Source organism: Astatotilapia calliptera, chromosome 22 (genome assembly GCF_964374335.1).
Source record: "Astatotilapia calliptera chromosome 22, fAstCal68.1, whole genome shotgun sequence".
In the NCBI taxonomy this organism is placed as follows: Eukaryota; Metazoa; Chordata; class Actinopteri; order Cichliformes; family Cichlidae; genus Astatotilapia; species Astatotilapia calliptera.
Genome location: NC_137442.1, coordinates 26071711 through 26133749, shown reverse-complemented (window position 1 = coordinate 26133749; position 62039 = coordinate 26071711). Strand labels below are relative to the sequence as shown.

The window sequence follows — 62039 nt, the reverse complement described above, 5'->3', positions numbered from 1 at the left end:
GCAAATTTTGATGCCACATTAATTCACTCAAGAATAGATTATAGGTGTATGGTATATTGGTCAGTGGCTAAAACTTGGATATTATCCAAGCTCAACCACTGAGACTTTAAGCAACACCGGTATGTGTCCTACAAGTAGAATCGGGTGGAGTGCCACTATATTTTAGAAGACAAAAGTCAATGGTAAATTATTGGATACATTTGAAAGGTCATAATAAAAGTCATCGTGTTAAGAAAGTGTTACAAACTGTTGGAAAGAGGAAAAGATTTTAAAAATAGTTTTGGGTGGATTGGGGATAATATGACAAAGAATTTAATCAGACAGTATTGTGGCCTTTAAGGTCTGCATGGAAATACATTAATGTAGATAGATCATTATCAGATATTAAGAAGACATGAATTACAACAGATATTTGTCAAGAATTGTATAATAGTGTGGAGAATAAGTACAGTGACTATTTGCAGATTTATAAAGATCCCAAAACTGAAACAGCTAGTGTGGCAGTTGTCATTCCTGAATAAAATATATAAACTTCAAGAAGAACATAATTTTTTTTAGTATGAATGCGGAGTAGAGTTATATGCCATATTATTTTCCTTGTTTCTTATTTTTCTTGTATTTTAGCACACCACTGTTGCTTGTGAAGCTTGCACACAAGAATCTCGGTCACATGTGCTGTACCAATGTACCAGTAATGTGACGTGACAATAAAAGTGATTTGATTTCATTAAAAAGGTGCTCACAAGGAGATGGCTCAAGCCTGAGCCACCAACAACTGAAGACTGGATATCTTCTGTACAAGAGATCTATACAATGGAAAAACTGTCCTTCTCAGAACAGTTGCAGAGGGATACCTACTGCAGAATATGGTCTAAGTGGACAGAGTGAGGTGTGATTTTCTATGAACTTTGGCGCTTTTTATGCTGTTGCACTGATTTAAATACTCACACTGATATGGTGATGGTAACTCAGTTTTAAAAAATACCTGTGGATGTAACCCTAGGCATTTTCTTAATAGCAGTTAACCAGGTGTAATAACTCCACGGCAGAACGGTCCACATTTTAAATGCTTTTCAGCATACTCTTAATTTACCACTTTCAAACACACTTTTATTCCGGTTGCTGTACACTCACAGGTGGCTGCAGGTCTGCAGCTGCCAGCCACACACACTAACAACAAATGGTAAATGGCCTGTATTTATATAGCGCTTTACTAGTCCCTAAGGACCCCAAAGCGCTTTACATATCCAGTCATCCACCCATTCACACACACATTGGTGATGGCAAGCTACATTGTAGCCACAGCCACCCTGGGGCGCACTGACAGAGGCGAGGCTGCCGGACACTGGCGCCACCGGGCCCTCTGACCACCACCAGCAGGCAACGGGTGAAGTGTCTTGCCCATGGACACAACGACCGAGACTGTCCAAGCCGGGGCTCGAACCAGCAACCTTCCAATTACAAGGCGAACTCCCAACTCTTGAGCCACAATCGCCCCTTACAACAACGACAGTCAGGAACAACTTTTAATGCAGGCGAGGCGTGATTGCCAATGTTGTGCAGGTGTGTCCATCGTCCCTGCAGCGGCACCGCAGCCCCGCCGCACCAGCATTTCCTGATCTAAGTCTGGGTGTGTTCACATTGGAAGAATCTAACCAAACACAGTGTACTGTAATAGTGTACTGGCAGCTGTGCAGCTAATTTTTTTTTTTTTTTTTTTTTTACAAGTGGCACACTATCTTTTGCTTGTCTGTACAAAGAATGTATTATCATATATAATAAAATATAAAGAGCTTCCACACATAATAGAGAATGAAATTAACACAACTGCTACAGATAACTCAGCATTGTGAGAGAAAAGGCACTCTATAGTTTAGTGTTAAAAGTGCTGTAAAAATGTGTGTAAACTCGTTGGTTAGTAAGACTGGAAAAGAGCTGCCATATTAATCAGGTTTAGACTATTTGAAGGAAGAAGAAAAATTGTGAGACTGTTTGCAGTATAAAGGTTAAAAAATAGAAATAAATGGATGGATGTTTTCCAGAAACTTGTCTAACTTAACTAACAGCTAAGTCTATTAGCAGCAACCAACCCGGTGACGTCCTATTCTGTATTGGCACAAGATGGTAGTAGACATGTTCTAAAAATGACAAATTATACTTGCACTATTCCAACATGTTATTAATTATTGACATGACATAACACGTTATTAATTAATTTAATAATTAATTAGACTAAATTAATTGAAAGATTTTCTTTCATTAAAAAACTGTTATACTTAAAATTATGACTATTTCTTGCATTACTTTTGAGTAGAAAAGTATAAAATGGCTTTTAATCCTAAACAGTTAGTACTTTTGTTAAAACTGATGAATTAAAGTCAAAAGTCTACGTGTCTTGTTTGATTTACACTCTATTGTGGCACTCATTATTACATTTAACCTACAACGACAAAACCAACACTTAGATTAAATTTACTACAAACCATTATACCTATTTAATTTTAACAACTCAAATGTTCTGACAAACACACATTTGTTTCATTTTCTGATATGAAAGTTTTATTTTCAAATTAAGAAGCAAATTATGTAAGATATTTAGAGTGTCCAATCAAAGTGCACGTCTTTGCACTCTGAGAGGCCCCACAGAGCTGCCATGCTGCTGTTACAATCCTCCCTACAAAAAGAGTCATTCAAAATCACTATATGGTGGACAGAGTCAGGTTTTAAAACCTGTCCTGTGGTCTGATTGTCTAATCAATAGTACAAGGCAAAGACCCTGCGGTTTGGGGGGAAAAAAAACCCTGACAATCAGACCACCCCTATGAGCAAGCACTTGGCAAGGAAAAACTCCCTTTTAACAGGGAGAAACCTCCGGCAGAACCAGGCTCAGTGAGGGGAGGTCTCCTGCCACAACCTGTGTTAAATGACAAATAGTTGAAAGTGTAGCAAATTTTTTGAAAGGAGGTTTGTAAATTATGGAACATTATGAAGCTACCCCAAAAGGTGGAGTCTGTTCATCTGGACATAGCGTTTTCAGTGGGAGGCGTTTTCTCCCACTGAAAACGCTACGTCCAGATGAACAGACTCCACATTTCGGGACTGACTTACCTGGATGATTGTGCATGCATTAAGTAATTGTGAAGATAATTATTCTGTTTCTGATTCACTGCTTATGCAGCAAAAGAACCTCCTCAAACTACTAAAAAAAGAAGAGAAGGCCCTAATGATACGGTTACTTGGCCTGTCTTCCTTCAAAACACGTACGAACTCCAAAACAAAAGACAACAGAAGTGCTCCAGAATGCTAGATGCAGTGTTGAGCTTTTGTTACCTAGAGTCTACACAAGCCAGGAAATACCAACGACCGGATTTGGTGTGTGGTAGTAACAGGTAAATGAACATTTTTTTAAAAATTAATTATAATTTTATATTATTGTTAATAATAAATCAATTAAAGTAACAAAACAACCTGAAGAGCTGGTTCGGAGCCGAAAGAGCCGGCTCTTTTTAGTGAGCCGGTTCTCTAAAAAGAGCCAGAAATCTCATCACTACAGTCACGACTGACGACTACTGGGCAGGGATCTTTTAAAAACAGCCACCTGATGAGGGGACCAATCAGCTGCCGCCAGCTCTCTAATCAGGGAGGACCTGTACATTATTTGGTGTTCTGGCCTCTAGTTTAAATCACTGTCTTCTCCGTTTTATGTGTTATATTCTTTATGTCTGTCTCTCAGTGTGAAGTTTGCGTTTTTGTGATTTGTTTCTTATTTCCTGTTTTATATTGATAGTCCCAGTCCTTTGTCAGTGTATCCAATTTTACCTCCCCCTGTCTCGTTAGCCCTAATCTCTCCCAGCTGTCTCCCTCCTGTTTCCTGTTCCCTGATTACTCCCTGTGTATATAAGCCCTGTGTTTGCCTTTGCTCTCTGTCGTGTTGTACCCTCAACGTGCTGTGTGTTTTGTTTCAGTCTCCTGTTTAGGGGTTCCTCTTCTAGTGTTTCAGTTCTTAGTTCCTCTGTTCAGAGTTTTTTTTTTTTGGTGAGTTTAATTTACTAAGAGGTTTTTCTCAGCAATAAAGCTGCGCTTTGAGTTTTACCTCTGTGTTTGAGTCCTGCTCTTGGGTCCACCTTTCCTGTCTGCCTGCCACACAGCCCTCCATGACAGAACGACTCGACCAGTACATGGACCCAGCAGAACTCACCCTGTCTGATGAGCTTAAGGAGGATATAATTTATTCAGTGAATAGATTATGTGACCTGTGGCTGAATCATCCAGAGGAGTTTCAGCGTGCTGTACCCAACCAGCTACAATGACTAGTTTCTGGTCTCCCCTGGCTTTTGGACTCGCTTCACCCACTCATACAGGAATTTTTCCTTAATGAGCTTCATCTGCATCCCCCTGCCGCTACAGCTTACCCACCCAGCTCTGAGAAGGATGTGCTGCCCGGCCTGCCGGACTTGGAGTTGCCCGGCTCACTGGAGCCACCACCGAAGTTGAAGCGACGGCGATGTTTTTTGTGAAATTCCAGACTCATCAAGAGGATTTAACCCTGTAAGACCCAACCCATCAAAAAAAAATGGCCAGAAAATTCCGATTTTTTTTTTAATTTATTTTTTTTGGAACTGAGATGGTTATTATGTATATATTGTGTTATTCTTACTTAGTGTATTGTCTTTCTTTGTTACTGTTTGTTTATACTGGAGCACTTTAACCAAAAATAATTTCCCCTAGAGATCAATAAAGTATTCTGATTAACCATTCTAACAAAATCCACAAATGTTTTTGCTGTATGTATATTTTTGTTTATCTTTTATTTTTGTATTGCACTTGATACATTGGGCATTTTTGGCACGTTTTGTTAACAATAATGTTAATTCTAGACAAAAAAGGAGTTTTTGAAATTATGGCAAGTATTTATCATGTTGATGAGATAGCGGTCTCAGAAACTCATGCATCAAAAATAGGATACAAAGGGCATTGTAGGGTTAAGGAAATAGAAGCGATGTAGCAGTATAAGCCAAGAGAAGGCAGTAGTACAACTGTATTGAATGCAAGCTGCCATTAAAAACGAAAGAAGAAGACGACACCGGAAACTACCCAATCTGCAGTAACCAGCCCTTCATGTGTTGCTAGGTTTTTCCTCTGGATTAAAATGGCGTGGATTGGTGTCTGTAAAGGCTCTCGTTTTACACATATTTAATTTCCCAATAAAGATGTTTGATTTTAGTTATTACACATTTTAAATCCTATTTGTTACGGTGAAGCGTTTTAATTTGAAGGAGGTCACCGGAACACCGCCTCATTGTAAGAAGTCTCCAGTAACGATCACCGGTTTCATCCTTCGTTCTCTCAGCTCTTCTTCTACTTCCGTCATGGCGCCCACTTTGGGCTTTTTTCCTGTTGTCACGTTGGTGGTGCTGTCTGGTTTTCCCGCCGCTGTGTCCTCGCGAAGGGACGTGCTCGAGCTCGGGGACGCGGACTTCGATTACCTGGCAACAGAGCACGAGACCATGCTGGTGAAATTCTACGCTCCTTGGTAAAGAATCGGCGTTAGTTAAGCGCGGCCGGCGGCGGGAGATTTTTCCTGAGTTTTTTTTTATTTTTTAAATGAAATCATTCCATCTTTATTGGTTTTCTGCTGTTTTTAAATCGTGTCTCTGCTGTTAGGGAGGCACTAACAACCTGCTTGTCCTCTTCCATCTCTCGTTCCATTCCTCCACCTCTTTCCTACGTCATTTCCCTTGATTTAATTATTTTGTATTTATTATACTGTGGCTCTTATTTCCTTCATTCCTTGCCTTCCCTCCCCTTCCGTCTTTTCCGCATTACTTCTTTGCGTTCCAACTTCCTTCCTTCCTTCCCTGTTTCTTTACACCCTTCCTTTGTTTATTTCTCCTTCCTTTCCTTCATCCCTTTATTTTTCCCTTCCTTCAGGTGTGGTCATTGTAAGAAATTGGCCCCAGAGTTTGAGAAAGCTGCTAGTCGACTGAAAGGAAGTGTTCAATTAGCAAAGGTAATGTGTCCATCTTGTTCATTACTGTTGTGAACACCTGTTTCACAACAGTCTTATCTGTTTGTCTCACCTGTGCGGCAGGTGGACTGTACGACAAACTCTGAGACGTGCAGTCGTTTTGGGGTCTCAGGTTATCCCACCTTGAGAATTTTTAGGTACGGCAAAGATTCCGCCCCCTATGATGGTCCTCGCACTGCAGGTAGGAAACACTATGAGCATCCCAATCCTGCTCTGTTACTTGACTCTGTGATGTAACCTCTGTCTGTGTGTGTGTTTGTGTTCAGAGGGGATCTACGAGACTATGAGGAGGCAGACTGGTCCAGACTCGATGCACCTGAAGACCAAAGACGATCTGAAGGCCTTTGTCAATAACCATGACGCCAGCATTGTAGGTACGAGGTCACGTGTTGCCAGTGGCGGTCCTAGCCTATTTGGCGCCCTGGGCGAACACTCCCTCTGCACACACACCCCCCCCCCCCCCCACACACACACACACACACACACACACACAAAACATATTAAGGATTGTACATTAACATAAAACTGTTGTGTACACACACACACACACACACACACACACACACACAGAGACTATGCATTGTATGCAAACAGCTACCAAACAGCCATCATAATTCGTCATACAATGAGAACAGGACAAATCAGCAATTGACAATGACTAATTAATATTAAAATCTGTAACATAATGTATTGTTTGGAGTTTAGTCTGTTACTGATACTATTTTTACTATTTCTTCTTGGAGCAACTGTAACACACATAATTTCCTTAGGGATTAATAAAGTATTCTGATTGTTTCAGGATGACCTGCCATTATCCAATGACACATCTGCTTACCTGTATCTTTTGCTCGTTTCTCCTCCTCTTTTCTCTTTTTTCTAAACTGAGGAGCTGATGGCTTTGAACTTTTCTTGTCCATCTTCCATTGGTTTTAATTTTGCACTCCAGTATGAACACAAATCCTCGAGGACTCAAGGATCACCACAACATAACCTAACAGACCTACACCTTAGTTCACAGATTCACTTTGTCTAAGGTTTATTTCTGAGATTTCACACAACCCAGGATTCAAATCATGAATACATAAGGGGCTTGGATTTACAACATTATAAATGAAATGTGCTCTATTTGGAAGCAGCAGGCCCCCCTCCCCTTTCGACGGCTTGTGTGTGAGACTTTAAATCATCAAACTGTAAATTTTGCTCCAGCCGGTCAGAAAACCTGCCGCCGCCCCGCCCTCTCCTCTCTGCGCCGCAAGCAGCAGGCGCACCTCACAAACGAAGGGCGCCCTTACTCCCAGCAAATGAGCGATAGAAAACCGATCGGTGCTTATGCCATTCCCAATATGCGCTGGCTGATGTCGGGGCAGCACGAGTACGAGCTTCTTTTTTTTTTTTTTGCCGATGCCCGTGATGCCGCCCCGAGCAACTGCCCGTGTCGCCTGTATCTAAAACCTCTACTGCGTGTTGCTGTATGCTGCATCATGCTTTAGGCTGAGTGCTTCTTATTTGTCAAAGTCAAGTTATACAGACATTAAAGAATAAAATCAGTATAAACAAAACAGCAGAAGACGAAACAAACGATGAGGAAATGTAGCTGTTGCTTGGTCACAGGTGAAAGTTCCAGGCTCTTGTTGCCTAGGTAACCCTCAGTTCAGCTTAATTCAGTTTTATTTATATATTGCTAAATCACAACAACAGTTGCTTCAAGGTGTTCAAGTTGCTTTATATTGTAAAGATCCTACAATAATACAAAGAAAACAGAAAACCCCAACAATCCGATGGCCCCTATGAGCAAGTGCTTTAGCGACAGTAGGAAGGACAACCTCCCTTTTAACAGATAGAAACCTCCAGCTGAACCAGGCTCCTGGAGGGGTGGCTAGAAAAAAGAGGGATGTAGTCTTAATCTAATCTTTAAGTATTTATTCACCTTAAACAGTTCAAACAAAACATGTACTCCTTCAATCAGAAAACCATAGTCTGCAAGCAGCTAGCTGTAGCCAATTTCCTGAAACAGAATAAGCCTAACTTAGCATTACACAGGATTATATATTGAGTTGTGCTTCTATCTGTTTGGTTAAAACTGTGGGGGAGAGGCCGTGGTTTAGACTTGGCATTCCCTCGTTGGTGGACAGGATGATCACAACCTCTTGGCAGTCCTCTTCCCCTCCGGAGGCCATAGCACTCGTCTTTCCACTGTACAGACGAGGTCACATCTAGGTTAGCAACCTGCCTCTCCTATTTTTTATGTAATGACTTTTACCCTGGTTACGTGTCTCTGTGCTGGCTTACGCTCTGGTTTGCACAGACGACTTCTAAATGTACTCGGGCATAGTGCAGCCTTTACACTCCTAACCTAGACAGAATCATAAGATGCATGATCCTCAGTTAGATTTCACACATAGGTACATCTGCAGGTACATCTCTATGTGTACCTGCAGAATTAAACTGAGAGCAATGGTAACAATGGCCTGCACGCCCACTCCGGGCTTCATCACTGCTCACCAAGCTGCATGCAAAATCTGAAGGATGTGCATAAAACAAAATGTATAAAAATGCTCGACCTCACATACCAGGACATATCCTGGTTAAAGACTCCACGATTCCTCAGTGTTACTGGAGGCCAAGGTAATGCTATCCAGAGTAAGCATCTGGTTAGATGCAGTGTTTCTAAGAATTTTAGGGCCAAGTACAATTACCTCAGTTTTATCTTTATGTCTCTTTAGGTCTTTGTCTTTAAAACATTCACGCAGTTCAAATAGTTGTTGTGTGTTATCTGGCTTGATGGATAGGTAAAGTTGGGTGTCATCTGCTATGCCTTTTAAGGGAAGCAGGTATAATGCAAACAGAATTGGTCCTTCCACAAAATCCCGTGGTACTCCATAATTAACCTTAGTGTATGAATTTTTTGTATTTTTTTTTTGTATTTGTAACCTTCACTAAAGCCATTTCTGTATTGTGATGAGCTCTGAAACCTAACTGAAACTCTTCAAATAAACCATTTTTGTTGAATTTGTTCGCACTGTTGCAGTCTGGATACCTGTACACCTTTGAGGTTTTATTGCTTGCATGGCATGATCACCTTATAGTAACCTTAAAGTAAACATGGCCATGCTAACTTCAGGGTCAGGCAAACACTTGGTGTCTGTGATCCTCTGACTCCCCTTTAGCTCCCTTACCAGTGCATGTGTCTGCATCAGGTGTGTTCTCAGGTACGGACAGCCCCCGTCTGGCTGAGTTCCTGAAGGCAGCCACTCTACTCAGAGAACAGTTCCGTTTCGCTCACAGCACCAACCTGCAGCTCGCCGAAGAGCATGGGGCCAACTCAGAGTGAGTTCACACCTAAGTGATATCACCGTAGTGATGTCACAGTTTAAAGGTGTTATTCTCACTTCTGTGCGTGTGTGTGTGTCTCTCTCTCCAGATGTGTGCTGCTGTTCAGACCTCCCAGACTCGCCAATGCTTTTGAGGACAGCATTGTCATCTTCAGAGACTACCTGACCATCGGCTCACTGCGGCGCTTCATCAGAGATCACATGTGAGTCTTTAAGAGATAACTCTTTATTGTCATTGCACAGTCATATATAGTACAATGAAATTGGAAAACTGTCCTACGTCATTAGAGGAACCGCAGCCTCATTCTGTGTGTCCATCTATGTGCAGCTACGGTCTGTGTCCTCACATGACAATAGAGAATAGAGACCGTCTGAGAGTCCGGGACCTGCTGACGGCGTACTACGATCTTGACTACCATCACAACATCCCCGGCTCCAACTACTGGAGGAACAGGTAACGTGAGCACACAGAGGGGATGTGTTCCAGATGTACAGCTTGATTGACTAAAGTGTTTGTGTGTAATCCTCTCCCCTGTGTGTTTTCTTCTCAGGGTAATGAAGGTGGCGTCTAAGTATGTCGGGCGGGGTCTAACCTTCTCTATAGCCAATAAGAAGGACTTCCTGTTGGAGCTGGAGGAAGACTTTGGAATGGGGACGTCAGATGGAGGGGAGCTGCCCTTTATCACCATCCGGACCCGACTGGGTCACAAGTACACCATGAGGGAGGAGTTCACGTGCGTAGCCAAGTCATACCACTATGTCACCTGTTCTGCAGGTGAGGGGGTGGGGTCACAATAAACCAGAACTATCTGATCCAAGTCTGTTTCAAACTTTTGGGGGGGCTGACCCGCATTTCTCAGCTTTCTGACCTCATCCACAATGAAAGCACCAACAAGTAACTGTGTGTGTTTGTTTGTTTGTCTTAGGAGGGATGGTGCGTCTCTGCAGAGGTTCCTGGAAGATTACTTTGCAGGTCGACTCAAACGTTACATCAAATCAGAACCGATACCTGAAAAGAACTCTGGGGCTGTCAAAGTGAGTAAAACAAACACGCCAAAGCCTCTTGTGTGAGTATCAATGACGTTGTAGACCTCTTTGTAACCTCTGACCTGTGTGCATCAGGTGGTGGTAGCAGAGTCCTTTGATCAGGTGGTGAATGACCCGGATAAAAATGTTCTGATCCAGTTTTTTTCTCCGTTGTGTCCTCACTGTAAGAAGTTGGAGCCGGTCTATGGAGAGCTTGCTGAAACGGTACGCTCACTCATATACTGAGAATATAATGTCCACTCTCACACTCTGTCGCTTTAGCAGTAACTGGGTGTTCGCTGTTTGGCTAGCTTCACTCAAACAGGAAAATCCAACTGTAGCCGTAATGTGCGGATTTGTAAAGCACTTTATAAATAAGCACTGTGTGGTGAAGACCCTGTTTTAGTCACCAGACCAACAAGCTTGAGTCCACACTCTAACTTCTCTGCACCAGGTGTACCATCCTGTGCAATCAGCTGGCAAAGCAGATGTTTGCAAGGTGTGATCAATGCTATTTTACACAATAAAATATTCTTTCGCCAAACACAACCAAACAGATTACTACAACACAGGTTACTTACTGCATGCGTATCACACCAAAAACATAACTGTTTCCTATCGAAGATAATTGCAAATCCCATCATCCATCAGCATTTCTGCAGGAAAAAAAACCTAATCTCCACGTTACAGTCTCCTTCACTCACATTTGGGCTCATTCCTCACTTCTAATATGAAATAATCCGGTCAGTGAGATGATGTAAGGAAAAAAGAAAACATCTCCAAAAAGTATGACATCTCTTTCTCAGAGCGTCTGCTTTTTTTTCTTTTCTTTTTTTCCTTTGTACACTTGAACCTACTTGCCCTGCAGACTTGCCGATGGTATTCCCAATTGTGCTTCAGTAAGAAACTGCATTCTGTTTGTGGTGTGGCGTGCATTAGGGCTGCCACGATTAGTCGAATAGTCATGATTACGTCGACTCTCAAAATTGTCGACAACTAATTTAATAGTCGACGCATCGTTTGAAGCTTTGTAAGATCCCAAAAGACGCGGGAATAAGTAGTAGGATTTAAGAGTGTAATAACAGACTGAAACAGAACATGGCAGCACTGCATGTACAAGGATGCCAGCTGTTGTTAATAGTTTTTACACAGCAGAATAAACGTCAATCAGACAACTGATTATCAGAAGTGTGAGATGCTCGATAATACAGTGGGGCAAAAAAGTATTTAGTCAGCCACCGATTGTGCAAGTTCCCCCACTTAAAATGATGACAGAGATCAACAATTTGCACCAGAGGTACACTTCAACTGTGAGAGACAGAATGTGAAAAAAAAAATTCATGAATCCACATGGTAGGATTTGTAAAGAATTTATTCGTAAATCAGGGTGGAAAATAAGTATTTGGTCAAAAACAAAAATACAACTCAATACTTTGTAACATAACCTTTGTTGGCAATAACAGAGGTCAAACGTTTACTATAGGTCTTTACCAGGTTTGCACACACAGTAGCTGGTATTTTGGCCCATTCCTCCATGCAGATCTTCTCGAGAGCAGTGATGTTTTGGGGCTGTCGCCGAGCAACACGGACTTTCAACTCCCGCCACAGATTTTCTATGGGGTTGAGGTCTGGAGACTGGCTAGGCCACTCCAGGACTTTCAAATGCTTCTTACGGAGCCACTCCTTTGTTGCCCGGGCGGTGTGTTGTGGATCATTGTCATGTTGGAAGACCCAGCCTCGTTTCATCTTCAAAGTTCTCACTGATGGAAGGAGGTTTTGGCTCAAAATCTCACGATACATGGCCCCATTCATTCTGCCCTTAACACGGATCAGTCGTCCTGTCCCCTTGGCAGAAAAACAGCCCCATAGCATGATGTTTCCACCCCCATGCTTCACAGTAGGTATGGTGTTCTTGGGATGCAACTCAGTATTCTTCTTCCTCCAAACACGACGAGTTGAGTTTATACCAAAAAGTTCTACTTTGGTTTCATCTGACCACATGACATTCTCCCAATCCTCTGCTGTATCATCCATGTGCTCTCTGGCAAACTTCAGACGGGCCTGGACATGCACTGGCTTCAGCAGCGGAACACGTCTGGCACTGCGGGATTTGATTCCCTGCCGTTGTAGTGTGTTACTGATGGTGACCTTTGTTACTTTGGTCCCAGCTCTCTGCAGGTCATTCACCAGGTCCCCCCGTGTGGTTCTGGGATCTTTGCTCACCGTTCTCATGATCATTTTGACCCCACGGGATGAGATCTTGCGTGGAGCCCCAGATCGAGGGAGATTATCAGTGGTCTTGTATGTCTTCCATTTTCTGATGATTGCTCCCACAGTTGATTTTTTCACACCAAGCTGCTTGCCTATTGTAGATTCACTCTTCCCAGTCTGGTGCAGGTCTACAATACTTTTCCTGGTGTCCTTCGAAAGCTCTTTGGTCTTGGCCATGGCGGAGTTTGGAGTCTGACTGTTTGAGGCTGTGGACAGGTGTCTTTTATACAGATGATGAGTTCAAACAGGTGCCATTCATACAGGTAACGAGTGGGGGACAGAAAAGCTTCTTACAGAAGACGTTACAGGTCTGTGAGAGCCAGAGATTTTCCTTGTTTGAGGTGACCAAATACTTATTTTCCACCCTAATTTACGAATAAATTCTTTACAAATCCTACCATGTGGATTCATGGATTTTTTTTTCACATTCTGTCTCTCACAGTTGAAGTGTACCTCTGGTGCAAATTACTGACCTCTGTCATCATTTTAAGTGGGGGAACTTGCACAATCGGTGGCTGACTAAATACTTTTTTGCCCCACTGTATACTCCGGTGTCCTGTTATATTTTAGATAGCAAGGAGCAGACGGCTGAGTTTATTAAATTTAAATGAAATTTGCAGATTGTTTCAGTGGAGTTTAATAAACTATCATCTTGTCTTTATTTTTAGCTAGCACATACCTTAAACACTTAAAGCTCTAAGCTAATGATAGTTATATAAGAGCAGATGCTGCTGGCGCAATAAGCTGTACGTTTTATGTCCAATGGATACATAATCTGATTAGTCGACTAATCGCAAAAATAATCGGTGACTAGTAAAATAATCGTTTGTGGCAGCCCTAGTGTGCATGTACTGGGCTGTTATGTTCTAAATTATTAAATAAAATAATAATAATTAAAATGCTAACTAATTGAAAAAGAAGTGTACCGTAATTGTCGGGCTATAAGCCGCTACTTTTTGCACAAGCTTTGAACCCTGCGGCTTTTAGTCAGGTGCGGCTTTTCTATGGATTGTCCATGATTTTTGTCATATCGTAAGACGATTTGTTTTGTTTGTTCCGCTGTTGTACGGCACTACGTTGCCTGGCGGAAGGATCGGGGTTCAAGAGTGGTATGTTGGTCACATATCCATCCGCCAGGCAACATAGTGCCTTACAAGTAGCGTGAAAAGCGGCTTGAAGACTTTTCGCCTCTCATCCGAGAAGCTTCTTCAGTTTTAGGGTAAAGTGGTGGAGTGTCCCAGATTTTTCTTTTCAAGCTCCTTAGAAATCTGAGATGATGGTGTTTTAGATTTATCAGAATCAGAATATTTGAATAATCCCTGAGGAAATTATGTAAATTATTTAACAGAGTTACAGTTGACATTTAAAATGAACCCCTTGGCGGTTTTACTATTAACTATACATTTAATTTTCAGTATAAGAAAAGTGCAGTTTGAACAGTTTCTCTACACAATAAGGAAATGGTGCTAGAATAAGAATAGGCTGGGTCTTATATATTTGTGTGACATGACCTTCCTGCTCTCAACAACAGCTGAGCACCGCAAATAAGCAGGTGCACAACAAACCACACAAAGCTGCCAGCTCATGCTTCTGTAGCATCGTGTGTGCTATTATGAACTACTCTCACACTGCAGCTGCACTTAGGCTCTGCCCCTTCCTGAGTGTGTAAAACATCTGCAAAAGGTCACATGACATCTTAGAAACTCTGAAACATCTTCCGTCTTCCTCAAATGGGGACTTGTCTCAGACCTGGTGCTGGTTCCTGTTTGCCTATGAGGTCTTGTGTGCTGTAGCTCCACCCACTAAAATGACCTGTTGTACTGAAGGAGATATTACTGGTTTATTTCTGTGTGAAATCATTGTCAAACCTTTGTGTTCTTCAGCTGCGCTCTGACCCCAAAATCGTCATTGCTAAGATGAATGCCCTGGCCAATGACGTCCCTCTGGGTTACGATGTCCAAGGGTGAGATTCAGGTTTCCCGTGACATGCTTCAGTCATTGCCAGGTGTGAGTCTGATGTCGCTGTGTCTGCCTGCAGGTTTCCCACCATCTACTTTGCTCCAGTAGGCAGGAAGGACGAACCCGTCAGATACCAGGTAAGACACCTGAGTGCATACCCAAGACCTGAGGCTAGATGGACCTCAGCTACAGTTTTAGACGAAGTTGCTTCCTCTCAGTTTATCTAAGGTCAATGTTATCTGCAGCAGCCCACTCGCCTGTGCTGTAGTTTTCCCTCACAGCTGTTTGAGCTGCCTTGTCTCAGGGTTTTATGGGTAGTTAATTATGCTCTGTGCTCACCTATGTGCACCAGCTCAGGTCCACACCTGCAGTCTGCGGCTTCTCTCAGCATATGTCAGTGGGATTTAAAAATTCCATTTTCTCATTTACATACATCCTGTTTGTCAACACAGAGTCTGCCCATTCATACTTCACATTTAAATAATTTTCTAACCCCCCGGGTCAGTGTGAGCACTGCAAAGTACAGACACTCATTTTTCTCCACAGCCACTCATGGTCAGCTCAGAAGAAACACAGGACATAATTTGGTCCATTAAACTGCACCTGCTTCCACTTGTACAGGCTCTTGACTGATATGGTACAGGTACAACCACATCTGTGCACAGATCAGAAGAGGCGTTTTCTCAAAGTGCAGAAGTGAGTCATTCAACGATTCAGTGCAGAGAGGTCTATTAACACATAGTGAGTGAGAAAGGTGAAGAAGACTCAGTGCATCATGGGAATCCCCCAGCAGCCTACACTTATTGCAGCATAACTAAGGGAGGATTCAGGGTCACCTGATCCAGCCTAATGATATGCTTTAGCAAAAAGGAAAGTTTTAAGCCTAATCTTAAAAGTTGAGCAGCCAATAACACTAGGGGTGCAACGATATTCGTATCGATATTGAACCGTTCGATACAGTGCTTTCGGTTCGGTACGCATATGTATCGAACAATACAACATTTGTAATTTATTTTATCAATTTTCCTTCTGACGATGCTGTCTGTGTTGAGCGCTCAGTGAATCTGTGTTCGACTACTCCGCCTAGGCTGCACTGTCCAGCGCAGATCCACTGAGCGCTCAACACAGACAGCATAGTCAGAAGGAAGAGCGCAGGGCAAGCTAGCGAGACAGAAGTTAAGCTCTCCTTACAACAGGCAAATTGAACGTCATTCAGATCTGGCGTTTGGAATTATTTTGGTTTTCATGTGACGTATGACCCTGAAGGTAAGCGAGTCATGGACTAAAGTAAAACAGTATGTTGGATGTGCCATGCAATGCTCAATTACATTGGTGTGAACTAGTGTGTTAGCGCAGTTAGCTCGTTAACGTGTTGGCTGTCTAGCCCCATGCACGGGGCGATCGGCGGTAGCTCGTTAACGGAGATTTGCCGTGTTGTGGCGTTAAGGTCATTTCAACGAGATTAACCTGAAAGCACTAGCGGGAACACAACGAATATGACTGCACATTTACGCCGACATCATCGTAGTGCAAAGACAAAAACAACAAGCATGCTAGTAACTTTAGCCGAGTCATTTAGACAGCTGTTAGCACATGATTCTCCTTATGCTGCTGAGAATATAGCCCAGAAGAAGCGGATAGTATAGCTTTTATTTTGGAAAGAGACATTTCTCTGTAATAAACTCTCTTTTCCAAAGATGAGTGATTCCTCAATCAGATACAGGGCTTGCAATATCGCTAGCCCGACGTCCCGGAGCTAGCGATTTTTCCAGTCGGGCTACCAAAATCTATCTCTGCCCTGCCCGTCGGGCTATTGTAGGAAAAATCTATGTCAATGCTTTTGCATTCTTTCAGAAATGTAGCTGGGTAATTATGTCATTGGCATCGGTGAGCCACTGTCAATATGTGACATATTGAAGTCGCATTTGAATTTGCGCTTGTTTTTTTGCTTTCACTTTGCAATCGTGCGAACTGTGTATAGAGAGCGACAGCACTGATCTGTGAGTGATGATAATTTGTGCACCAATTCCTCTGACATCGTCTTATTAATCGTTAGCTTACTATGCAAACATGACAAGTGAAATCTCCCGCAGCAAGCTTAAACATATGAGAGGTTGATCGCGCAGAGAATCGCTGAAATTATGTGAGTCCGTGTGTAAAAGCATTTCAGTTCTGCTGAGCCAAATAAGACAGGTCAGGGTGAAGAAGTGACAGCCAAAGAAAAGCTTACCACAAAACGGAGAAGTTATGACAAATCAGACTATAAGGCAAAAAGAAAGTGCAGCTTCATGGTTTCATGGACAAAAGAATTTCTGTGGCTGCAATATGACGAGCTAAATAACCAGGGTTGCACATAAGTGGTCCGCAGGTGCGCATTCGGTGTCAAAATAAAAAACACGCACAAGGGTTAGGGTTAAATTTAAAAACTGTACTTTTGAGTTAAAATATATATTTATAATTTTAATAAATGACAAATTAAAAAGGCATGAACATTTTTTTTGTATCGAAAAAATATCGAACCGTGACACCAAAGTATCGAACCGAACCGAACCGTGAATTTTGTGTATCGTTGCACCCCTAAATAACACCAGTGTGCTTTTTACTGCTCTCATTTATCATCCACAGGGCATACGGACGCAGTACCCTCAGGGTCTGCCGACTGCTGCTAAAGTCCTGATTTTATACTAATTAATTAAATCCTCGTCTTATTCCTCAGCTGGTCTATATAAATAAAAGTGTGTGTGTATATATAATAATAACTAATGTGAGCCTGTAAAGGGCTGGATGTTAAAAATCCTTCCTGGTGACAAATATTTGCTTTGATTACACTGTAACTTCAGGCTGTGGTCTTTCCTGGAAAACCCAACGTGTTTATACTGTTTGACTCAACATTTATTGTTCAGAAACAGCACTACAGCTGTTTCTGAACAATAGGCTCATACACCACCAAAGAAGAGCCTACAGGGATTATAAATGAAGAATTTTACTTTGAAAGTCTGTTGTCATTTACGTACACACACAGCCACATTTCCTGCTCGGACCAGTCTGTTTTGTTTAATACACCCTCATTCATCCAGAGCTGCAAGTGGAGGAAGTGAAGCTAAAGTTCAGTGTTTAATAGTTGGTAGTTTGCTGAAGCTTACACAGACACTGTGGACACTGTGCAGTTTGTGAAGGCAAGGCTTCACAGTAAGGGTGGAGCTTGAGCCACTGACAGGTTTTCAAGATAAAGTCTTTATGTTAACTTCCTTCTGGGGTCACATGACATCTCCCATGTGCTTTCAGGGCACCCGCGAGCTCAAAGACTTCCTCCGGTTCCTCAAGCGAGAGGCGAGTCACCACTTGGTGTTGAGTGGCTTCAAAGATGAACTCTGACACCCCCAACAGCAAGGAGGAGAGCCTGAATCTGGAGCGCCAATACCGGACATTACATCAGGACACTCGTTGCATCAAATCAAATCGCTCACTCATCCCTGAAACACACCGCTATTAATCATGCCATTGTCAGCCTCATTATTTATTTATTTATTTGTTTGTTTATTTGTTTGTTTGTTTGTTTGTTTGTTTGTTTGTTTGTTAACTTCAGTCGACCTCCTTTCGTGCACAAACAGGTTGCAGGTGTTTTTCTTCTGTTTTTTGGGACAATAAAGTTTTGTATGAATTTCAGAGACTTGGACAGGTTTGTGCTCGTTCAGGCCCACAGCTGCTTATCGACCTGTCGTCCCAATATGCTTTAGGCACATGTGATGTCACTGGACACAGGTAAACACACTCATGGGAATATCCACGTGTGTTTTCAGAATGCAAATCAGTCAAAATTGATTCTCAGCTTGGTGTACAAATAAGTCACAAGAAATGCAGAAAGTGCTACATGAGCACCAGCCCTGAGTCTCCTCAATGAAGGAGACATTCACAATCAGCCTGTTAGATATAAGCATAATTAAATTCACATATGACTGCTCACATTATTTGCCACATTTTCATGACGGTAATCCCACTTTTATTGTATTTATGGCTGGTTGGTTCTTGGAACCAACTCTCTGATGCATTCATGAGTCTAAATGTTACATAGAGTAGAAAAGCACTGTAGTCCATTTTCTGCTTTGAGAAGTACTTAATAAAAATGTTTTGGGAGCCCTGGTCAAAAACACCCCCTCCTCCCATGCAGTTTCAATAAATGAAACTATTTATTCACCTCATGCTTGCCATGGATCCTAAACTAAGGTATCACACAATATCAAAGGTGGTGGGGCATTCTGTCAGTCATTTTAAAGAAGAAAGGCTTCATTGGTTCATGAATCACCTGATCCAGTCTAGAAATTACCAGAACACTGGAGATGTTACTGCATTAACCTGAGACAGCTGGGTCGGTTCCTGGTCATGAAAGGGAGACGTGATGCTGCTACAACCCTGCTGGGAGTGAGGAAGACTTCTGATGTGACTGCCCACTGCCCAGTGGGAAAACGAGCTGGAAAAAAGTGTAACCTTTGCTCCTTAACAGACAGGAAGGGAGAAAGTGGTAGCGCCTGATGCTTTTGCTTGTTTCCGGTCCTGTAGAAAGATTGGTTTGCATTACCAGGAGTAAGTCTATTTAATAATAATGAATTTTATTTATTTTATTTATAAAGATCCTCAAAATTACATTAGTACAACAAAATAAATGATAAAAATAAGAAGACCAAGTGATATTATTTCTATGTGCCATGAAGGAAAGAGTGCTGTCAATGATGACACCAACACTGTTAACCTGAGGGGAAGGTATGACAATAGTTATCAATGAATAATGAAAGATTTATGGTCCCAACTTTAGTCAGTATAGATTTGGTGCATATTTGAATAAATTCTGTTTTATTACCATTAAGTTTAAGAAAGTTCTGAAACCTTGATTTCACTTTAACGATAAGAAATGTGGGTATGAGAGTAACTATAGGTTTGGAAGTAGATTTGGGTGTCATCTGCGTAGCAGTGGAATTGAATGTTATATTTCTTGAAAATATTACCTAGATGTAGGAGATAATAAAAAGCAAAGATCCCAGGACAGAGCCTTGGGGTACACAGGACTTAACTGGAGTAGATGGTGATCTGTGAATAAGTAATTGAAAAAAACTGTGCACGGCCAGAAAGATATGAGGTAAACCAGGCGAGTGCTATATTTTTGATGCCAATAGATGTTAATCTATGAAGAAGGATGCCGTGGGAGATTGTATCAAAAGTTGCCATAAGGTCAAGGAGAATGAGGATAGTGATGAGTCCAGAATTCGCTGCAAACAAAAGATCATTTGTGATTTTTCCTAGAGCTGTTTCTGTACTATGGAATGAACGGAAGCCAGATTAAAATGGTTCAATTTTTTCAGTTTTATTTATACAGCACCAAATCACAACAACAGTCAATTTTAAGGTAGACCCTACAATAATACATACAGGAAAAACAACAATTAAATGACCCCCTATGAGCAAGTACTTTGGCAACAGTGGGAACACGTGAACACGTAAACATTCGGCCCATTTCTCATGGGGCGCTGCTAGCTTGAGTGACACACATGTCTAAGATGGACTTTATACAGTTTATTCCTCTGCACGACAGACTGCTCTATACAGGTTACAGGGCACGCCTCTGAGCGCATCTATCATTAATGCTACTGTGCATAAAGCTCCGACAATGGTACAGACCAGCGGTTCATTACACTCCCACCAATCATGCTATGATTTACAAACTAGCTAAATCATACATGATTCTGAACAACAACAAAAATGAAACCACTTCAGCCAATATAAAGGTGTACAGACCATGATAGAGCAGTTGCCACTTGGAATGGTACATTGTTTATGTCAATATGTCAGTTCATCTCAGACAATAACATGTTTGTTATTATTCTCTTTCAACAAGAACCACCAATTTTTGGATAGGCTGCTCGATAATGGGGGGCTTGAAAGCACGGTCCTGTTTTTTGGTCCGACTTTGGTCTCCTACTTGAACCTTGACCCGACGGACTAAACCATCATCCCCTTCAATAGTTTCAACTATACGTCCCAGTTGCCACTGACACCTTGGTAACATACCTTCTTTGATGATAACAATGTCATTCACTTTTAGATTGCGGAGGGTTTTGTGCCACTTCTGTCTTGTGGAGGCATTCATGAGGTATTCTCTTTTCTGCTCAGTTAAGTATTCTACTCTATGCCACCTCTTCACTGCATACATTTCAATTCAATTCAATTTTATTTATATAGCGCCAAATCACAACAAAAGTCGCCTCAAGGCGCTTCATAGATACAGAGAAAAACCCAACAATCATATGACCCCCTATGAGCAAGCACTTTGGCGACAGTGGGAAGGAAAAACTCCCTTTTAACAGGAAGAAACCTCCGGCAGAACCAGACTCAGGGAGGGGCGGCCATCTGCTGCGACCGGTTGGGGTGAGAGAAGGAAGACAGGATAAAAGACATGCTGTGGAAGAGAGACAGAGGTTAATAACAGATATGATTCAATGCAGAGAGGTCTGTTAACACATAGTGAGTGAGAAAGGTGACTGGAAAGGAAAAACTCAATGCATCATGGGAATCCCCCGGCAGCCTACGTCTATTGCAGCATAACTAAGGGAGGATTCAGGGTCACCTGCTCCAGCCCTAACTATATGCTTTAGCAAAAAGGAAAGTTTTAAGCCTAATCTTGAAAGTAGAGATAGTGTCTGTCTCCTGAATCCAAACTGGAAGCTGGTTCCACAGAAGAGGGGCCTGAAAACTGAAGGCTCTCCCTCCCATTCTACTTTTAAATACTCTAGGAACAACAAGTAGGCCTGCAGAGTGAGAGCGAAGTGCTCTAATAGGGTGATATGGTACTACAAGGTCATTAAGATAAGATGGGGCCTAATTATTTAAGACCTTGTATGTGAGGAGCAGGATTTTGAATTCAATTCTGGATTTAACAGGAAGCCAATGAAGGGAAGCCAAAACAGGAGAAATATGCTCTCTCTTTCTAGTCCCTGTCAGCACTCTTGCTGCAGCATTTTGGATTAGCTGAAGGCTTTTCAGTGAGTTTTTTGGACATCCTGATAATAATGAATTGCAGTAGTCCAGCCTGGAAGTAATAAATGCGTGAACTAGTTTTTCAGCATCACTCTGAGACAGGATATTTCTAATTTTAGAGATGTTGCGCAAATGGAAGAACGCAGTCTTACATATTTGTTTAATATGTGCGTTGAAGGACATGTCCTGGCCAAAAATGACTCCAAGGTTCCTCACAGCGTTACTGGAGGCCAAGGTAATGCCATCCAGAGTAAGAATCTGGTTAGATACCATATTTCTAAGATTTTCAGGGCCGAGTACAATAACCTCAGTTTTATCTGAATTAAGAAGCATGTCTTCTTTCACAAATTTTCCAGGTGGTGGTAGGGCAACCTTGGACTTCATCAGTATAAGATGGTTTGGAGTAAGAGGTTCAGGTGCTTTTGGGTCGCTGATACTGTCCACAGTCAATGGGTGGCTATTTACAATAGCTATGGCTTCATAAAACAAAGTTCTAAGAGAGGCATCGTCTAGTCTTCCTGCACACTGAGCAGTAGTGGCATTTAGCACATTACGAATGCTCCTAATGGCCACCTGCATGACTTGCAGAAGGAGCACTGAAAACAAACTCACACTGTTTGTCTGCCAGGAAAGCTTCCAGTGCCTGCATGTCACACGCCTCTGCCTTTCTAAATGGAGGGACAGTAACTGCGTGTGTATATGTAAGCGTGTAAAACCTGAAGATAGTCAGATTAACAGTATTTTGTCTCTATCTGCCATTCTGCAATTCATCTCATGTAAAAAATAACATGCGCACAGCGTGACGTGAAAAAGGCACATACCTTTGACGTTGCGTGACGAACTCTGTATTCCTCGTCCACACGTAAACGCAAAAAAGGAGTTTTAAAAAATCTCAGTTTTCGGTGATTCGAAACACCGTTTATGTGTGGATGAAGCAGCTGTGTTTTCAAAAATACCCATTTAGGTGTGGACGTAGCGTAAAAGAGTTAGTAGTTTACTTTCTTACTACCTGTAATTTATTGCAGATTACTTGTATTTGCTTAATTGCTTACTAAATGTTTGAGGTGTGAAATGGATTGGAATGGATTGCATTTATATAGCGCTTTTCTAGGCACCCAAAGCGCTTTACAATTCCACTATTCATTCACTCTCACATTTACAATGTGAAATAAACCACAATGGAGCAAAATATGGGTGTGTGCCCCCCCCCCCACGAACATTTTTCTTGTAAAACAAAGGGGGGCCCAGCAAAAAAAGTTTGGGAACCACTCCTGGAGAGTGTTGTTACACTTGGTTGACTGTTGTGATGGGTTCTCTCTTCACCATTGAAATGATTCTGCAATCGTCCACCACTGTTGTCTTCCTTGGACACCCAGGTCTTTCGGGGTTGCTGAGTTCACCTGTCCTTTTTTTCCTTTCTCAGGATTTACCAAACTGTAAATTTTGCCACTTCTAATATTGTAGCAATTTCTCGGATGGGTTTTTCTGTTCTCTTTGACCGCGTGGTGTCTGTTCATAATAAAATTTTCCAAATGCAAGCACAACACCTCAAATCCACCCTCTTTTTGAAGGGACCAAACGTAAATGGACAAGTGACTCAACAGCTATTCATAGGCAGGTATGGATAATTTCTTCGCCATGTCATTATCAACTAATTAATTGATAATGACATGGCGAAGAAATTATCCATACCTGCCTATGAATAGCTGTTGAGTCACTTGTCCATTAACGTTTGGTCCCTTCAAAAAGAGGGTGCCACATATTAAGAAGAAGAAACTCCTAAACACTTCATCCACATTGAATATGGATACCCTAAATTAAATGTCATTTCTATAATATGACTATAATTAGAATATATTTCAGTAAACAGGTAACAAAACAAAAGTTGTCAGTGTCCAAATAGATATGGACCTAACTGAAGGCTACTCTGAGTGCTCAAAGCACTTTATACAGCAGATCACATTAGGTCTGTTGCATTTTCTAAGTCTAGGATACCAAGCGATTCCACTTAATAAATAGATGCATAAATCCAGCTGCGGTTGTTGTTTAAGTCTCGGTTGAAAAGCTCAATCCTCTGGTTGTGCACAGAACTTCCCATTAAGCCAGAGCCTTCACCCCTGCTTGTTCTCATGTCCTCCCAAATGTGAGACTTCTCACGTAACCCCAGATATGCAGGGGTCTGCCAAATTGTCCAACAGCTGCAGTAAAGAGCGCTTTTACAGTCTCAGCTCTGATATCAAACATCAACACCCCGCTCCATGAAAAACAAACTTCCAACGAATCAGCTTGTGATTTGCATCTATATGTCATATGAAATTTGGATGAGGCACGGCATATACTCGCCAAGCAATTGCAGCTCTTCTGGATAGAACACCAGCCGAGTCCACTCCCCCTAGTGACTCTCTTAGACGCCATCTTTGAACCACTATATTTTTGGAATGCAGGTGTCCCATCAGCATCATTTCTCCAACAGTTGGATGTTCCGTTTTTATCTGAGAAACTATCTGATGATTTAAATATAATATTTAGATGTAAAATTTGTATTTTATATAGTATTTAGATTAAATATATTTTGAAATACAAAAAGTTTGAAATATAAAACGTTACAAATATTTTCGTAAATGTTGTAAAAAGTGACTCGAAAAATGTTTTCATAAGGTTTGGAGCTAAATGTGTAAAACTGTTGCCGCTAATTTCAGCATTTTCAGTTTACAAACGGCGCACCATAGGTAGGTAGGATGAGGGTAAGAAAAAGCTCTGAGACGCCCATGCTCCTGAGCATAAATTGTTTCTTTAAAAAAAGCAAAAAATGTCATTTTAGAAGTTCAGTCCAAAACTCTGAATTCTGATGGTGCTTATTGTAGAAGCTGCTCTATTTTTTAGCGGAAATAGTTTTTAATACACGGAAATAATATGAAACTAAAGGCTGATTTTAGTCTCCATATAAAAGGGCGACACTTTTGCCTCATTCAGTTTATTGGTGGATCTGCCTATCTGTCACGTAATGTTCTCTCTGATTAGTCGGACCCGGGCTGTTTGCCTGCCCCTGTAGGTGGAGCCTTCCTCTCTCCTCGTGCCACCCAGAAGCTTCCAGGCTGTTGTCCGGCACGCGCTGTGAAAATGATCGGCCAGCAGGTTTTAGTGCTCAGTGAGTATTCTTATTTTCCTCCAAAGCTTTTACAAAACCACCGACAACCGTACGCAGGCCGTTCGGAACTGCCTTCGATCCGCTAACAACCCAGAGACGCACAAAGCGGGGCGCGGCCGGCGTTAGCATGTTAGCCCGGTTAGCAGATGGATGATAGGCTAACTTAAGCTAACCCGTTACTCAGCATGAACACGGAGCTAGCAGGCTAACGGTTCCTTTGAGGCTAAAATCAGGCGTTCATGTGATGGAGTGAAGGTGGAATCCTCCACCTGTGTTAGTGTGAACTCACTTATTGATTATGTCATTAGGAACATGTCATTGTGTTTCTGATCATTGTGATTGATCCAGAGAGAAGAGTCATCATCAGTACTGATCGTTTTCTTTTTCAGGCGGAACCTCTGCCTATTGAAAACGGATCATCACTGTACGAATAAGAATAAAGAGTAACAGCACTGCGTGTATGCGGGCAGTAACTTCTGTGTGTGTTTGTGTCTCTGCAGACCAGAACGTGAAGAGGGAGTCTGGACGTAAAGTCCAGACCGGGAACATCAATGCAGCAAAGGTGCGTTTGTTCTACAAGGCTCTGCTCACTTCCTTCTGTGCCCTTTAGGTCACAAACTGAATAACCTGCTTTGTGATCCAGACGATGTGTTGGTGCTGTGCACAGCGGTCCCCGCACCACTGCTGACATATATCTTGCCTATCAAATTTGTTACCGTGGTAACTGACATGTCCAATCTGGCAGGTGCTCCAGCTGTTGGTTGTAGTCAGTCTTGGCCTGCTCCTCTTCTTGTAGGAGCTGGGCTGGGTAAAAAAAATAGAATCATGACCGGATTGGTCTCATAGCACAATGAGCTTCTTGATGAGCTTCACACTGTCCTTAAAGTTATTGGTTAGTTACTTAATAAGCAGCTGTGTCCAAGTGCACTCACAGAAGGCAAACAAACATTATGTTCTGTGTCTGAGCAAAAAACCTCAGGTCTGGCTAATTGAGGAAATCCACCAGTGACAGTAGCCTGGGTTAGCCAGGGCCTCCTCTGCTCCTCTACTCATGCTTTTAGCTTGGTTCTATGTAGAACCCATAGTACCTATGCAGTGTGTCCCCATCCTTTCACCCTGTCATAGCTTGGATAGAGTTTTTTGTTGTTTTTTTTAACTAAAATAAAAGCATTGTGTTTGGACAGCTGTTTAAACTGATTGTATACATTTCTAAGATTTAATCTCCTGAATATTTAATATTAGTAATTAATAGGATGAACGTGTTTATTTGTCACTGAGCAATTAATAGAATACTCAGTTACTAAAATAATGAATAGCTTTACCCAAGTGTTTATGATTATTTAGTCATTGAATTTATACATATATTTGCTCATAAATGAAGAAGAGTAAAATTTGAAGAAGATAAAAAAGGTGTTTAAATTTGTGTGCTTTGTTAGCTTTCTGTTTAGAAGCTGCAGAAAACATCTGCCAAAGGATGTGTAGTGCATTCACATGCGGTATTAAATTGTTTTTATATAAAACATTGTCCTAAATGCAAAAACAAATTGGTTAAAAATGCACTTATCAGTAAGGTAAATGTTACTGTCTGATGAAGATTTCTGACAGTCCTACACTATATCGTGGGGCGATCGTGGCTCAAGAGTTGGGAGTTCGCCTTGTAATCGGAAGGTTGCCGGTTCGAGCCCCGGCTTGGACAGCCTTGGTTGTTGTGTCCTTGGGCAAGACACTTCACCCGTTGCCTACTGGTGGTGCCAGTGTCCGGCAGCCTCGCCTCTGTCAGTGCGCCCCAGGGTGGCTGTGGCTACAATGTAGCTTGCCATCACCAGTGTGTGAATGGGTGGATGACTGGATATGTAAAGCGCTTTGGGGTCCTTAGGGACTAGTAAAGTGCTATATAAATACAGGCCATTTACCATATATGAATGTGTTAGTTGTGTGCGTGTGTGCGTACATAACAACCCTACAGACCAGCAGATAGGGCTGCTCAATTAATCGAATTTTAATCACGATTACAGCTTTCAGCCATGCCAAGCTCCTTCTGAAATGACTTGGGCTGTTTCAGGACCAGACACCAGATGCAAAGTGAGAGAAGGGCATTAGAATAATAAAATATATCCCCGCCATGTCTGAAATATCTTTCAACGATCATTAAAAATGACTGAGCCGATTATTAGCCCCTCCCTCGTTTATCCGCGACACCTTAAAGGCCGGTCCGTGAAAATATTGTCGGGCATAAACCGTCCGTGGCGCAAAAAAGGTTGGAGACCGCTGATCGAAAGCTCGGAAAGCTAAGCAGAAGTTATTTGGAGAGGAGAGTGACTGCCGTTGGCTGAAAAGAGAGGTAAAAAAAACTTCAGTGGTGTTGCACACTATTTTATATTATTTTTTAAAGTCATTGGTAACCTTTTAAAGCCGGTCAGAGCAGCACGCTCCGTTTTGTGTAACTATTTTTAAATCCCTGTAGAACCGGAACCGTGTAAGCTAGCGCAATAAACCGGAGGAGTTGTACTTACATCTGATGCCATCAGCTTGTCCTCGGTCACGGTTTCCTTCCACATATAGCTTTGCAAAAATTGCATAAAAAGCACTTGCAGCAACAAAAACATAATATTCCAGAAACACGCTTTGCCGATCCGATCAGCTGTTCGTAACACTTCCCACAGTGAAACAGATGTCAGCGGAACTGTCGCATGTCCGCTATTTCCTGCTCGAAACCGGAAGTGATGTCATTTTCGCGGAAATTGTAGTTTTTTACTTGTAGGCCTTAAAAGCCTATACTGGTCATGTTTGACTTTTCTGAATAGTTTCTGGGATGCTTAGAACTCGAATTGCAGTGCTGGAAATAGTTTATTTTGATGCACCTGCTGTTTTCTTTGCAAATTTGCATCATAGGATTGTTTTTTCGTTTTTCCTGCAGTGTATATAAAAATTGGTGTATCTCCAAAATAAAACTATGAAGACACTCAAAATAAATTTCCTGTTGTTGTAAACTATTTTTTGCAACTTTTTTGTATTTAAAGTTTTGAGGGATAAACCTCTTAAATTTCTCCAAGTAGAAATATATGTAAAAAAAACAAAAACGATTTTCAATTTTTTTGTAGTTTATTGCACTTTTTTGCAATTAATGTAGTTACTATGGACTTAATGCATACATATTATTAAAATATGGGCTATAACAGTTGCATAGCAAATTAAAATGCTCCCACAAATGGCACTACAACATGTAAAAAAATAATATGAGCTCTGGCGGATTTGGTTCTATAGTAGGTCTTAAAGGGTTAAATAAATATCGTCAAATAATCGAGATCTCAATTTCAGTGAAAATAATCGTGATTATCATTTTTGCCATAATCGAGCAGCCCTACCAGCAGAGAGTTTGTGCAGAACGGGTCAAACTCAGATTTAGATTTTAGTGTGTTACACACAGCCTGTGCACACTGATGGCTTACCTAAGAAACACCTGCAGAGAGCAGTTTACAGTGCTGACAGTGACATAATCATGTTCACTGATTGGCTGATAGTTCAGTCTGAAACAATGTGTACACGGGTTTCATTCTGCTAACAGCGTCAGACACTAACGGGGAGCTGTGTGTTTCCTCTGAATGCCGGACTGGCTGTGGCACAGAAAGCAAAAAGGTGATGCTCAGAGACTGAGTCGGCACATAACTAGACCGGTTCAGGCTGGTCCAGGTGCTGCTCAAGGACCAGGAGTACCATCACAAACATCTCAGCAAAGAGCCAGCTCCTGTGTGCTCCATTATTGACCATTGTCACACACACACAACCTGTTGAAGCTCCAGCTTTTATTGACTTTTAGTTATCCTGGCAGAATATTGGCATTCTGGTCTCTCAGTGCTCTACATAGATTCACTGCAGGAGGATAAATGAACTCAAATTGTGTGTGACAGATAAAATCTGATCATATTAACACAGACCAGTGTGATCAGCATGACTAAATAATAATCAATAAGCAGTTGTACACCTGGCTCTTTGAAACATGTTACAGATGACATGCTAACTCTGAGATCCCCTGTGGGTCGTGAGCACAGACTCACCATAACCTTACAGGTGATAGGAACTATTGATCTGACCCGCTGGGATTGATTGAGTGATCGATTGACCCCTTGATCTCTTTGTGCGTTTCAGACCATCGCTGATGTCATCAGGACCTGCCTTGGCCCAAGGGCCATGATGAAGGTCAGACCCTCTGCACATGCACAGCAAGAGAAGTGTTGTCGGCATGCTAATATGCTAACATGTGCCCCTGTGTGTGTTTGTGTATATGTAGATGCTGCTTGATCCCACTGGAGGAATCGTGATGACCAATGATGGAAATGCCATCCTCAGAGAGGTCAGTCACTCACACGCTCACACTCATTCAACATCTAATCAGGCGTGTGATTCCTCACCTGCTGCATTTCCTTGGCAACAGATCCAGGTACAGCACCCAGCAGCGAAGTCGATGATTGAAATCAGCCGTACACAGGATGAGGAGGTGGGAGATGGAACCACCTCGGTCATCATACTGGGTGAGGAAGAGGACGAGAAACGTGGCACACAATCACACGATCTCTCAGTTGATCTAAAACCTGTCTTTGTCTCTCTCTCCCCCCCTCTCTCACTCTCTCTCTCTCCCTGTCACCTGTGTGACCTTCAGCCGGTGAGATGCTGGCAGTGGCTGAGCAGTTTCTGGAGCAGCAGATGCATCCGACTGTGATCATCAGTGCTTACCGCCGGGCGCTGGAGGACATGTTGGACACCCTGAAGGAGATCAGGTAACAGCTGTTCCAGCTGCGATGAAGTTGCCATGTCCTATGCTATGTGTAACTTTGCCCCCTCCCCTCCTAGCACCCCTGTGGACACGTCAGACCGCTCCATGATGCTGAAGATTGTCCACTCAGCCATTAACACCAAAGCTCTGAGCCGCTGGTCTGAGCTGGCCTGTAACATTGCGCTGGACGCCGTGCGCACTGTGGAACTGGAGGAGAGCGGTCGCAAAGAGATTGACATCAAGAAGTACGCCAAGGTGGAGAAGGTACGAATCACTGTGGGCCAGTCGCTTTAAACTAGGGTTGGCTCGCCTGCCTTCAGGTTGTTTGTTAATAAAGTTTTATCTGTCCCGTTTCCAATGATGGTGTGCTGCATACAGGTTCCTGGTGGAATCATCGAGGACTCATGCGTGCTGAGAGGAGTCATGATCAACAAAGATGTGACGCACCCAAGGATGAAGAGGATGATCAAGAACCCACGAATTGTCTTGCTCGATTGCTCGCTTGAGTACAAGAAAGGAGAGAGTCAGGTGATACACACACACACACACACACACACACACAGAGGTAGTTACACTTGTTTGCGTGTGTGTGTTACTTGTGTTAATGTTTGTCTGTGGCTCCGCCCCCTGCAGACAGATATCGAGATCAGTAAGGAGGAAGACTTTGCCCGGATCCTGCAGATGGAGGAAGAGTACATCCAGCAACTCTGTGAGGACATCATCCGCCTCAAACCAGACTTGCTCTTCACCGAGAAGGGGATCTCAGGTACATGTCAGCTGCAGCTCAGCAGAGAGAGTGGAGCTGGTGCAGAGCACCAAGATGGTGAACAAACGTGAAGGGAAAGTCCTCTGAGGTCAATGCCTGAAACAAAATAACAGCGTAGCATTTACTTCCCGTTTCCTGTCAGATCTCGCTCAACATTACCTGGTGAAAGCTAACATCACCGCCATCCGTCGCGTCAGGAAGACTGACAATAACCGCATTGCGAGGTACGCAGCAGCCAATCAGCGTTCTGCTCCTCAGACAGGAAGTTTTAGCGAGCTGTAAATAACTGTTTCTCTCTCAGGGCGTGCGGCGCCCGGATTGTGAGTCGGACGGACGAGCTGCGTGAGGAGGACATGGGCGTTGGAGCTGGGCTGTTTGAGGTGAAGAAGATCGGAGATGAGTACTTTACCTTCATCACTGAGTGCAAAGACCCCAAAGCCTGCACCATCTTGCTGAGGGGGGCAAGCAAGGAGATCTTGGCGGTGAGCGGTGGTCGATCAATCAATCAGTCAGTGAGGTGATTGGTAAATCCAAGGATTGGTTAACACTGTCTCTGTCCACAGGAAGTGGAGAGGAACCTGCAGGACGCCATGCAGGTGTGCCGTAATGTGTTGCTCGACCCCTTCCTGTTGCCAGGCGGTGGCGCAGTGGAGATGGCGGTGTCGAAGCACCTGACGGAGCGTTCCCGTGCTCTCACCGGTGTCGAACAGTGGCCATACCGTGCTGTAGCTCAGGCGCTCGAGGTTATCCCCCGAACATTGATCCAGAACTGTGGTGCCTCCACCATCCGTGTTCTGACATCACTGAGGGTAAGCAAATGAGGTAACAGCAATAAAACTTTATTTAACGTGTGTGTTGTTGAGAAGTCAGTTGTTTGTATTTGTGTGTGTGTGTTCAGGCCAAACACACTCAGGATAACAGTGTGTGTTGGGGTGTGGACGGTGAGAGTGGCTGTCTGTCCGACATGTCAGCTCTTGGGATCTGGGAGCCATTCGCTGTCAAAGCTCAGACCTACAAGACCGCCGTCGAGGTCAGAACTTCCCACACAGCAGTACATCCTGATGTGTGATTGATATCAATGATTACTGATCAGTAGTGTGATTGATACTGATGATACTGCTGTGTTTGTAGACGGCCATCTTGTTGCTGCGTATTGATGACATCGTCTCTGGTCACAAGAAGAAGAACAAAGAGGAGCAGATGGGAGGACAGGGAGCTGAGTAGACCCACATCTGTCCGCATCACTCTAGATCCACGTCAGTCTCTCTTCCTCTGTGTGTGTGCGTGTGTGTGTTTGTGTGTATGGATGGGGACTAGTTGACTCAGTGAACTGTAACAACAGTTAATAAAGTTACCTTTGAAACCTGCGTGATGTACTTTTAGGTTTTTTATGAGATTGTAAACCTGGTTTAGTTTTATTTTTCATTCTGCCAACAAAGAAGCTTACAATTATCTCTGTCTTTACATGCTTAGCTGTAAAAGAATTTTCCTCATACTCAGGGGCTTGGGTTTTCACACTTTAACACCATCCCCACCTGATGTTTCGATAAACAGTTGAACCTAGGTGCAACATCTTTAGCTTGCTACTGAAAAGCTGAAGGTAATGTTTTTATTTGAATCAGCTTTTTAAGAAGTGTCCATTTAAAAAAAAAAAAAAAAAAGATTGTGAGCTTTAAATTTTAATATTTAATAATTTCATTATCACTTGCCTGAGTTTATAAACTTTGTAACGTTTAAGTTTTTTATGCCATTTTGTTCCTACCTATTGTTTAGAGTGGGATTGTTTATGGTGTGTAACATGCTCTGTGCCATGTGTGTTGAGGAATCGAAAAAATGAAAAGTTGACTGCACACTGTCGAATCGGTATTTATTATACAAGAGAACTTTTAACATAAGCTAGCCTGCCATACATCCAGGGACTGAGAAACACAAAAAGGCACCGTGGCTGAGATTTGACGAGGCTAGGAAGGAAAGCTTAATTACATGGAAGGCAATAAGGAATAGGAATGAATAAAGTTAATTCAGATATGGGCTGATAGTTGAAGTTGAAACAAACACACAGAAGACTTCTGCATCAAACTTTTTTACTCCCATCTCCATTAACTTTTTCAAAGACTGTTTTGTAATGCGTTCTGTCTTTCAGTTAAAAACTTATATTTCATTTATTTCTTTTAAAACAAGAGGACGTAAGGACTCCATTAAGTGGAAGGCTGTTTTTCTGTTTGTTAAGGACCAACAAAAAAAGCTTGTGTGTGACAAGGCAGATAAAGATGGACATTTGGTTCCCTGTGTTTTGAATATTTTTAACATCCATTCTAATTAACATTTATTTATGGGTACAACAATGAACAAAAACATATTTTTTTGCATCAGACATCAATTGTAATAATTAAGGGAACTGTAGACAGAATTCACCACTGACTATGCGATGATACGAGGTGATTTTTAATTAGCTTGTGATGAGATTTTATTAACAACAAACATATCTAAAAGGTGCAGAATGGGGTTTAAATGGTTTGCCTGGCATAAATCTAAACCTAGTTGGATGAATCTACTCTCTGTTCTCAAATCTATAGTTCTTGGATAGGTGACTAAGGTGCTGCCACGTCCATTTCTAAATTGACTGAAGTTGTCGCCGCACTCTGAGTGAAATGCCTTCATCCAACATCAATCTCGTGGTCACATCAACTCCTTCAATACATGGCATGCATTTCTCCAGCTGTGTTGTCTTTCAGAGCTGAAATCCAAGCTGAAGCTCCTCCTGTCAAAGGTGGGAGTTTGGCAATTAGTCCTTTCGTGTTGCAGTGGCTAAAAGGATTATACACAAGCTGGCCAGTGGGTGCAGTTCCCAATGGCATCTGTATTTTGGGAAGAAAGCTCCAAGCTTGTTGTTCAATCTGTGTCTGAGATCTTGTATAATATTTTCATGGTAAGGCAGCTCCCTCCTCTTCATCCTCTTCTGATGATAGAGATTCAGAGTAACAGTACTCTCTTTCAGAGTCCTCTCTCAATCAGCAGTTTTGTCCTCGTTTAGAAGTTTTCCTTTCAAGGTTCCAGGAAATCTCCCATTCACTTACATTCCCACAGACCTAAGGTGATTCTTCTTCTTGCTTCTTCTATCTTTTCTGGTTTGTTTTGAAATCTCATGTTGCTTTAGCCAGTTGTACATTTTTTTCTTTTTCTGGGATTCTTTGTTGCCTCAATGTAGTTGCTCAAAAGTTGTACCTTGATATGGTGGAGGTGAGTTTGCCGACAAAGATGGATATAAAAGTGGAGTCATAGGTGCAGCCTCTGCAGCTGCTGGTCTAGTCTCAGTTGCTTTGAGATTCTGGCTTTGTGTTGCAAAATTCTGCCTCTTCCCTTTAATGTTTCCATTGTCTGTACACAGTTTGATTCTTAAACAAAATAAAGAATAAAGAAAGCACTCTGCACCCAGATTGGACTTTCTTATGTATGATTGTGCTCTATGTTCAAATAAAGAAAGTTTGAAAAGAGGGGGGGTTAGCAAACATGTTCATTAAATTATGAAACAGCAAAATGGCGTAAGTTACAATGATCTGATGCAGAAGTATAATTCATATATAAAAAGTGAACCACGGTCGTAGTGCAGAAAACCCGGGGTTAACTCTGCAGTATAAGCCTTTGGTCAGTTTCACAGAGCTGAAACTCTGACTGAAACAAAAAAGCCGGAGTTTCGACTCAGGATCGACAAACTTAAAGCTGTGAGATAAACCTGCTGCCTGCGCAGTTCAGCCCATGACTGGGTTAGTCTGAGCTCAGCTCTGGTTGGCTGATCTCTTTCTGACACTACGAGCAGCCAGGTCAGCTGACTTCAGGGAACCAGCGGATCATGTGATCAAAGACCGAGCAGAGACGATGGCAGCGGGGAGCGCGTGGAGTGGCGGACTGTACGTGGTTCTCGTGCTGTGGATCGTCACTGTAACGTGCTCCGCGGAGCCCGGACGCAGACAGGTGAGTTCACAGGTGAAGCCGGAACCGGCTCCGAACCGGCTGAGAGCGTGAGGGCCAGAAGGGGAAGCCGGAAGTGACGGAGGCTTGTTTGGTAGCTGCTCAGCTCAGCTGAGGGCTATAGACCCGGGATTAAGGTTGTATCGTGTGATCGATTAGCTGTTTCCCGATTGTTTTGAATAGAGTCGTAAAGAGGCGCAGCGGGTAGAACCGCATGTGGTCCTCCAATCAGAGAGCAGTTGGAATCCTTTCAGTAACTGAGACATCTATCAGTCTTGATGCATGCTCAATCATCAAGGTAAATAAATCTCAGAAAGTTTGATTTTGTTCATCTGGACGTTTTCAGTGGGAGAAACGTTTCGTCACTCATCCAAGTGACTTCTTCAGTCTCAGCTGTCTGCAGGTTTCCCCAACCTTAAACAGTACATTTGCATAATGACTGAAACTAGCACCAGTGGCAAGTCATGGGCTGTGAGGTCAGTTCCTTGGTTTTTAATCTCATGACCATTGATCAACAACAACTGCTCAAAGCCCACTGATCAAAAGCCATTGATAAATGGGATCAAGCTAGGAAGGCACCTAAAGAAAGCTCCAGCGGATCCAGTAGAGAAGGACAACCATTGCCTAAGTGAAATCCCATAGTGATCCTGTATGTGTCAGGAGTATTAAACAGTTGAGGCGCACTTGTTTCTTAAGGCTGTGTCTTTGTGTAGTTTATGTGAAAAGGGAAAGGCCATCTCTGAATCCAAGAGGGGGGCTAAGGGTACATCTTTTGCCATCTTACAATGCAGTGATTGCAGCCATTCCCCAACTCTTTGTGAGTGGTACTCATGGTCCCTTTGATAAGTGTCCACTGATCAGTGGTTGCTGATTAATGGTCATGAGAATTTACATATTAATGATCAGGGAACTGACCTCCCAGCCCATTGTTCTTTCAGTGGGCTAGTTTCAGTCATTATGCAAATGTACTGTTTGTAAGATTGGCGAAACCTGCAGACAGCTGAGACTGAAGAAGTCACTTGGATGAGTGACGAAACGTTTCTCCCACTGAAATGCCACGTCCAGATAAACAGAATCAACTTTTGGGGAGACACCTATCAGGTTTTTCTTTTCTTAATGAAACTTCCTTAACTGCTTGTCCTACAGTTAAAATAATTTTAAATGTACACGTACAGCTACTTTCACTGCCACTGATATTTATTCTTTTTTTCCTTTTTCTGAGTTAACTTCAGTAATTACTTTTTCCAAACCACCAACATGTCTTTTAGACCCCATTCCTACATGATTGCTTCTATCATTAATTAATGTTTCAATTTTAAATATAATCAGCAAACCACAGGCCTTCAAGCTGGCAGTAGGTACACCATTACTTAAAAAGCCATCTTTCGACCCGCTGTGTTAGCTAATTACAGGCCATTTTCCAACCTTCCTTTTATCTCCAAAATGTTTTAAACAGTAGTTGTAGTTTCAGTCAGATTTCAGGGCTTATCACAGTAAAGAAGTGGCAAAGGTTACAATCTTTGTGTCTTATTGCCTCTGACAGTGGACTCATTCTGTGCCTTTCCTGCTAGGCCTCAGTCCTTTATTCAATATTGTTGACAATAATATTTTATTACAGTGATTAGCGCATGCTGTAGGTGTTAATATACATTTTTAACATTATGCAGATGACACCCAACTTTATCTATCCATGAAGGCAGATAACCAATTAATTATACTGCAGGAATATCTAAAAGACATAGAGACCTGGATGATCTCTAATTTACGTTACTGTACAGTAACGCCACTGTTTTGCACGTCTCACTCTGTATATTTTATTTTATATATTTTATTTATTGTTTACTCTATTTAATTTGTAAAATATGTATACACACACACACACACACACACACACACACACACACACACACGTAGAAAAATATTTAGTATACACATCCAGAAATGCATGTACTATTATATATTGTACATATATTTATTAGTTTCAGATGTAGCCATTCTTGTATTTTGCTTGTTTACATTATTGTATTTTGCACAACTCTGTTGCTTGTGAAGCTCTGTTGCTTGTGAAGCTCGCACACAAGAATTTCACTCACATGTGCTGTACCAATGTACCTGCACATGTGATGTGACAATAAAAGTGATTTGATTTGATTTGATTTTCTGCTTGTAAATTCAGATAAAACTGAGGTTATTGCACTTGGCCCTGAAAATCTGAAAACATGGTATCTAACCAGATGACTACTCTGGATGGCATTACCTTGGCCTCCAGTAACGCTGTGAGGAACCTTGGAGTCATTTTTGGCCAGGACATGTTCTTTAATGCACATATTAAACAAATATGTATAAATACTTTCTGATTTGTGCAATATCTCTAAAATCAGAAATACCATGTCTCAGAGATGCTGAAAAACTTGTTCATGCATTTATTACTTCTGGGCTAGACTACTGTAATTCGTTATTCTCAAGATGTCCTAAAAACTCCCAGAAAAACCTTCAGTTGATCCAAAATGCTGCAGTAAGAGTGCTGACCGAGACTAGAAAGAGAGCATATTTCTTCTATATTGGCTTCCCTTCACTGGCTCCCTGTTAAATCCAGAATTGAATTGAAAATCCTGCTCCTCACATGCTACACGGTCTTGAATAATAAGGACTCTTCTTAATGACCTTATAGTACCATGTCATCCTACAGACTGTGGCTTACTTGTGCTTCCTAGATTATTTACAAGTAGAATGGGAGGCGGAGCTTTCAGCCATTAATGCGTGGATCTACCTACTATTAACATTGAATATAAATTCTAAAACTGAATATATTGCATAGTGTAACCCCCCTCCACCATTAAAAAATGGTTCAGTCCATAGCGCTGACTGGCTTTATTTCTTGTTTTCAGTAGCAACCGATGGCCATAATTGTGCTAGATCACATTTTGAATCAACACCATGGGCATTTTTAGATTTTAACACAGGTGGTTTGACTGTTACACTCTGGAAATGGAACAAAGGTGAGTGGTATTAACCCTCTGGGGTCAACGGACATGCAAATCCAAATCACATGACCGATTTCAGATGACATGGCAGCAAAGAATGATGAGTATCCATTTCAACTTGTGTTGAAACTTCGGACTTCAAACTATATAGCAGTAATAAACCAGAGTTATGATAAAAGAATATATTCTGTGTATATATACACAATGCTCTTTACTGAATACTATCATCATGTTCAGTGTGCGAATAAAACGGTAAAAAATGTCGAAGCACAGTGCAAAAAAGAAAACCCTTTCCTATTGGTCGAAAAATGTACCACGTCGACCATAAAAAAAATTATATGGCACCACGTGGGGTTTAGTTGTTTAGGAAGAGGGGAGTGACGAGGTGAGAGAGCGAGCGAAAGAGAAATAATAATAATAATAATAATAATGGATTGGATTGATATAGCGCTTTTCAAGGCACCCAAAGCGCGTTACAATTCCACTATTCATTCACTCTCACATTCACACACTGGTGGAGGCAGCTACCGTTGTAGCCACAGCTGCCCTGGGGCGGACTGACAGAAGCCAGGCTGCCATATCGCGCCATCGGATACTGAATTTGAGATGTGAGAGATTTCTAAGATGTGGCATATTTGGAGTGTGTAGTTAATGTGTTGTGTTGACTAGTGTAGTTGGTTGTTTTGTTTTGTGTGTTAAAACAATGAAGGCACTAACAAACAAGTTTTTGGAGCGGCACAAATAAAACAGTGATGCGGACGCTGAGGATCCTGCACAGTATCTTAGCTGTTCCTAGGACTGCGCTCTTCTGGACAGATATCTCGGATGTCGTTCCTGGGATCTGCTGGATCCCCTAGTCTAGCTTGGGAGTCAATGCACCTAGTTCTCCGATTACCACCGGGATGACTGTTAACTTCACCGTCCACATCTTCTCGAGCTCTTCTCTGAGCCCTTGGTACTCCTGCAGCTTCTCATGTTCCTTCTCCCTTATGTTGCTTTCATTCGGTATCGCTACATCTATCACTATGGCCGTTTTCTTCAGTTTGTCTACCACCACTATGTCTGGTTGGGGAGCCACCACCATTTTGTCTGTCTGTATCTGGAAGTGCCACAGGATCTTACCTCGGCCTTTCTCCAGCACCCCAGGGGGTGTCTCCCATTTTGAGCTCGGAACTTCCAGGCCATAATCGGCACAGATGTTTATCTCATCAAAATTACAATTTCTTTTTTACACTTAAATGAAATAATCAAAAACAAAATAAATTGGGCCTTCCATGGTTTTATCCCATAGTGATTTTTTTTTTATATCTTTTGCTGTTTGCATAATTTAATGAACATTTTTGCTAAAAAAAAAATGCCCTTTTTTGTACTCAGTACTATTCAATAAAGGGAAAAAATATTCAGCAAGATGAGACCAATGGCTGTAGAAAAGATGAAATGCTCTGAGTAGGTTTGCTTCTTCTGTCTTGCAGATTTCAATCCAGTTATACCCCAGCTCACATTCAACCCCTCAAGCTGGTGACCTGCTGCATGTGAGAGCCGTGGGAGACAATGACACGCTGCATTTCCTGTTCTGTAGCCAGGGGGCGCCAACGCTGCTGCTCATCCACACCAACTCAACTTCTTCTGAAGTGCAGGTATGGACAGGAAGTCGGTAAACTCAGTGTGATGTCATCGGACAGAGAAAAGTTTCAGAAAGGGCGTAAACAATCAAGTGAAACCGAGTGCGAACGGCCAGCTTTGTGAGAATAAAAAATATACTTCTGATAAAATGAAAAAATGGATGAAAAGCCTCAGCCTACTGAGAGGGTGATTTTTATTTATTTTATTTATTTATTTTAATCTTAAGAGCTGCATTGATTTTAATAAATCTGTCCCTGACAAACACTGTTCACTTAATAATAATGATTAAAAGATGATGGAAGATCTGCTCTACCTCCTGAGCTAGAGGATCTACTGATTGGAAGGTTGGTTGTTCGATCCCTGGCTGCTCCAGTCTAATTGCTAAATATCCTTGGGAAAGACCCCAAGTTGGTTCTGATGTGTTCATTGGAGTGTGAATAATAGATAGAAAGCACTTACGCATGTATGAATAGGTATTTACCAAATAATAATTAGGCCCAAATTCCAAATTATAGACGAACTGAGATCCACATCGTGGGTGGGGCTCATAGTCAGAGCATACAAACTGTACAGGTAATCAGTTCTGAACCTGGGAACATGAGCCTGTCCTGCATTATCCAGTGTGCTTCAGACTCAGTGTCCTTTTTGGTCCTGCTGCCCACACACTGAGCCACAGTTAACAAGCCGATAACATCAGTGTGCCTTTTATTCCTCTCACTTATCAGGCATTTGTACGTTTCATTAGCAGACCCTAGGATTTCCTTTTTACTGAGACTTTTTACTTTTTAATGTGAAAGTATATCAGGAGAACTCAGCTGAGAGGGCACAGAGACTTCTTGGGAACCCCAGGGTCTGTCCATAAGCCTGTCATTGGCGGGGCTGTGGGGCTATGGGCTCACAGCTGGAGGATAAATGTTGCCGAAAGAAGGGGCTAAACACTTGAGCCCAACCTTTTAAAATAAAATAAAAGTAATTAAATTAAAAATTAAAATAAATAAATAGTTTAAGTAATTTCTGTTGTTTGTAACATTCTTGACACCCTAATGTTGATATATGTGTGACAGTCACATGACTGTTCATAATATTCTGACCTTGGGTGTGCTTTGTGTCCCAGGTGAACTGGCCTGAGTTTGTGGCTCGCAACACCAGCGGCAGCCTGAAAGTGGAGCCAGAGAGCAGCTTGATGTACAGCAGTGCTGTCGTCTTCAGCCGGGTCAGAACAAGCTCAGTCCACCTTAAATCTTTAGGGTATGTCTGGATACATCTAACCTTAAACTTTTTTTTTTCTCTCAGCTGTTGGAGTATGACGATGTGAACGACACGGCTGAGCCGACCTCTGACCTCTTCCCTCCATACGACCTGCAGAACTTCACCTGGAACCCCATCAACCTGTCCGAACCCATGGCGCTTCTCTGTGGCACCGATGCCTCCTTCACCAATGGCTCGCTCTGCCTTCAAGTCTGTTGCCGAGCACAGTGAAATCAGTATTCAAAAATGATCGATACGCTGACAGTCATTATTTTTATTTCAGCTGTCGGTTTTTGACTCTGAGGGGCGGGGAGAGGCATGGCCGCACCTCCTGCACTCTGTTAACTCTTCCCAGTTGGAGGTGTGGTTGGATGGCATACCGGCCCGAGCCACTCAGTCCAGGTTCCTGTTGGAGATGCATGCAGTAGGGGAAGCTTATCCTTTAAGCACAGTCGACGTTTACCAATCAATCGACGATGAGTATACGCCATCGATATTCAAGGTAGCTTTGTGCTGTGCGTTATGTTCTTCTTCTTGTTCTGACATCATTTTATTTTCTTCTTGGAGGAAATCATCCTCATCAAAAGACTTATCCCTAAACCAATGAATGATAAGGACCCTTTAAATATCATGTTAAATTCAATAAATGTACCACCCAAAATGAGAAATCTGGCCCATCATTAACTACATTTATTTTTTATTATGAATTAATGTGGTCTGAATTGAGTATGGTGTGCTGTTTGACGACAGACCCAGTCAGTGATTAGACATAAACTCAGCGGGACATCCAGTGTGACGACCTACTCGACCAATAACCTGCCACAACCCTGGATGTGTGCACACAACCCTGCGCACACATCCAGGGTTGTGTGCGCAGATGGACTCCTTTAGTCTCGGGGGCTGGTTTGGAGGTTTGCTCCACCTTGTTTTAAGCTTCCCTGCAGAAGAAAAGAGTGCTCTATCCTGCTGAAATGCTGCTGAAAATGGGTTTTCTCTTGTTGGCCAAACACAGATTGGATCTTTGAATATTTTCTCACATCAAATGAGGTTTTGATGTTGAGTCACAGAAATATATTTCGATAGATTTTTTTTACTGTAGACAGTGGCCCTGTTGGTGTGGGCGGGAGTATGACTTTGATTTTTCTTCCATATGTTTCTGGTCCTGCTCATTCTGTCTACAATGTAGTTTGAGTAAAGTTTGACTGAATGTCCTGTATTGACCTCTGACCCCTCAGGTTTCTCAATGGGTGTCATCAGTGAATGGCAGTTCTGATGTTCTGGGTTATGCACTGTGGAAGCCAGTGGCGTACCGTCAGGCACGGCCAGCTATGGAAGATGCCACGCCATGCCGTCACTCGGTGCCGCGGGCTCAGAGTGGGTCGATGGTGACGGCTTCGTCCGGTCTGATCCGAGGCTTCTTCTCAGATCCAAAGAGCATGGCACTGAATGTGAGCTTTGGCCTGGCGGGGGAACCATTCTACAACGTCACACGCTTCCTCAGCTGGTAGGCTTGTTGTTATTTCTTTGTTGTTTCATCTCTTACTCTCAGCCGATCAGCTCTCATCTCCTCCTTACTCCTCCAGGACACTGCTGGTGGGTGTTGGGTCACCGCCTGTTGACTCCTTCTCTCCTCTGGTTGTTGCCATCATGGCAGTTGGTCTGGGAATTCCCATGATCATCCTGCTGGTTGGTGGAATCTGGCTCTGCATCCGTAAAAGCAAGGGAGCATCCTCAGCCTCCTACGAGCCAATCAACTAATCATTTCACTGCGTTGCCAGAGACAGTTTTAATGTTTTAGAAACAGATGACGTCACAGTGACATTCCAGCCAGTCAGCACACAGCAGAATCCGTGTACCCATTTGTGTTTTTAAAGACAGTCAATGTGTTTGATTGGTGATTGGATAAGATCTTACTCTGTCCTCATCGATTTCTTCCTGAATCAAACCTCCAGGCTCACCACTTGGCAGCCATCTTGAAAAACCTGTGGGCTCTTATGCTCATGGTTATTCTGAAGCTTTCTTTTACTTTTTCAGTAGGTCATATAAAATACAATGTTTATAAATAAAATATATCCTTTTTCTGAACCCTCAGTCATTGTTACTGAACCCTGACAGGTTCGTGTCCCTTTCTGATGATGTCATATTCTTACTCTAAAGGGTTCATTTAAAGCAGCTGCTCACAGATGAAGAGTCTGCCACCTTGGGGCCAGTCTTTGACTTTCAGATTAAAAGATGTACGATTAAAATTTTTACTTTGAAACTAAGAAGCAAAGTTAAGTTGATTGTTAATAAAATATATCAGAATTGCCTGATTCAGTTTCTTTCTTCATCAGATGTCAGCTGACATGTCACTGGTGTTTTTTAATAATTTTAAAAAAAAAACTTTCATATTACAGGATGTCTCACCTGGATTTGTTTGACACCTAGTTGTAATAAGAAGTAAGTTTTTTTTTCAGATGGTTTCTCTAATCTAACATCATCAGTCAGGACAGGAGGTCACATGAAATTGGTTATCAGCTTAATAAATCAACCCAGGATTTATTAGTCTGGCTACAGCACATTCATATGAATGGGCTGGTGTTGGCAGCACGTTGTAGAGACATGCACAGGTGTGCTGAGAACAGAGCAGCTGATTTTACTCAGAAACATAATTATAACAGTCCCCTCAAGGTGCTTCATATTGTAAGGTAAAGACCCTTTGATAAAATAGAGAAAACCTAAACAATCAGATGATCCTTGAGCAAGCACTTGGTGTGGCGGTGGAAAGGAAAAACTCTTTTAACAGGAAGAAATTTTCAGCAGAAACCGGCTCAGGGAGGAGCGGCCATCTGCTGGATTCTTCCACAGAAGAAGCTGAACTATGGACACGCACACACATACACTTACACTGATAAGCACTCACTCATCCCCCCTCCCTTTCCAACGCCTTCGATGCTTGTTGCCCCCTGGGAACACGAGGCGGGTCTGGGCCCGCGCTGGAAACGGCGCCGTTGCAGGATGGCTGCTGTGTTGCCTGGGGTTACTCCTCATCTCCTACCCATCCCTGTGGCTTGTCATGTCTTCCACAATGTTGTGCTGTGGACATTCATGTGCTTTTTTGTGCAGAGGAGGGGGGGGGGGTTCCCATTTCACTGCAGGGCAACCTGCTTGTGACAAATAAAGCTTTCATTCATTCATTCATTCATTCAAAGCTTTGTTTCCCATTCTACTTTTTAAATGTCCATTTGCGGTGGCTGTAGCTCAGGTGGTGGAAGGTTGGTGGTTTGATTACAATCTGCATGCCAAATATCTTCAAATTCAAATTTTATTTGTCACACACACACAACCATACACAGTAAGACATGAGGTGAAATGCTTGTAGCTGTGCAATGCAATGCCCGACCATTAAATGACAGTGGTTTTACAGTATTTACAATACACAGGTTATACAAAATTTACAGATTTAACTTAGAAATTTACAGTAAAAAAATGTGCAAATAGCAGAAAGAGATTATAAATTATAGGAAGTGTGCATGAAGAAAAACCAGAGTGCGTGTGGTGATGTGTGTGAGAGTCCAGTCTTATAGTGATGTAATGTGTGTGGGGAGAGTCCAGTCCTACACCTGGTTCAGGGCCCGAATCGAATAGCCTGGGGGAAGAAGCTCCTCCTCATTCTCTCTGTTTTGGCCTTAAAGGAGCGGAAGCGCTTCCCAGACCTCAACAGTGAGAAGAGTCCATTGTTGGGATGGGAGATCTTGATGAGAGGATCTTGTTGCTCCCTGAAGCATCCATCTGAGGATGAATGAGTGAACATTTGAAAGCACTTAAAAACAGCATTAAAAAGTGCTTGGGTGAATGAGGCAAGTTGGGTAAAGCACTTGGTGTGCTCAGGTACAGTAGACAAGTCCCATATAAGAACCTGTACATTAACCATTATGATAAGGTGGGGCCTGATTATTTTAGACCTTTGTATGTAAGGAACAATTTTAAATTTGATTCTGGATTTAACATGGAGCCAACGAAGAGAAGCTGGTATGGGAGACATATGGCTCTCTTTCTCAGTGCAAATATTTTTTATTTAATGTGCACACTGAAGGACATAGCCTGGTCAAAAACAACTCCAAAATTCCTCACAGTGTTACTGGAGGCCAATTTAATGCCATCCAGTGTAGAACAAATGGTCAAATAATGCTTATGGAACAATAAAAATGGTTTACAGTGCAAAGAAACACAGAGCTGTGTCTATGTGTCGTCAAATCAACACAAAGACTTCAGATGGTTTGGAAAAATTTCAGACTTTCCTACAGCTCACAAATAGCCTGGATCTTCCTGGAATGGATGTCGTTTTTAGGAGCAGTGATTTGAACACTATCAGGGCTGCATCATCTTGATGCATACTCAATCATCCAGGTAAGTAAATCTCTCAAATTGATTCAGTTCATCTGGACGTAGCATTTTGTGGGAGAAACGTTTCGTCAATCATCCAAGTGACTTCTTCAGCCTCAGCTGACTGCAGGTTTCCCCAATCCTATAAACATAAGTGCCAGGATTTATACATCGGGGAAACCAAACAACCTCTGGCAAAGCGGATGGCACAACACAGAAGAGCTACCTCGTCAGGCCAGGACTCTGCAGTCTATTTACACCTACAGGCCAGTGGACACTCTTTCAAGGATGAGGATGTACACATCCTGGACAGGGAGGAACGCTGGTTTGAGCGCAGAGTAAAGGAGGCCATTTACGTGAAAAGGGAAAGACCATCTCTGAATTGAGGAGGGGGTCTAAGGGTACATCTTTCGCCATCTTACAATGCTGTGATTGCAGCCATTCCCCAACTCTCTGTGAATGGTACTCGTGGCCGTTGATCAGTCGTCTTTGATCAGTGGTTGTTGATCAATGGTCATGAGAATTTGCATAATTATGATGAAGGTGACCTCCCAGCCCATTGTTCCTTCAGTGGGCTGGTTTCAGTCATTATGCAAATGTACTGTTTATAAGATTGGGGAAACCTGCAGTCAGCTGAGACTGAAGAAGTCACTTGGATGAGTGACGAAACGTTTCTCCCACAAACCGCTACGTCCAGATGAACAGAATCAACTTTTGGAGATATCAGGGCTGCAGCTTAAAGAGTAAAGCGTGTCACAAACTATATACATTTTTTTCTTATTAATTTAACGGAGCTTAACTACAGTCAGAGACTTCCGTGTCCAAATGATGGTGGCTTAACAGATGACTGGGTAAGTACAGATAAAGTGCTGGGGGAAACTGCTATGAAGGTGTTTGTAGTATCCTTTGGACAGAAGAAAGAGGGCAAGGAGAACTGGTGGAGGAATAAGGAAGTACAGGGAACTATTCAAAGGAAAAAAGTGGCATCATTAGGGAGATGAAAAAAGGAAATGGCAATGGCCTGTATTTGTATAGCGCTTTACTAGTCCTTAAGGACCCCAAAGTGCTTTACACATCCAGTCATCCATCCATTCACACACAGGTGATGGCAAGCTACATTGTAGCCACAGCCACCCTGGAGCGCACTGACAGAGGCGAGGCTGCCGGACACTGACGCCACCGGGCGGCAAATTGCTGAACATTTTCTTTGATTTTGAAAAAAACTTTCTGTTTGGCTTTACAGAAAACTGTACAGATCTACAAAAGTAGCCTGATAAGGCCTATATAATTGACCTGATTATTATTATGGCTAAGTTCTATATACATAAGTGTAGTGTGTGTGGCGCTTAAACAATCCAGCCCTTTAAACTGCTCTTTGCATAGATTTTAAGAAGTTACAAATTTTATTCATTTTTGTTTGACTTGCAACATTCTTGAGTATTACCAAAAATTGCAATTTACAAGAGTGTTGTACCAGCACATGCAAAGCAGACACTTTCCATGCGCGATGGTTTCTTTATGCGCTCGTTGGATTTAAGTGCGAGGAAATTAATCTCACCGCGAAATGAAATTATTTTCGGATAAAAAATTTTTGCGCATTTATTAAGGCATAACTAGAACTCCATACATTTTGTAGAGGTCATAGGAGAAGCTGTGACAGTTTGTCCTGAAACAACAACAGCGATCTCCACGCTTTGAGTTTAATCTCGAAATTTCGACTTTATTCTCAAAATGATCAATAATATTTTTGTCTTAATGTGACCCAAATACTCATTCACACATCAGGTATATGCATTCATGTAATGTTTAACAAACACTTTCAATTTAAAAAAACAAAACAAAAAACAAAACCCACCGACTCTCTGGTGTGACGCAAATATGACGTGCACAAACCCGGAAGCGGCTGAAAGCGCACGCGTCTTTCTCGCGGAGCACAGTGAGTTATTTTTCTCTAAAACTTTGGTCGTTAATTCAAGTTAGTCTCGGTGTTATCCATTAGATTAGTATCGACTGGAATATCACATTCAGCCACTGTGCTAGCTGTTTCCGGTTCATCTCTGAACACACACCGACATCTGTTAGCTCTTAGCAGCCGCGGCTAACAGTCAGTTTACAGTCAGTAGCAGCTTCCGGTCACTGATGGAAGGTGAGAGTGAGCAGCTTTGGGTCGTATCCGATTTTAACCTGGTCACATCCAGATTTAACCCGTTTTATCCACGGAGTAAAAAGAGTCAAATAGCGCCTTAAAGTTTCAGAAGGAAACGCATCCTCGACCCCTTTAGTCTCATTGCTTCAGTAAACACTCGAGTCCTGTTTGTGACTCTGCAATATTAAATCCTGTGACGGCACACTGCACAAATACTCGTCTTTTTTTGCACAGAGGCCGGGGGGTGGAAGGAAGGAAAACCGCAAAGGAGGTTCATAGATGTAGTGAAGGAGGACATGCAGAGGGAGATTAAGGCAGATGAGCCGCTGTAGAGTCCCCTGGGGAGCAGCGAAAACAAGAAGGCGGCAGGCTTACTGCATCCTACAGTTTTCCAAACCAAATTAGTACAAAGGTGGAAGTAAGCACACACCACCAAAGAACATCACCCATCAATTTAACTTAGGTCAGGCCCAGGGTAGCATCAATATGTGACCCAGTGGCCATACAACAGTCTGCCCTGAAACAGTCCTGCATCCATCACTGTAAACTGCATTACAACATGGTGACAACCCAGTTTAACCTGCACTTACAGTTCTATGGAACCTTTGAAATTCCATCCATCCATCCATTCGCTTCCGCTTATCCTTTTCAGGGTCGCGGGGGGCGCTGGAGCCTATCCCAGCTGTCATAGGGCGAGAGGCGGGGTACACCCTGGACAGGTCGCCAGTCTGTCGCAGGGCTAACACACAGGGACAGACAACCATTCGCACTCACATTCATTCGCACATTCACACCTAGTGACAATTTGGATTTTCCAATTAACCTATCCCCACAAGCTGCATGTCTTTGGACGGTGGGAGGAAGCCGGAGTACCCGGAGGGAACCCACGCAAACACGGGGAGAACATGCAAACTCCACACAGAAAGACCCCGGCCTGGTGTTGGAATTGAACTCAGGACCTTCTTGCTGTGCGGCAACAGTGCTAACCACCGTGCCACCTTTGAAATTTTTGTTTTTAATTAGTTTGATTGACCCAACATGTAGGCTTTAAATTTCCAACTTCTGAAAGGTCACTGAGCAGTTTTATCATTAAAAAGGTTAAATCAAATTCCAAATGATATCAGATTGTTAAGACAGATACCTCTATTTGGTGATCTGAAAATGCAATATTTTAGTCAATTGATGTTTTTTTTTTAACAAAACTTAAAACTTTCTTTAACATATCTCTAATATTTATTATGTGTAGTTATTTATGAGAAATTTCATTATAGAAAACTCCGATACCACTCAGGACCATCAGACTGTAGCGCATAAGCAGTGATTAATACATTGTAGTTTTTGACATCATAATGTATTACTCTCCCTTTCGGATATAACGGGTTATTAAAAAAGGTAAATGGATCACGTTCGGCATTGTTCAGTCAAGCTGACATCACTAATTCTCAATAAACTCAACATAAAGCTTCATCAGCTCAAACTGATATTGTTTTTCTCTCTCCTCTTCCTCCTCTTTTTTTTCTTAGATGGAGCTTCAGTCTCGTCAGACAGAAACGATGGAGGAGGCAACACAGACCAGAGGAGCTCAGCAAGAAGAGAACTCGGGGATGAAGAGGAAGCATGTTGAAGATGAAGAAGAGAAGATGTCACCTAGCAAGAAGCAGGTTGTCAAGTTCATTTTTTTTTTATATTTCTTTAAAGCAGTTGTCTGAAGGCTCTTCATGTTGTGAGATGAAGTCTCGGTTTGATGTGAGAGGATCAGACAGCACTTTTAAAACTATTTGCTAAAAATATATATAGTTTAGAAGTTTAGGATAATTTGGAAAACATTTGTAAACTCAGCGAACAACCTAACATATTTAAAAACTCAAATGTCTTCAGTGTTTTACGGTCTGTACTTTACAATATAAAGCACCTTGAAGCAACTTTTGCTCTGATTTGGCGCATGAAAATAAAATTGGACTGAACTTGCTATGCTATTCTGTGAGACTGCCTGAGGGAAAACATGCATAATGTTAAGAGTATCAGTTAACCTTAGTGTGTGAAGAGGACTCTGTTAGATTGAATTGATTCAAACCACTACAGCGCAGTACCTTTAACACCTACAGCATGCTCTAATCGCTGTAATAAAATATTATTGTTAACAATATTCAGTGTTGGGGAGTAACGGAATACATGTACCGCCGTTACGTATTTAAAATACAAAATATGAGTAACTGTATTCCGTTACAGTTACAGTTTAAAAGGGTGGTATTTAGAATACAGTTACTTTGTTGAAATAAATGGATTACACTGCGGTACTTTCCTGTTTCATTTTGTCGCGGGTCAGGACTGTTTGGGTTTTGTTTGACAGCTACGTTCTGTTGTTCCAGGCGGCAGCGTTACGGTTGCCATGGTTACAGGGCGACGCTCTCTCTCTCTCTCTCTCTGCGACTGTGTGTTTCCTGGGTGAGAGAGCGCCTTTTCGTTGTTGTGCTAAGCTAACAGGCAGAATGCTACAAGCATAGCTCTAAAGAATGTAGCATCATGGGCAGTGTAGTCCGTGTTGCAGAGAGAATGGACCGCCATACACGTTATGGGTCTGTGAGCGCGAGGAGGGAGAGAGAAAAAGGCGAGTGGAAAGGTACGAGCTGTCATCGAGGAAAAACGGGAGCTGGAAGCATGTAAATATAATAATAACCACTGCAGCCAAGAAGAGTGCCTGACGAGCCCAGTTGTAAGTAAGCTATTAAGACTCGACTGTACACCGTGTTCGTGTTTTCCTCCGAAAACAATAAGTTCCGTTGGAGCAGTCTTTCAACGCCTCTCTCTGTCTCTCGCAAGAAAAGTTGACCCAGACAACAAAGTAAAGCTAGTTTTCGGCTACGAGCCGACAGGGACCCCGACGTATTAGTCAGAGGTCCCTTTGCTACAGTTCGGAATCGCGGACCTTCAGTAATAGTAATAAATCACACAGCAATAGTACATTCACGTTGTTGTAAAAAGCACGATAATATATTAAGTAATCCAAAGTATTCAGAATACGTTACTGTCATTGAGTAACGTAACGGAATACGTTACAGAATACATTTTGGGGCATGCATTCTGTATTCTGTAACGGAATACATTTTAAAAGTAACCTTCCCAACACTGACAATATTGAATAAAGGACTGAGGCCTAGCAGGAAAGGCACAGAATGAGTCCACCCTCAGAGGCCATAAGACACAAAGTTTGTAACTTTCACTAAAGCTGTTTCTGTACTGTGATGATCTCTGAAACCTGACTGAAACTTTTAGTTAAACCATCCCTCTGCAGATGATCAGTTAGCTGTTTTACATCTACTCTTTCAAGAATGTTTGAGATAAAAGGTCAAGTGGCGGCTTTAAGTAACAGTTTAACTACTGCCAGCTTGAAGAGATGGGTTGATCATATTTAAGATTTATAATTTTTGGACTTCTTTGAGCAGTCTTGTAGGAACGAGGTTTGATTGACACGTTGTTGATTTGGAGGAAGTTATTATTCAAGTTAATTCAGAAAGATCAGGCGGACAAAAACAATCTAAATATTTATCAGCAGGTATTAAAGCTGCTGTGAGGCTGTCTTCCTTATTAGTGATCCCTGTAATTGATCTCTCAGGTGCTTGATCACGGTGTGAAGGTGGCAAGTCACTACAACCAGCTGCAGGAAGTTGGCCGGGCAGCTCGTAGCAGAAGCCGAATCTTCTTCATGAGGAACTTCAACAACTGGCTGAAGAGTGTTCTAATTGGTAACTGGCTTCTGATCAACACACCACACTTCCTCAGTTTTAACATATCCATAGTGATCTGTAAGCAATTAACACCCATCCGGCAATCGCATGCATAATAACATGAGAGCGTAGTTTTGTTTTTGTTTATTTTTTGCTATAAGTTGTCTCTAGGGCCAAACATCAGATCCAACATTTAGAAAGCTGATTATCAGAACAAAATGACAATGCAGTGATATTTATCCAGCGAGTATAATACCAGTCACTAATACAGATTATTGGCCTTTTATGTTTCATTTGGCAGCCTGTTGTCGTCATGCTGATTAATGACCTTCATCCTTTAAAAAAAGTGTTTTATAAATGATCAGAAACTTTTAAAAAACAGATTTAATAGATTTAACTAAAATAACCTTGCAAAGGGGCTGGTGTAAACTTTTTACAGGAAGCCAGTTTATTGTTTTTATTTTCACATGGACCGTAGAACTCGTCCATTTTCTACAGTTTTATCGAACAGAGAAAGGGACTGATTATTTTATTTAAAAAGGTTTGCCTTTATGTTTCACCTGTGCCTTGTATGAACATAGAGGTGACTGTAGTTTAGGAGGTCATCTACTAATCATAAGGCTGTTGATTCCAAAACTGGCTGCTCCAGTTTGTGTGCCAAGATGTCCTTGGGCAAGATGCTGAACCATGACTTTCATGGGAGTGTGACGCTGTGTATGAATGTTAGATTAAATGCACTTACAAGCACTTTTTTCTATGTCTATGCTTGGTGTGAATGGATGAGACATGTTATATGAAACACTTTGAGTGCTCGAGTAGAAAAAGACTATAAAAGGACGCTTTTCTATTTGCCATCCTGTAACACAAAGGACCGACGCAGACAGCATTGTAAGTTGAGTGATTGTTGTATCTTTAGTAGTCTTTTTTTGCTTTTGGTATGACTCTTCTATTACTCCCATTTTCAGTATTTCAGCCAATTCCTTCTGAGCAATTTGTCTTGTGTGTTCAAGTATCTGGTAGTGAATGCACCATCACACTAGAGTGTGCTACAAAACGGTGCTCTGTGAGACTGGTACAACCAGACAAAACGATGTTGCACTGCAGCACCATCCACTCTCTGGGCCTGTGCAAGATGGTCATCACAACGGAAGGAGGTGGAAATGATAGAATTTGATACCGCTGGTCCCAACTCATCTCTTTCCTTCACCAGGCTCACCAGAGAAGCAATTTCAGCCTATCTTTGAGCAGGTTGAGGTGATAAATCTTAGATTTAGGCACTGCTGACGTGCCTGGAGCAAATTCTCATGATAACCTTCTCCTTATCCTCATGAATTAACTTACGAATCATGGATTCTGTCTTACTTAGCAGTTCCACCAGCCTGTCAGTCTGAAGGTCATAGATGCTGGCCAAACAAAACTTAATACCCAGTAATTAGTACAGTTCTTTTAGTGTGTGAGTCATGAACAAGGTGGTTAGTCAGGAAATTGCATTGTATAATCCTCCAGAATAATACAAAGGTTGACACTCAGAGCAGGGCATGCACTATTTGGACACCCCCCACCCCCCCACACACTATTTGAACCTGCTGCTCCACCCCTCCATTGCAGCTGAGCCACAAACCACCCTCTCAGTAAAGGTGTAGCCTAGTTGTTTTTTTTTTTTAAGGTAAATAATAAAAGTCATCCTTTGTGATGATAATAAATAATTATTACCTTCACCTCCTCTGAGTCTCTCCTCCATGGTGTGCTGGAGCTGGTCATTCTGGTTCTGCTCATGAACCAGATCTCTGAGTGATCCTCTTGAACTGAACTAGGACTACCATCACCAGCTACAGTCCAACACTGGGGGAAGAATAATTTTTATTCCGAGTCTACTGGACTGTATTTTAACCATTTTTATAAACTTTTTACTTTTTATTCTTTCACCATTTAATAATTATTTATATTTTTTTCTGATTTTACCTATTTTCTTTCTGCAGCACCTTGTGTGGAAGCAACTTTAAAAATAAAATATTTACATCCTCTTACAGTTTAGTGTCTTTTTCTATTGACAGGTGAGATCTTGGAGCAGGTAAGAGGGGCGGGATCTCAGCAGGTGTCTGTGTTGGACCTTGGTTGTGGAAAAGGAGGAGACCTACTGAAGTGGAGAAGAGGAGGAATCGATCACCTGGTCTGTGCAGGTATTGATTCATTGATTTTTATGGTTTATGAAACTTGACATCACATTTCTACAGACTCTTTTCATGCCTATACAGCTTTAAGGACTGTAAAGGACCAGCAGTGAAATCTTCCTCTAAAGACGCACCTCATCCTGCTGTTTAACCTGAAACAGTCAATGTTAACTTTGTGTAAAATCAAACCTGCCTGCCAACTATCCATCCATCCATCCATCTGTCCATCCATCCATCCATCCATCCTCCCTCTTCAGTTTGACTGGGTCGTTCTTCACATGAGCACAGACGACAGTCAGGACCCTTTCCCCAATCTGAAGGCGTAGGGAAACAACACTCTCGCTCACAAAAACCCCCGGGGGACAGGAGCAAACTGAGGGCATACAAAAATACCCACCGCCTGCCTGCCTCTTTCTCAGTAAGAGAAAGAGGCAGGTGCCGTCCCTCACTGACTGGGACAGAGTCCAGATTCTCTCCAGGACACTGGTTCCAGTTCCCAAACTGTGCAATGACGTGACCCCAACTATATCTAGTCAGTGTCCCTAAACCTCACACTCTAGCTCAGGCTCCTTCCAAACCAGAGAGGACAGGTTCCACATCTCTGTAGCCAGCTTTGATAGCTGGGTATCGGGCTATCAGGGCCCTCGCCCTTGACTGCCACCTGACACACAATATACCCGGACCCCGACAGTATCTGCTACAGGTAGTGGGCCCAAGGCGTGGCCACCAGCTGCTCTTTGTCAAGCTCCCTACCAAGCCTGGCTTCAGGGTGAGGAGAAATAACCCTGGAGTAACCCAATATTGCACAGGTTACTCAGGTGTCTTGCTCTTTTTTTTCTCATGGGGGTCCAATGAATTGCTTTCATCCAGGACCAATTTGCCTTGGGAGAGACCTACCAGGGGACAAAGAAAAGGATAGCTGCTGGGACTACTGGGGCACACAAACCTCTCCATAGCAGTAAAGTGGTGGCATTGAATTGAAATGAATTATGCCAAACATCACAGAGATCAAATGAGAGCACCTGCCACAAAATCTCACCTATGTATGAGCTAATACTTGTGCTTCACTTTTGACTTAAGTAACTGGCACTCGGTCCTCTATAACTGGTCATCACGTCAATTCAGTTCAGTGTTATTTACATTGGATTAAAAAAAATGCGTTTTATATTTACTTAGAATTTTTTCTAAGTAAATATATTTCTACAGATGCCATTGACATGAAATGTCACATGAAATGGAGCAATCCACTCAATGATTCCAAGAAAGCTGTGTACCAGGTTTTAGATGTGTCCTTGATAAACACAGCTAGGCCTGATAATGAATCATTTGATTCAGATGTGTTGACCCAGGTTGAGATCTTAAACCTGAAGGACACCAGCCCCTGAGGCCTGGAGATGGACACCCCTGCTGTATACTCTAAGCTTATGTACTGTTATTCAGTTCATAAGCACAAACGACAGTCAGAACCTTCTCATCCACCACCGAAAACATACTGGAAACAAACTGAGGGGATACAAAAATACCCACCCCTGCACCCAGCTGCAACCGTACCTCCTGGGGGCGGTGGATCGACTGGAGGGTGGCCCATATCATCTCTTGCCTCTATAACTGCCCCTCAGCTCAAAAGGCATTACAATTGAGATTAATTGTTGCATGTTGCTGGAGATTTTTGATGATTAAACATAGATGTTTATTTTCAGATATTGCAGGGGTTTCTGTGGAACAATGTCAGATTCGTTATGACGAGATGAAAAAAAAGAGTCACCGTAACGAGAAAATCTTCACTGCTGAATTCATCACAGCAGACTGTTCAAAGGTAGACCTGCAGCACACAAAAAATAAGTCGAGTATTCTGTGATAAAAGTGAATATATAAAATCAGAATTAAGAAGAAAATAAAAGTGAGGTTTTTCTCAGTCTGGATTGTTTGATTTGTTACTGACCTTTTATCTCTACCTACAGGAGTTGTTGTCAGAGAAACTGGATGATGCTGAGCTTATGTTCGACATCTGCAGCTGTCAGTTTGTGTATCATTACTCATTTGAGAGTGAGCAGAAGGCTAATATGATGCTGAGAAATGCCTGTGAGCGTCTTAAACCTGGAGGGTACTTCATCGGTACAACGCCAGATGCCTTTGAACTTGTGTAAGATAAACAATTAAGTGTAATGAAAGGCGCTTTTTTATGGTAAATTGTTTATAGTCACATCTGTCCACATGTCAGGTGGACAACCTTCTTCACCTAAGCCACATGATCCTATTAGGTGAAGCAGGTTGTCCACCTGGTGTTGGAGCTATGAAAACTCCAAGTATTAAGATAAGCTTAATACTTGGAGTTTTTATAGCCTTTTTCCATTAGTACCGTCTCTGTGTAGCTTGGCTCAACCGGACTTTGTCACTTTTCATTATAAACGAGTACCATGTAATGTGCGTGGGGTCATTACAGCAAGGATCTGAGGCTGGATCGCCTCAGATCGCCCTGAACCTCAGCCAAATAGGTACTAAAAAAGTACCCGGTGCCAGGTACGACCACCTAATGAAAAACCTTAAAACTGAGTCAAGCTGCGCTAAGCCGACCCTATTAGAGACATTTTGAAATGTTCAGATGTAAAGACTGAATCACTGAGTCAGTATCTGCTTCATCTTCACTCTTTTCCTTGCCCCCCCCCCCCCCCCCCCCAACAGTAAACGTTTGGAGGCATCTGATTCGCTGTCATTTGGTAATGAGGTTTTCAAAGTGACCTTTCAGTCCAAAGGTTCCTACCCTCTGTTCGGATGTCAGTATCACTTTAACCTCGAGGAAGTCGTCAACGTTCCAGAGTTCCTCGTCTACTTTCCTCTCTTTGAACAGTAAGAGTACTCACAGTAACATCTGCTTGTGTACTCTGAATTTCCTATAAAAATATTTCATGATACTCTGTTTCCACTTCTTATGTCCCAGCATGGCGAAGCAGTACAATATGCAGCTGGTGCTGAAACAAAGATTTGCGGATTTCTTTGAGGAGAAGGTGAAGAAGGAGAATCATCGCAGCCTCATGATGAAGATGATGGCTCTGGAGGTAGAATATTAATTAAAACTGACATACTGACTATGATTTCTCAGTTCATTTTTCTTATTTTTACAATAATGATGTGACCAGAAGACAAACTAGATATGGACTTAACACAACATTTAAGCATGTTATTTTTGGACACAGATCCAAATGGTGACAAATTAAAGGAAAGGACCCACTTATCCTTTCAGTGAGGCATCTCACCATCTCAAGCCTTAAGAATAGCTTCACTCCTCTGCACACAGTGGATGAACTGTTTTTTTTTCTTTTTTGTTTGCTGTGTTAAAAAAAAAGTTCACTGCTTTACTGTTTTGCTAGATGTGTGGCGATATTTTGCTCCAATAAATCCACACAAACATTAGTGTGGTCCTGTGTCTTGTGGATAAATAGAACAATTCATCTCATAGTAGTGTTTGATCAGAGGATAAAGAAAACACATCAGAACCAGCAGAATCTGTCACTGTAGCTCAGAGGTCCAGGTTTTGCTTTTAACCTGTCACTACTTACTATCTTTTTAAGAGTTTGTTTTGCTTTCAGCCATTTCCCAGTGAGGATGGTCTTCAAGCCTCAGACAGTGCAGAGGAATACTGTCATGCTAAAGAGCACTGTGACCGAGCCGACGTCAGAACTCCCCTGGTAAGTGTGCTCAGATGGTAAATGTTAAATGGACCGGTTTTTATAGCGCTTTTCTCTACTTTCTCTACTCTACTTGAGCACTCAAGTGCTTTATGCCACATGTCTCATTCACACATTCACACACATGCATTCAAGCACTTTTTAACATTAACACATGGATGCATCAGGAGCAGCTTCGGTTTCAGTATCTCGCCCAAGTGTATATATAGCATGCGATTGAAGAACCAACCTCTCCATTAGTAGATGAGCGACCACGTCTACCCCCACAGCTCAGTTTAAAAAAAACCAAACCTAAAACAGTTTCAGGTGTTCGGCCCAGTTTTACAACATTTGTCTGTATTTCCATGTGTGCAGGGAACGCTGAGCAGATCTGAGTGGGAAGCTACCAGTAAGTCTGATCATCTCCATCAGCTGTTTACATGACACATTTAAACTGATGCTTGTAAAAACATTTCAGTATTGTTGTCTTTGATCTACTTTTAAAATATGTATTCATATGTGGGCCCATTGATCTACAAACTGTTGATCACTAAAACCCTCATCTGTCTTTGCTCTGCAGGTATCTACCTGGTGTTTGTGTTCCAGAAGATGTCCTGATGCTGCGCTCATCTGCTGCTGTTTGTCTCACTGTTCTTCAGCTCATATTTGTGTTTCTGTTGCTTTAAGTCATTTTTGATAAGAAATGATTGTTTTGTTTGTAAATTAAACAAAACTTCTGTCAAACTTTTTTGTGTATTGTTCTTCTGAATTATGGAAAAAAGCGTGTATTTTTCTGGATTACAGGATAGTTACAATAAACAGAATTTACAGCCATTTAATGCAAACAGATTATTATACTGTAGCTCTACTTATGTTGATGGGTAAATTGGTTATTTTTGATTTGTTAATCTTTTAGTTTGGCTTAAAATTTAATTTTTTTTTCATTGTCTAATGTAACTCTGAAATTTGTTCTGTTGCATTTCCAAAGTGCAAAATGTAACTGGCAGATTAAACCCCGTTTCCCTCCCCTTTGTGATTCCTCTGGTATTCATTGAACCTCTGTTAAGTTTATGACAGGCACAGATTTGAGTATTGTGGATGAAACAAACTGTTAAGGATCAGTTTATTCTCACCTAAAAACCTGGACCTGAACCTATAACATATGAACGAAAGTACTGGGCCATTTACAGCTACACTTATTCATAAAGCACTTTATAACAGCCACAGCGACACAGTACTGCACACTGAAGCTGAATAATAAAAATGCATAACATACAAATGATAGCCAGTTAAAAAGGTAAGATAACTAAGAGAAAAACGGAGTCTTGCTGGGGTAGAAAGCCGAAGAATAAAAGTGGGTTGTAAGACATGTTATAAAATTTGGCAGTGAAGGGGTTTCTCTAATGTACAAGGGCAAGTTATTCCATAATTTAGGAGCAACAACAGAGAACTCCCTGCTCTCTCTGAGCTTCTTCTTGGATCTCAATACTTCCAGAAGCAGCTGGTCAGCTGACCTCTGCTCTCTTTTGCAAGTTCCTTCTAAGAGTTGTGCAGCAGCATTCTGAATCAGTTGCAGATGTGAGAGTAATGACGGATTGACTCCCACATAAAATGAATTATAATAATCCAAATGCAATGAAATAACTTCAGTAATAATAGGTTTAAAATATACTTCGGGGGTGCAAAGTTTTTGTGCTGTTGTTAATAAAAGAGATTTGGAATGTTTGTGACTTTACACACTTGAGCCTCAGCATGCAGTGACCCACTTACGTGGTCTGAGACATCATGGCTTAGCTGCGGTGTCCTAAATGGTTCCACTTTGCAATAACAGCACTTACAGGTGTTCCCAGAACATTTAGGACGGACGAAACTGAACCGACTTGTTGCAACAGCAGCATCTTGTTATAGTGCTACACTTAAATTCAGTTAGCTCTTTGGAACAAGCTATTCTTTCACAAATGTCTGTAAAGGCAGACTGGAGGTGTTGGATTTTATGCACCTGTGATCATGGGACCGAGGCTGTGTTAACGTTTGAACACTTCTCTGCATATATGTGTATCCTGTATACGGTTATCCAGCAGTTATTTATGATAAGATAAGATAAGATAAGATAAGATAACCTTTATTAGTCCCACACGTGGGAAATTTGTTTTGTCACAGCAGGAAGTGGACAGTGCAAGTTATGACGCAAAAATTAGAATACAATAAGAATAAATACAGTACACAGCTGTACAGAATAGAATAAAATAATATACTATATACAGTAGAATAAAATAGAATAAAAATATACAATAAGATAAAAATAGAATACGAATGCTATATACAACTGAGTAAAAATACAACGATGCCAGAAAAGATTATTGCACTTAGTGTTATTGCACATGTGTGGATGTGTGTGTTTGTTCAGTTAAAGTCTTATACTTACATGGATTCTTAATCAAAGCTTAACCAGCTGTACAATGATGTCACGAGGTGTTTACGCAAAAGAAAATGAAACTATATATACTTTTTAAAAATTTGAAATGTACAGTGAAGCATAGAAAGTGCTTAATCATGGACATCGGGTCAGTTGGAGGCGCAGTCGAAAGATTGCAGCGGTCCCAGATCAGATGTACACACTGGAACTCTTTCCCATGTTGCTTGTCTGTGTTTATTGTGTTATGGTGTGTTGATATCTGTGCATTCCTGTATTATCCTTTTGTGTTACACATTTCGATGTTTTTTTCCTCGCTACCTAGCCTGACCTGTCTCCCCAATGTGATGTTTGTGTATTGTATGTACGGTCGGCAAGGTCTCGGTTGTGGGCAAAAGACCTGCAACTGACAAATAAAGGCCATCTCATCTCATCTCATCTCATCTCATCTCATATGCTGAAAGGGACTGATTCTCCTCATTTTCACCGACATATTCTCTTGAGCAGCTTTTGATTATTCACAGATCAAAATAGTCCTAGTTTATCTCACATTGGGCATAGCTGTGTCCACTCAGTTAAAAGCAATTTTAGCACCTCTGCTTTTAAGACAGTTGGTTGCTCCTTACATAGAGGTTTAAAAAACAGGTGGATCTTCTGTGTCCTCTGTACGACATCATACAGGTCCAAGAGTAGAAAAAAATGATGAAATTAGGGTTTAGAGCAGTCTGCAGCCTTATCATTTTGTGCTGGCCTCATTTTACTGCTGGAGTTGTTCCATATGGACATATTTACTCTGTAAAACTTAAAATTTAAACACTAAAGCTGATGTGACAAATTTTTGTGTATTTTTCAAACTCTGGTGTAGTGACTGCAAACCTCCAGTAGGTGGTGCAGTGAACCCTTCACAGCTGTTCAGAATCAATTGTCTGATCCTTCGGAGCTCCATTGAGTTAAAGAGTTAAAGCATCTTGTTATGTGATTAATTTAATTTGAATTTACTTAGAAAATGAAAGTATTAATTTAAATATCTGATAATGATCTGTTGGCTCTGAATGCTGCTCATGAAAGACCGATGAATAGAATAGAATGAAAACATTAAAGTTCCTTTAGAAGGAGAAAAAAAATACAGTTTAAGAGGTGCCTACACAGGGAATGTTATGTAATAACACAGGTATGTACAAGTTATATACAAATTATATATGCCATATAAGGGAGCAGGTGCAATATAACGAGCAAGTGATCAGTGGTAGTGCACATTGCGTAAGAGGTATGACTAGAGGTAGGAAGGAAAATTTTTGGAGATATTTGCAAATTAGACACTGTGTGACGTCGAAGTTCAGAAGGGGACATGAAAATCTTGTTCTAAATTTTATAAATATGCCTCAGGAGCGCCACACAGCATCATGTTTTTATAGGTTGGTAAATGATAATAGATGGGGAATGTTCGAATATTAAAACTTTGTGGCAGAAAGATTTAAATGCACCAATTCCAAACAAAAAATGGATGGAGATTTTGGCGGAAAATGGGATTTATGCTAAGGAGGCGAGGAGCAAATGCATACAATATAAAATTTTGCATAGATATTATCATACTCCAACAAGATTACACCGTATGAAGCTTATGCCTGACAATCTCTGTTGGAAATGCAAAAGTTGAGGCCAGGGACTTTCCTACATTGTTTTTGGGAATGTTCCCTTATAGCTCCTTTTTGGAAGGAAGTCATCACACTTTTAAAAGGTTGGTCAGGATTAGAAATGCCCTTAACTCCTGAATTGTGTTTGTTAGGAGACCGTTCTCATATTCCAAGAATTTATAATAATATTTTCACGGTTGTTATGGTTGGACTAGTAACCGCATCAAGGATTATCCTTCGGCACTGGAAGACTACAGTACGTCCTGAGCTAAAAGACTGGATCAGAGCAATGGCAGAGACTGCTTCCTATGAGTCCATGCTGAATAAACTTAAAAATGATACAGAAGACAAAGATAAACATTGGGACTACTTTTGGAGCTATCTGAAGCAAACAGAAAATCATGACCCTAATATCATAATCTCAATGATTATTAACTGTGACCACCGGTCCAAATACGTTGTTAATAATGTTACTTTACCATCATTTTTATTTGCCTGTTTCTGTGTTTCTTCTCTTGGAACCCGCTGTTAGTTTCTCTTTCCTTTCTCTTAGATTTTTAAGGGGACGGGGGACGGGTGCACACCAGCAGTTTTCTTGTGTTTTTTGTTTGTTTGTTTGTTTGTTGTTTTTTCTTTCTTTCCCTATTACACAGGTTTAAGTATACGTTTCCAAAAAAACTACAAAATCAATAAAAACTTTAATGTCAAAAAAAAGAAGAAGTACCTGACTCCGTGGTATAATTCTCAAACACGTAGCCTAGAGCAGATGACTCGTAATCTGGAGAGGAAATGGTGTGTCACAAATTTAGAGGATCATCATTTAGCCTGGAGAAATAGTTTGCTGCTTTATAAGAAAGCCCTCTGCAAAGCCAGAACATCTTACTATTCATCACTGATTGAAGAAAATAAGAACAACCCCAGGTTTCTCTTCAGCACTGTAGCCAGGCTGACAAAAAGTCAGAGCTCTTTTGAGCCAACAATCCCTTTAACGTTAACTAGTAATGACTTCATGAACTTCTTCACAAATAAAATTTTAATCACTAGAGAAAAAAATTACCAATAATCATTCCACAGATGTAATATTATCTACAGCTACTCTTAGTACCACTGATATTCACTTAGAGTCTTTTTCTCCAATCGATCTTTCTGAGTTAACTTCAGTAATTACTTCCTCCAAACCATCAACGTGTCTTTTAGACCCCATTCCTACAAAACTGCTCAAAGAAGTCCTGCCATTAATTAATGCTTCAATCTTAAATATGATCAACCTATCTCTAATAATCGGCTATGTACCACAGGCCTTCAAGCTGGCTGTAGTTAAACCTTTACTCAAAAAGCATCTCTAGACCCAGCAGTCTTAGCTACAGTGGGGCAAAAAAGTATTTAGTCAGCCACCGATTGTGCAAGTTCCCCCACTTAAAATGATGACAGAGGTCAGTAATTTGCACCAGAGGTACACTTCAACTGTGAGAGACAGAATGTGAAAAAAAAATCCATGAATCCACATGGTAGGATTTGTAAAGAATTTATTCGTAAATCAGGGTGGAAAATAAGTATTTGGTCAATAACAAAAATACAACTCAATACTTTATAACATAACCTTTGTTGGCAATAACAGAGGTCAAAGGTTTACTATAGGTCTTTACCAGGTTTGCACACACAGTAGCTGGTATTTTGGCCCATTCCTCCATGCAGATCTTCTCGAGAGCAGTGATGTTTTGGGGCTGTCGCTGAGCAACACGGACTTTCAACTCCCGCCACAGATTTTC

At 41.7% G+C, this 62039-nt stretch overlaps 4 protein-coding genes across 8 annotated transcripts; all 4 read left to right on the top strand.

Moving 5' to 3' along the window:
* Positions 1-5104: 5104 nt before the first annotated feature.
* On the top strand, positions 5105-18282 carry LOC113014291 (protein disulfide-isomerase A3-like). Its single transcript, XM_026155715.2, has 13 exons — positions 5105-5533; positions 5932-6010; positions 6092-6209; positions 6295-6402; positions 9226-9355; positions 9450-9563; positions 9689-9814; positions 9912-10094; positions 10287-10395; positions 10483-10611; positions 14541-14620; positions 14696-14753; positions 17902-18282. The coding sequence occupies exons 1-13, from the start codon at positions 5370-5372 to the stop codon at positions 17989-17991; spliced, it is 1488 nt and encodes a 495-aa protein (XP_026011500.2). The 5' UTR covers positions 5105-5369; the 3' UTR covers positions 17992-18282.
* A 6245-nt stretch (positions 18283-24527) lies between these two features.
* On the top strand, positions 24528-31694 carry cct3 (chaperonin containing TCP1, subunit 3 (gamma)). The gene is made up of 14 exons (XM_026155714.2): positions 24528-24790; positions 25291-25352; positions 28937-28987; positions 29079-29141; positions 29223-29319; positions 29448-29565; positions 29639-29825; positions 29940-30089; positions 30195-30327; positions 30470-30551; positions 30629-30809; positions 30891-31136; positions 31226-31357; positions 31459-31694. Exons 1-14 carry the CDS (start codon positions 24763-24765, stop codon positions 31549-31551), a joined length of 1623 nt encoding a protein of 540 aa, XP_026011499.2. The 5' UTR covers positions 24528-24762; the 3' UTR covers positions 31552-31694.
* A 2405-nt stretch (positions 31695-34099) lies between these two features.
* glmp (glycosylated lysosomal membrane protein) lies at positions 34100-42463 on the top strand. 2 transcript variants are annotated; one of them, XM_026155716.2, is made up of 7 exons: positions 34100-34299; positions 38753-38917; positions 40018-40116; positions 40197-40361; positions 40435-40653; positions 41387-41655; positions 41735-42463. In XM_026155716.2, the coding sequence occupies exons 1-7, from the start codon at positions 34204-34206 to the stop codon at positions 41907-41909; spliced, it is 1188 nt and encodes a 395-aa protein (XP_026011501.2). In that variant the 5' UTR covers positions 34100-34203; the 3' UTR covers positions 41910-42463. The 2 variants fall into 2 exon arrangements, with proteins under 2 accessions (XP_026011501.2, XP_026011502.2); XM_026155717.2 differs by lacking the exon at positions 34100-34299 and adding an exon at positions 34374-34594.
* A 3881-nt stretch (positions 42464-46344) lies between these two features.
* rnmt (RNA (guanine-7-) methyltransferase) lies at positions 46345-57251 on the top strand. Of its 4 annotated transcripts, XM_080296552.1 has the most exons (12): positions 46400-46452; positions 46897-47074; positions 48186-48323; positions 50276-50405; positions 52442-52567; positions 54259-54374; positions 54520-54701; positions 55241-55405; positions 55497-55614; positions 56146-56244; positions 56599-56632; positions 56804-57251. In XM_080296552.1, the coding sequence occupies exons 3-12, from the start codon at positions 48186-48188 to the stop codon at positions 56839-56841; spliced, it is 1146 nt and encodes a 381-aa protein (XP_080152678.1). In that variant the 5' UTR covers positions 46400-46452; positions 46897-47074; the 3' UTR covers positions 56842-57251. The 4 variants fall into 4 exon arrangements, with proteins under 4 accessions (XP_026012029.1, XP_080152678.1, XP_026012030.1 ...); XM_026156244.2 differs by lacking the exon at positions 46897-47074 and having other exon boundaries at positions 46345-46452; XM_026156245.2 differs by lacking the exon at positions 46897-47074 and having other exon boundaries at positions 46400-46662.
* The last annotated feature ends 4788 nt before the right edge of the window (positions 57252-62039 follow it).

Excerpts from the sequence above, each read along its gene's own strand:
- LOC113014291 (XM_026155715.2), top strand. The coding sequence starts at position 5,370 with ATGGCGCCCACTTTGGGCTTTTTTCCTGTTGTCACGTTGGTGGTGCTG. Across the intron at positions 6,011-6,091 it reads GAAGTGTTCAATTAGCAAAG|GTGGACTGTACGACAAACTC; the intron begins GTAATGTGTCCA and ends CCTGTGCGGCAG. Across the intron at positions 6,210-6,294 it reads TGATGGTCCTCGCACTGCAG|AGGGGATCTACGAGACTATG; the intron begins GTAGGAAACACT and ends GTTTGTGTTCAG.
- cct3 (XM_026155714.2), top strand. The coding sequence starts at position 24,763 with ATGATCGGCCAGCAGGTTTTAGTGCTCA. Across the intron at positions 29,566-29,638 it reads GACACCCTGAAGGAGATCAG|CACCCCTGTGGACACGTCAG; the intron begins GTAACAGCTGTT and ends CTCCCCTCCTAG. Across the intron at positions 30,810-30,890 it reads CAAGCAAGGAGATCTTGGCG|GAAGTGGAGAGGAACCTGCA; the intron begins GTGAGCGGTGGT and ends CTCTGTCCACAG.
- glmp (XM_026155716.2), top strand. The coding sequence starts at position 34,204 with ATGGCAGCGGGGAGCGCGTGGAGTGGCGGACTGTACGTGGTTCTCGTG. Across the intron at positions 38,918-40,017 it reads CAACTTCTTCTGAAGTGCAG|GTGAACTGGCCTGAGTTTGT; the intron begins GTATGGACAGGA and ends TTTGTGTCCCAG. Across the intron at positions 40,362-40,434 it reads ATGGCTCGCTCTGCCTTCAA|CTGTCGGTTTTTGACTCTGA; the intron begins GTCTGTTGCCGA and ends TTTTTATTTCAG.
- rnmt (XM_026156244.2), top strand. The coding sequence starts at position 48,186 with ATGGAGCTTCAGTCTCGTCAGACAGAAACGATGGAGGAGGCAACACAG. Across the intron at positions 50,406-52,441 it reads GCTGAAGAGTGTTCTAATTG|GTGAGATCTTGGAGCAGGTA; the intron begins GTAACTGGCTTC and ends TTCTATTGACAG. Across the intron at positions 54,702-55,240 it reads CCAGATGCCTTTGAACTTGT|TAAACGTTTGGAGGCATCTG; the intron begins GTAAGATAAACA and ends CCCCCCCAACAG.